The following is a 70,807-nucleotide window of genomic DNA, read 5'->3' on the forward strand; positions in this document are numbered from 1 at the left end:
TAGGCAGTGCACATGCCGGTTGAATGATGAGGTTTCGATAGTTACAACCATACATGTGCGGAGTGGGCAGTGCACATGCCGGTTGAATGACGATGTTGTGATAATTACTACAGTGCATATGCAGAGTGGGCAGTGCACATGCCGGTAATGATGCATATGAGCTGGGTGATGTGATGGAGGTGTATGTGCTTATATATATATACATGATTACTATATAGATATGTTTGGATTTAAAATGTGATCGCATTTTCTGTTGATAGCTTGAGTATTGTCAATGTGTTCAATTTAATTTGCAACGTGGCGAGAGTGGATTTTCCCAATGGTAGTGAATACTCCTTGGATTTTATATGGCTAGAATCTCGATGCAGAAAAAATGCCTTTTTACTACGGTGAGAGTCAATCTATTATGTTTGACTTACTTGAAGTTTACTAAAGCTTTCACTTCTCAACTTCTTTCTTGTTCATGAGTCTTTCGTTATTAAGTGACTAAAAAGATCAATATTTGAAATAAAGGGTTTTTAATAAGGGTTAAGCTAAACTGCATTGTTTTGAACTTAAATGCATGATGATTTTTTTTTTAAAACCTTCCTTAATGTTGCTTGTTCCCTTCCTATGTTCACTCACTAAGTTTATACTCACATTTTCAACTTCATGTTTTCAAATTCAGTGGTGGTTGATACGTAGATTGAGGTGTCCGCGTACCCCCATCTTTTGGGTAGGTATCTTGACACTCAATAGTCACATCTTCCATCCAGAGCCATTCCGCTGACGGTCAAAGTCTTTGTATATGTTTAATGTGAATTGCAAAGATATATTGACTAACTATCTATGTATGATTGAATTATGATGCTAATGTGAGCATTCACTTGGGTTTTATGAGTTGCGTTGGAAAAATCGACATTTAAACATTATTAAGTTTATTCTTAAAGAAATATGCTAGATAGATGGGTTAATATACAAGTGCATATTGAGAGGCTTGCTTGGGCCTAGTGGACTATGTCTATTGGGTCCTTGTGCCGGTCATGGCCCGGGAACTGGGCTGTGACAAAAATAATGGCTAGAATGGTTTTAAAGTTGTCTTCAATGGCTAGAAATTGTCTCTAACAGAGAAAATCTGACTCCCCAAGTATAAATTAAAGCCTCAACAGTCAAAAAAGTAAGATTGAATGAGAAAAGAACCATTTTTATCAAAAAGCTAAATATTCTTCACTAAAAACACTTGTCCTTCATTCCAATTCCAGATAAGTGTTTGAGCTTGATTGTAAATCGTTCAAATTAGTAAAAAGTTCTAATCGTACTTCTTTTTCTTTTCTTTCTTGAGAAATTCGAATGTGAGAAGCACTCTAAAGCTTATTGTAAATGATTTAAGCTTGGGTTAAAAGCTCACCTTGTATAAGCTTGGTGGAAGTTGTTAATTCCACTAGTATAGTGAAGTTGGGTTAAACATCCTTAATTGGAATATCAAGGTAGTGAATGTACGTCAAGGGGACCGAACCACTATAAATACTTTTGCATTGTCCACTTCTCTTTACCTTTCCTTACTTAATGCCTTTTAACTACTACAACCTTTAAATCTTTTTCTCTCTAGTTGGTTAAAAGTTCTATCACTCAAAAAGGGCTGATCTTTAAAATATTTGGTACTGTTCACCCCATTTTAGCACTTAAACGAGACCAACAAAGTTGTCTCTAACAACTAGAAACTGTACTCAATAAAAAAATCTAACTCCTCAAATATAAAATGAAGCTCCAACAATTAATAAAAGAGATTGAAAGTGAAAAAATCCATTTTGAGCAAAAAGCCAAACATCTTTCACCAAAACACTTATTCTTCATTCCTATTCCAAAAAAAGTGTTTGAGCTTGCTTGTAATTTTTTCATATTTGTAAAGGCTTTTAGTTGTACACCTTTTTTTTCTTCTTTTGGGAATTTAGAGTATGGGAAGCACTTTAAAGGATCATTGCAACGATTTAGAGCTTAGGCTAGAAGTTCACCTTGTAAAAGCTTAGTGGAAGCTGTTAATTCTAATAGTATAGTGAAGTTGTGTTAAAAATCTTTGATTGGGAAATCAAAATAATGTAGCCTCAGTGAAAGTGTTATGGCGAAACCACACCAATGAAGAGGTAACGTGGGAGGCTGAAGAGGAGATGCGGACAAAGTATCGGCACCTCATCAATACATAGAGGTACGCTACCTTCAAGTTGGATTTAAATTCGGGGATTGAATTTCTTTTAGTGAGGGAGAATGTGAAACCTCGACCTCCATAGACGCGCAACTTGAGGTAGACACGAAGACATGGATTAGGGGTAATCTTGTCATCTTTCTTGGTGAGATCCTAGAAGTAGGTTTTCTAATATTATTAGGTCTAAGTAAGTAGAATAAGTAAATAAATAATTTATAATAATAAAATAAATAAAATAAAAAATAATTTCCATATTAGAGGTAAAATGGTAATTTAAATCTCGAGTCTAAATTTCTAAGTTTTTGTGAACTCGAGTACCTCTAATCTATTGTGGACCTTGTCTCAATGTCAAAAAAGTGAAAGATTTCACCAAAAGAAAGGGGGAAGACAAAGTCAACTTGTTAATGGCATTTTCGTAAATATGTGAAACTTTTGTCAACCCCAGGTATAAATATCCTTACTTTCCAGCACCTTCTCCATTCTTCCTCTCATTTCTTCTCTCCATTTCAGATTTTTCATCTTCCATGGAGGCCATCGTTGAAACCTCTATAACTTTCTCATATTAACTCCAAATTTCATGTTGTTATACACTTTTCATAGGATTTTTCGTGCTCTTTTACTTTTTCACTCAAAAACCCTTAAAAAGTTTTTCCTCTGCACTTTCTCTCACTAGTTGAACATTTTTAGAGAGAGAAACTCTTCAAAATAGCTTGAAAACTCTTAAAGAATTTTTTCCCCTTTTTAATCCTCACTAAGAAAATTCAACTACAAGTCTACCAAGGTGAGTAATGAGTTAGGGTTTATTTTTAAGTTGTTAATGATGGCTAATAATTAGATTGGTGGGCTATTTTATTGTTGATGGTTATATTATGGTGAAAAATGAGAATATTTATTACTAGTGTGATTAGAATAGTACAAATAAATGACTAGCTAATGACTTGAATGTTAGCCTTGTAAATTTACAAGTAAATTAATACTTGGAATGGGAATTAGGGCTGTTTTGATGGGTGGAGATTGTTAGAGGGAGAAATGATTAATAGATATGGCAATTCGTGGTTTAACTAGTACTATGGATGACTAATTTAATAAAGGGCATTGTGTTGGTGTGAGATGTCACTAAGGGAATTAACTAAGTTTGGAATTATAAATTTTAAGGATGATATAGGTGCTGGAAAATGGAAGTAATAAAAGAAGTGTTATGAAATTTGTTGGTGCAAAACCCAACCCTATAAACACATGTTATGACATACATGCACTGAGTAGCATGTTATTACGCTAGGAAAGCACCAAGAATAGACGAAACTCGGTATTGTACCTAACAGTACACTTGAGTTAATTTAACCTCAAACTAGTTCAAATAGAAATCGTAGGATGAAATTTAATATTTTACAATCTAGAAATGACTAAAAATGATTGTTCGGAGTTCGAGGGTTCATTTGGGGAAAAATTGAAAATTTTGATGTTCAGGGGTAAAATCATCATTTTACCACCTAAGATAATAATTTGATCATTGAGTGAAATTTTTGACCAAGATTAACTATTTGGAGTATAATTTAATGATAGGAAGTGAAAATTTTTAATTCTGGCAATTTTCGAAACATAAGGGCAAAACGATAATTTTATCGTCCCGGGGTAAAAATCGTAATATTCACCACCCAAAACTTGTCAAAATCATAGGATTTACTTATTTTTTATATGAATAACTATGGTATGTTAAGTGGTGAAAAATTTAAGTTTAAAGGATGAAATTTTAAAAATGGGCCAATGAAAAAGTGACACATGGCACTTTTTAATTCTTTAATATTATTTTAAGGAAAAATCAGCCCATTTAAACCCCATATTAAGTGATGGCCGGCCATAAGGAGAGAACAAGAGAGAAAATAGAGAGAAAAGGAAGAAAAGAAAAAAACCAAAGGAAAACTAGAAAATTCAAAGGAGAAATCACGTTTTTCGTCCGTTTACGCGTCTAACGGTAAGATTTTTCGACTTTAGCTTGATTTCTACCATTCTTATGCCTTTGTTTCCATTTAGCATGCTTGAGGAGAGAGATCAAAAAGTGATATCAAGGGCTGGACGAAATTCGAGGGGGAGGAATTTGAAATTTTTATGTTTTGATTTTTAGTTAAATTGATCGTTTTAGTTAGTTAAATGTGTATAGAAATCAAATTGAGCAAGAAAGCATGAAATTTTCACAATACCCACCCTTGGCTAAATGTTCAATGATGTACAATGATGATGAACTGATTTTTATTCTAAGAGAAATGAAGAGAAAATGATGAAAAATGGATAAATGTGATAGAAAAACAAAGTGGAAGATTTACAGAATTAATGTCCCATTTTTGGCCAAATTTTTCAAGAAGGAAAGTGAGCTGATTTTGGTGATTTTAGTGAGTTATTGGCTGATATTTAATGGTTAGAAATGTTGGAGAGAAAATGGGACAATTTAGAGCTAAAATGGAGCGCGTTAGCAATTTATTGGGTAAAGTGTCAAAAATAGGTTAATACCGCGTTTAAACCGTTTTAGGCTATTGCATTTCATACCATGCATTAGTATAGAATTTAAGTCAATTATATAGTGATTTAACACCAATGTGGTAAATTGGGTAAATTTTGCAATGTGTTTAGGAGGAGAGCCTTCTGGTAAAGGCAAGGAAGTCGTACCCGACGAACAGTGATCGAGGCACCTAGAAAGCATTTAGTTTGTACAAACGGTGAGTAAACCTATTATTATTGTAAATTATCTAGAGTTTATTTTTAAATGTTCTTTATGTACTTTATGAAACAAAAATGAGATTAAAACGAGATTTTTGATGTTTTAGAAATAAATGTGACAAATAAAAATATATTGTGTTGATTATGAAATTGAGTAATTAGAGGCTGTCAATTATTTTGAAATATATATTTTACTATGAATGGCTTATGATATATGAGTATATGTGGCTATATTTTATAATTGCATTGGGAATAAATGTAACTTGTTTTTACTATGCATGCTGGGTAAATAAATAAAAGCCACGTTATACTGTCGAAATTTTATTAAAATTGGTGCGTTTAGTCACTACAGTGACGAGTTTTCGTGGACTGCCTATTAGAGGGGCACGGTAAACCCAGTTATATAATTACTCTAGATGTAGAGGCGAGGAGGGTAACTCCCGGCGTAGTATTAGAGCTCACTTCACGTCGAACCCCCACGTGAATGTGTAACTCGGCCAACGCCAAGGAACGGCTTCTTTTAAAAATAAAAATGTGTTTCACATGTAAATATCTTAACAACCTTAGCGGACTCGATTAGATGCCTCGGCCAAGGTATCTTCGAAGATTAGTTTTGGCTTGAGCCCTATTTTTAATAAAAGTCAGAAGCCTTAACAACTGTTTTGGTAAATTACAAATATTTTATGATTCAAGAAATAAATTGAAAACCTTATGAAATGGTTTGTAATTTGTTGTTTAAACTTGCCTCTATATTACTCACCTTTAGATATTTATGATAATGTCTGTTTACTCATTGGGATTGTGAAATCTCACCCACCTCCTTTCCAAATAATTCAGGCCTGTGGTAGCTTGTAGATACCGATTTTGTCGAGGATTCCAGTTGACCCCTCTATCTCACAGACAGTAGGTTACTATCACCAACACTTTGTGTATTTAGGGGCCACTTGTCATTGTAATTATTATTGTACATTATAACTTTGTAAATTATTGTATGTATGAATTTATTTTACTTCCACATTACAAAATATTTTTACACGTGTTTCTATAAATATTGTTTTATATAAAAATGCTATATTTTAATCAATATTTTGAATAGTAATATTTGTCTATAAATCCTTTTAAAAAACAAATTTTATCTTTTGAATTACTTGAGCCGGAAACGACTGGTAATTGTCTAACACGGAATGTTTAAAAACGATTGCTCACAGAAAAGGCAAGAAACTAATATGTAAGCCTTGAGGGGTTCCAATTGGCATTTCGGGTAATGAATGTCAATCGGGACGTCGGGACGGTTGTCATGGGCCCGAGAGAGGTTCTGGGTCATGACAATTCAGTTGGTATGAGAGCTTTTGGTTTAAAAGCTTATGGTTTTGAAAGAAGTTTTTGATTTTTAAAGTTCTTGGATTTAAAGTTATTTTAAAATAATTTACAATGCCAGTGTGGCCCAGTTAAGATTAGTTAGTTGCATGTAGTTGCATGTAGTTGCATATAGAATCTTAAGTCGTCTAAATCAATTTCGTTTTTCTTGTAGATCATTATGCCTCCTCGACGTGAGCTACCACCTATCACTAGATCTACCGGTAGGGGAAGAGGTCGCCTTAGACAAAGTCGACCGAATTTCATAAAAGAGGAGTCGGTTGCGTCATCTTTTAGAGCAGTTCCTACTGCTGAGTCTACGGACATTCTTGTATCTCCTCCACCACCCATTGCTGCTCCTAGCGTACTTGCCATGTCACCCGAGGCAGCTCAAGCATTAGCGACTTTTCTTGCTACTCTTACGAGCCAGGCTCAGGTTGGTCCAGTTCCACCCGCTGTTTCCCCTGTAACAACCCTAGTACCACCACCTCCTATTCCACCCTAGACACCAGACGTCTCCATTTCTAAGAAATTGAAGGAAGCTAGACAGTTAGGTTGCGTCTCGTTTACTGGTGAGTTGGATGCGACCGCAGCTAAGGATTGGGTTATTCAGGTATCAGAGACACTGACAGATATGAGATTAGATGATGAGATAAAATTGAATGTGGCTACACGGTTATTTGAGAAGAGAGCCCGTACTTGGTGGAATTCAGTCAAGTCTCGCTCTCCTATACCGCTGACTTGGATGGATTTCCTCCGAGAGTTCGATGGTCAATATTACACTTATTTCTATCAGAAAGAGAAAAAGAGAGAATTTTTGAGCTTGAAACAAGGGAACCTGACCATTGAGGAGTATGAAACTCGTTTTAACGAGCTGATGTTGTATGTACCTGAGTTGGTGAGATTGGAGCAAGATCAGGTAAACTACTTTGAGGAAGGACTTCGTAATGAGATACGGGAGCGTATGATAATGACTGGCAAGGAGTCATATAAGGAAGTTGTGCAGATGGCCTAACGGGCTGAGAAGCTCTCCACTGAGAATAGACGGATCCAAGCTGAGTTTGCAAAGAGAAGGAATCCTCCTACGTTCCGGGTCAGTCTTCAAAGAGAGGCAGAGATTCGACATCTGCTGCAGGAAGTACTATCTCAGCGTCTGTGGCATCCACTAGACCTCCATCTCAGCAGTCACAGCCGAGATCTTCTAGATTTGATCTGCTAGTGAGGAGTAGTCAAGGGGGACTTCAGGAGGATTGGATAGATGCCATAATTGTGGAAGATTTCATGTTGGGTCATGTAGACGGCCTGTAAAGTGTTTTCAATGCCGCCAATAGGGGCATATCTAGAGAGATTGTCCTCAGTTGAGACGGGGTACAGTAGCTACTTATACTCCTTCGACTCGTCCTAGTATATCGCGGAGAGACATTTCGGGATCACAGTCCAGACAGGGCCCAGTGATATGGTCAGGCATGGGGAGTAATACCCCAGAGCAGCCATCTTCCATATTGTAGCCTTAAATTTTGACCAGGGTTTTTACAGTGACTAAGGATGAAGCCCGAGTTTGACCTAGCACAGTGACAGGTACTATGATTGTGTTTGATAGAGATACACATGTTTTGATAGATTCGAGTTTCGATAGATCATACGTGAGCATATCATTTGCATCATTCTCATATAGGAACCTGTCACCATTAGAGGAAGAGATTATAGTGCATACTCATCTAGGCGAGCGATTAGTAAGAAATACTTATTATAGGGATTGTGGTATTAAAGTTGGGGAAGAAGAATTTACAGGTGATTTAATCCCTTTGGAGATTCGGGACTTTGATTTGATCTTAGGTATGGATTGGTTGTCCACTCATCGAGTAAAGGTGGATTGTTTTAAGAAAGAAGTGATCCTCCAGAGTTTAAAGGGAGCAGAAGTTGTATTTACGGGGGAGCATCGAGTATTACCGTTTTATGTAATCTCGGCTCTCAAAGCTTTGAAATTGGTGCGAAAGGGATATCCGGCATACTTGGCTCACGTGATTGATATATCGAGGGAGGAACCTAAGTTAGAGAATGTCCTCATAGTAAGTGAGTTCCCTGATGTATTTCCTGATGAATTACCGGGACTTCCTCTCGATCGTGAGTTAGAATTCACCATTGATTTATTTCTGGGCACTGCCCCTATCTCTATTCCTCCATATAGAATGGCTCCAACAGAGTTGAAGGAGTTGAAACTACAATTGCAAGAGTTAGTGGACAAGGGTTTTATACGCCCTAGTACATCTCCGTGGGGAGCATCGATTTTATTTGTGAAAAAGAAAGACAGTACACTTCGGTTATGTATAGATTACCGACGGCTTAACAGAATGACCATTAAGAACAAGTATCCGTTACCGAGGATTGATGATCTTTTCGATCAATTACAGGGAGCTACAGTGTTTTCTAAGGTTGATCTAAGGTCTGGGTATCATCAGTTGAGGATTAAAGAACAGGATGTACCCAAGACAGCGTTCAGGACTCGGTACGGTCATTATGAGTTCTTGGTCATGCCTTTCGAGTTAACTAATGCACCAGCAGTTTTTATGGATCTCATGAACAGGGTGTTCCACCCTTACTTGGACAAGTTTGTTATTGTGTTCATTGATGACATCCTGGTTTACTCGAGAGATAATGATGAGCACGTTACCCACTTCCGTATAGTATTACAGACTTTGCAGGAAAGGCAGTTGTATCCAAAGTTTTTGAAGTGTGAATTTTGGTTACAGGAAGTGGTATTCTTGGGACATGTAGTATCGGGAGCTGGAATATATGTTGATCCCAAAAAGATAGAGGCAATTTTATAATGGGAGCAACCTAAGACAGTGACGAAAATTCATAGTTTCCTCGGATTAACCGGTTATTATCGGAGGATTGTTTAAGGGTTTTCCTTAATAGCAGCTCCTTTGACTCGTCTAACTCATAAAGGAGTTAAGTTTGTGTGGGATGATGTTTGTGAGAATCGATTTTCAGAGTTAAAGAACCGGTTAACCTCCACTCCCGTTTTAACACTTCCTGTAAGTGGTAAGGGATTTGTGGTGTACAGTGATGCATCTAAGTTGGGGTTAAGGTGTGTGTTGATGCAGGATGAGAAAGTAATAGCTTATGCTTCTCGGCAGTTGAAGAAGCATGAAGCAAATTGCCCTACCCATGATTTAGAGTTAGCAGCAGTGGTATTTGCTTTAAAAATTTAGAGGCATTACTTGTATAGTGAGCATTGTCGGATATTTACGGATCACAAGAGTTTAAAATATTTGCTCACTCAGAATGAGCTTAATTTGAGGCAAAAGCGATTATTGGAGTTGATAAAAGATTATGACTTGATGATAGACTATCATCCGGGAAAGGCGAACGTTGTAGCTAATGCCTTAAGTCGTAAGTCTTCATCGTCTTTAGCAGCACTTCAGAGTTGTTATTTTCCAACATTATTAGAGATGAAATCTCCTGAGGTCCAGTTGAGAAATGGTGAGGATGGATCCTTATTGGCAAGCTTCATTGTGCGACCTTCGTTACTAAATTAGATCAAGGACATTCAGAGGTATGATGATGAGTTAAGAAAAGAAATTCAAAAACTAACTGATGGGGGAGTTAGTGAGTTTAAATTCGAGAGGATAACGTTTTAATGTTTAGAGACCAAGTTTGCGTTCCTGAGGGAAACCAGTTGAGACAGGCGATCATCGAAGAAGCCCATTCATCTACCTATGCATTACATCCCGGAAGCACCAAGATGTATAGGACTATCAGGGAGAATTATTGGTGGCGGGGTATGAAGCGAGACGTAGTAGAATTCGTAGCAAAGTGTCTCATAAGTCAGCAAGTTAAGGTGGAGCATCAGAGGCCAGCAGGTACACTTCAGTCTTTACCTATTCCTGAGTGGAAATGGGAGCATCTAACTATGGATTTTGTTTTGGGACTACCGCGGACACAGAGGGGAAAGGATGCGATCTGGGTGATCGTAGATCTATTGACTAAGTCCGCTCACTTTTTAGTTGTCCATAGTACATACTCTATTGAAAAGTTGGCTCAGCTCTATATAAATGAGATTGTGAGGCTACATGGAGTTTTCGTTTCTATAGTGTTAGACCGAGATCCTCGATTCACTTCTCGATTCTGGCAGAGATTTCAAGAAGCTCTCAGAACCAAATTGAAATTTAGCACTGCTTTTCACCCACAGACGGATGGTCAGTCAGAAAAGACTATTCAGACTATGGAGGATATGTTGAGGGCTTGTGTCATGGATTTCCTTGGGAGTTGGGATAGACACTTGCCGTTAGTGGAATTTGCTTACAACAACAGCTTCCAGTCTAGCATCGGTATGGCACCGTACGAAGCTTTATATGGAAGGAAATGTTGTACTCCACTTTGTTGGGATGAAGTGGGTGAAAGAAAGTTAGCTAGTGTGGAATTGATTGAGCTAACTAATGACAAGATCAAGGTTATATGAGAGAGGCTAAATGTAGCCCAGGATAGGCAGAAGAGCTATGCAGATAAACGGAGAAAAGACTTGGAGTTTGAGATGATGATAGGGTTTTTCTTAAGGTTTCTCCGTGGAAAGGTGTGATTCGATTTGCGAAGCGGGAAAAGCTTAACCCGAGGTATATTGGACCATTCCAAATCATTGAGAGAATTGGACCAGTGGCTTATCAGTTAGAATTACCTCCGGGGTTAGATAAGATCCACAACATTTTCCATGTCTCCATGCTTAAGAAATATGTACCAAATCCCTCTCACATCCTCGAAACACCTCCGATCGAGTTGCATGACGATTTAAAGTTCGAGGTGCAACCTGTGAGTATCTTGGATCGAAAGGATCGAGTATTGAGGAACAAGAGTATTTCAATGGTCAAAGTGTTGTGGAAAAGTGCTCGAATAGAGGAAATAACGTTGGAAGTAGAGCATCAGATGAAGAACCAATACCCGCATCTATTTGTCGAATCTGGATAGTGAAATTTTGAGGTCAAAATTTTATTTTAAAGGGAGTAGAATTATAAAACCCGACCCTATAAACACATGTTATGGCATACATGCACTAAGTAGTATGTTATTACGTTACGAAAGCACCTAAGAATAGATGAAACCTGGTATTGTACCTAACGGTACACTTAAGTTAATTTAACCTCAAACTAGTTCAAATAGGAATCGTAGGATGACATTTAATATTTTATAGTCCAGGAATGACTAAAAATGATTGTTCGGAGTTCGAGGGTTCATTTTGAGAAAAATTAAAAATTTTGATGTTCAGGGGCAAAATCATCATTTTACCACCTAAGATAATAATTTGATCATGGAGTGAAATTTTTTATCAAGATTAACTATTTGGAGTATAATATAATGATAGGAAATGAAAATTTTTAATTCTGACAAATTTCGAAACATAAGGGTAAAATGGTAATTTTTTCGTCTCAGAGTAAAAATCGTAATTTTTACCACCCAAAACTTGTCAAAATCATAGGATTTACTTATTTTTGGCATGAATAACTATGGTATGTTAAGTGGTGAAAAATTTAAGTTTAAAGGATGAAATTTTAAAAATCGACCAATGAAAAAGTGACACATGGCATTTTTTAATTATTTAATATTATTTTTGTCACGACCCGGAACCTCCCTCGGGCCCATGATAACCGCCGCGACGTCCTAATTGACACTCATTACCCGAAATACCAATCAGAACCCCGCAAGACTTACATACTAGTTTCTTGTCTTTTCTATGAGAAATCGTTTTTAAACATTCCATTTTAAACAATTTCCAGTAGTTTTCTGCTCAAGTAAATCAAAAGACAAAAATATTTTAAAAAGGATTTATAGATAAATATCACTATTCAAAATATTGATTAAAATATAGCATTTTTTATATAAAATAATATTTATAGAAACACGTGTAAGAAATCTTTTGTAACGTGTAAGTAAAATAAATTCACACATACAAAAATTTACAAAGTTATAATGTACAATAATGGTTACAATGACAAGTGGCCCAAAAAACACCCAATGTTGCTACTAGAAACCTACTGTCTGTGTGGTAGAGATGTCAACTGGAATCCTCGACAAAATAGGGTATCTACAAGCTACCACAGACCTGAAATGTTTGGAAAGGAGGTGGGTGAGATTTTGCAATCCCAATGAGTAAACAGACATTATCATAAATATCTAAAGGCGAGTAACATGGAGGCAAGTTTAAACAACAAATTACAAATCCTTTCATAAGGTTTTCAATTTATTCCTTAAACCATAAAATATTTGTAATTTACCAAAATAGTTGTTAAAGCTTATGTCTTTTATTAAAAACAAGGCTCAAGCCAAAACTAATCCTCGGGGATACCTTGGCCGAGGCATCTAACCGAGTCCACCAAGGTTGTTATAACATTTACATGTGAAACACATTTTTATTTTTAAAACAAGTCGTTCCTTGCGTTGGCCGAGTTACACATTCAAGTGGGGGTTCGACGTGAAGTGAGCTCTAATACTACCTCGGGAGTTACCCTCTTCGCCTCTACAACCGGAGTAACCATATAACCGGGTTTACCGTGCCTCTCTAATAGGCAGTCCATGAAAATTCGTCACTGCAATGACTAACCCACCAATTTTAATAAAATTTCGATGGTATAACGTGGTTTTTATTTATTTATCCAGCCTGCATAGTAAAAACAGCTTACATAAATTTCTCAATGCACTTACAAAATATAGCCACATATACTTATATCTCATAAGCCATTCATAGGAAAATAAATAATTTTCAAGACAATTAACAGCCTCCAATTACTCAATTTCATAATCAACACAATATATTTTTTTTATCACATTTATTTCTAAAACATCAAAAATCCTGTTTTAATCTCATTTTTGTTTCATAAAATACATAAATAGCATTTTTAAAATAACTCTAGATAATTCACAATAATAATAGGTTTACTCACCGTTTGTACAAACTAATTGCTTTTTAGGTGCCCCGATAACTACTCGTCGGGTATGATTTCCTTGCCTTTACCGGAAGGCTCTCCTCCTAAACACATTGCAAAAATTTACTCAATTCATCACATTAATGCTAAATCATTATATATTTGACTTAAATCCTATACTAATGCATGGTATGAAATGCAATAGCCAAAAATGGCTTAAACGCGGTATTAACCTATTTTTTGCACTTTACCCGATAAATTGCTAACGCGCTTCATTTTAGCTCTAAATTGTCCCATTCTCTCTCCAACCTTTCTAACCACTAATTATCAGCCAATATTCCTCTAAAATCACCAAAATCAGCTCACTCTCTTCCTTGGAAAATTTGGTCAAAAATGGGACATTAACTCGGTAAATTTTCTACTTTGTTTTTCTATCACATTTAACCATTTTTCATCATTTTCTCTTCATTCTCTTAGAATAAAAATCAGATCATCATCATTGTACCTCATTGCAGATTTAGCCAAGGGTGGGTATTGTGAAAATTTAATACTTTCTTGCCCAATTTAATTTCTAAACACATTTAACTAACTAAAACTATCAATTTAACTAAAAATCAAAACCTAAAAATTTCAATTTCTCTCCCTTAGAACTTCGTCCAGCCCTTGATATCACTTTTTGATCTCTCTCATCAAGCATGCTAAATGGAAACAAAGGCATAAGAAAGGTAGAAATCAAGCTAAAGTCGAAAAATCTTACCGTTAGACGTGTAAACGGGTGAAAAACGCGAATTCCCCTTTGAATTTTCTTGTTTCTCTTTGGTTTTTCTTTTTCTCTTCCTTTCCTCTTTATTTTCTCTCTTGTTCTCCCTTATGGCCGGCCAGCACTTAAAATAGGGTTTAAATGGGCTGACTTTTCATTAAAATAATATTATATCATTAAAAAAATGCCACGTGTCACTTTCCCATTGACCCATTTTTAAATTTTCATCCATTTGTTTTCAAATTTTCACCATACACTTGTCCCACATATCCATAGCTTAGATAAAATTCTCAAACTTATCCAAAGTCTCGGTTGAGTAATTTTTTAAATTTACACTTTTGCCCAAAAAACTGAAAAATTGCCCATAGACATATTTTTCATCCCTTATACTCATACCATTCTCCAATTTGTCAAATTTGATCTAAATTCTCTCAAAATCTCAAATTTTATCCGCGAGCGGTAAAATTACGATTTTGCCCCTACACTCCAGAAATCACCAGAATTAAACTTTTTCACTTCCTATCATTAAATTATACTCCAAATAGTTAATCTTGGTCCAAAATTTCACTCCATTATCAAATTATTATCTTAGGTGACAAAATGACGATTTTGCCCCCAAACATCAAAATTTTTAATTTTACCCCTAATGAACCCTCGAACTCCGAACAATCATTTTTAGTCATTCCTTGACTATAAAATATTAAATTTCATCCTACAATTCCTATTTGAACTAGTTTGAGGTTAAATCAATTCAAGTGTATCGTTATGTACAATACCGGGTTTTATAATTTTAATGGAAAATCAGCCCATTTAAACCCCATATTAAGTGATGGCCAGCCATAAGGAGAGAACAAGAGAGAAAATAGAGAGGAAAGGAAGAAAAGAGAAAAACTAAAGGAAAACTAGAAAATTCAAAGGGGAAATCGCGTTTTTCGTCCGTTTACGTGTCTAACTGTAAGATTTTTCGACTTTAGCTTGATTTCTACCTTTCTTATGCCTTTGTTTCCATTTAGCATGCTTGAGGAGAGAGATCAAAAAGTGATATCAAGGGCTGGACGAAATTCAAGAGGGAGGAATTTGAAATTTTTATGTTTTGATTTTTAGTTAAATTGATAGTTTTAGTTAGTTAAATGTGTATAGAAATCAAATTGGGCAAGAAAGCATGAAATTTTCACAATACCCACCCTTGGCTGAATGTTCAATGATGTACAATGATGATGAACTGATTTTTATTCTAAGAGAAATGAAGAGAAAATGATGAAAAATGGATAAATGTGATATAAAAACAAAGTGAAAGATTTACCGAATTAATGTCCCATTTTTGGCCGAATTTTTCAAGGAGGAAAATGAGCTGATTTTGGTGATTTTAGTGAGTTATTGGCTGATATTTAATGGTTAAAAATGTTGGAGAGAAAATGGGACAATTTAGAGCTAAAATGGAGCGCGTTAGCAATTTATCGGGTAAAGTGCCAAAAATAGATTAATACCGCGTTTAAGCCGTTTTAGACTATTGCATTTCATATCATGCATTAGTATATGATTTAAGTCAATTATATAGTGATTTAACATCAATGTGGTAAATTGGGTAAATTTTGCAATGTGTTTAGGAGAAGAGCCTTCCGGTAAAGGCAAGGAAGTCGTACCCTACGAACAGTGATCGGGGCACCTAGAAAGCATTTAGTTTGTACAAACGGTGAGTAAACCTATTATTATTGTAAATTATCTAGATTTTATTTTTAAATGCTCTTTATGTATTTTATGAAACGAAAATAAGATTGAAACGGGATTTTGATGTTTTAGAAATAAATGTGACAAATAAAAATATATTGTGTTGATTATGAAATTGAGTAATTGGAGGCTGTCAATTATTTTGAAATATATATTTTACTATGAATGACTTATGATATATGAGTATATGTGGCTATATTTTATAATTGCATTGGGAATAAATGTAAGCTGTTTTTACTATGCAGGCTGGGTAAATAAATAAAAGTCACGTTATACTGTCAAAATTTTATTAAAATTGGTGGGTTTAGTCACTGTAGTGACGAGTTTTCGTGGACTGCCTATTAGAGGGGCACGGTAAACCCAGTTATATAATTATTCCGGTTGTAGAGGCAAGGAGGGTAACTCTTGGAGTAGTATTAGAGCTCACTTCACGTCGAACCCCCACGTGAATGTGTAACTTGGCCAACGCCAAGGAACAACTTGTTTTAAAAATAAAAATATATTTCACATGTAAATATCTTAACAACCTTGGCGGACTTAGTTAGATGCCTCGGCCAAGGTATCCTCGAGGATTAGTTTTAGCTTGAGCCCTGTTTTTAATAAAAGTCAGAAGCCTTAACAACTGTTTTGGTAAATTATAAATATTTTATGATTTAAGAAATAAATTGAAAACCTTATGAAATGATTTGTAATTTGTTGTTTAAACTTGCCTCCATGTTACTCGCTTTTAAATATTTATGATAATGTCTGTTTACTCATTGGAATTGTGAAATCTCACCCACCTCCTTTCCAAATATTTCAGGCCTGTGGTAGCTTGTAGATACCAATTTTGTCGAGGATTCCAGTTGACCCCTCTATCTCACAGACAGTAGGTTACTATCATCAATACTTGGTGTATTTATGGGCCACTTGTCATTGTAATTATTATTGTACATTATAACTTTGTAAATTATTGTATGTATGAATTTATTTTACTTCCACATTACAAAAGATTTTTACACATGTTTCTATAAATATTGTTTTATATACAAATGCTATATTTTAATCAATATTTTGAATAGTAATAGTTGTCTATAAATCCTTTTAAAAAATAAATTTTGTCTTTTGAATTACTTGAGCCGAAAACGACTGGTAATTGTTTAAAACGGAATGTTTAAAAACAATTGCTCACAGAAAAGGTAAAAAACTGATATGTAAGCCTTGCGGGGTTTCGATTGGCATTCCGGGTAATGAATGTCAATCGAGACGTCGCGGCGGTTGTCATGGGCCCGAAGGAGGTTTCGGGTCGTGACAGTTGGAGTTAGTATTAGGTTGACTAGTCAAATGGTAATTGAAAAACTAGTTAGGAAAAACTAGTAAAGTTTGATTTAGGAAACAGCCTTTGGATTTATATTCATGCAAATTGGGTTGGTTGTGATGCTATTGTGTGTGATAGGTTCCAATGAGACCCCAACTTGCAAATTGGGTTAGTTGAAGTTGGAGTCGATCAAAAGAATCAACAAAGACAAGTGAGTGAACTTGCATTTAAAACGTTTGAAACAAATGAGCATTTGTTTCAGTAAAGTATTTAAATATTCTTGGTTGACTCTTTTAAAAATTTATGCACAGGAACAAGCCTTTCACGAGTGATATTTCTATGTTTTTAAACATATAATGTGACGAATCATATTTTGGAAATATTATGTTGAATTGTCAATTGAATTGTAGTGCTTGATACATTAAAAATTTTGTGATGTTTTACACTAGTGGCATAGCAGTTAATATTATTTTCCTTAAATGTCAAACTGTGCAACTATGTGTATGACCAATACAATAATGAACTTTGTGGAATATATTATTATGCAAAGATTCCTGTCATATGTTGTTATGTGTGCTATGCTTTAAAAGATAATATTGAATGATAATTATAATCGTGCGTGTGCAGTGTGGGAGTACACATAACGGTGAGAGTGGTGTGCGGTGTGGGAATGCACACGATGATGATATTGCCATGTGCGATGTGAGAGTGCACATGATGGGGACATGGTGTGCGGTGTGGAGTGCACACGATGATGATGATATATGCCATGTGCGGTGTGGGAGTGCACATGAGCTGAGTTGTGGATGGCAGTTGTGTGCGTTGAGCCATGTTGACTAGTTGGGAATGACCTTGATGTGTTGGATGTATGTTTAAAATATCTATATATATACTTATATTTATTTAATATATATATATATGAATTCTTGTACGCATGTGCGCCTATCTCATAGAATAAAGATGATTGGAAAATGAAATGTGATTGCATTGAATGTTGAAAGTTGAATTTCCTAAATGCTTTAAAATGAGTTAAAAGTCAACATGGCATCGAGTTTGTTTATGATATACAAACTGCATTGTTTCAATACAAGTGCATTCTGTTTTCTAAAAATCTTTCGTATCGTGTGCTTATTCCTTTCCTATGTTCACTCACTTGGTTTATACTCATTCTTTTCAACTTCATGTTTTCGTTTTCAGATTCGGAGGTGGTTGGGACCTAGATTGAAGTGTCCACATATATTCACCTTTTGGTAGGTTTACCATAGCATCCAGTAGTAGTACCCTTACCTAGAGTCACTCTGCTGGTAGTCAAGGTTCTTTTGCATTTGTGCATGTATACTTGATGTGAATTACTAAGATTTATTTTGTAAACATTATATGTCTATTTTGATTGATGACATTATTTTGGGATGATACAAATATGTGTATTTGGTTGCCATGGTATATTATTAAAGTGTTTATAGTTGAGAATTACGAATTGTGGTTTTAAAAATGATGATGTATGATTGATAGATCGATGGACAGGATCACATAAAGAGGCTTGCTTGGGCTTAGTGGGCTATGCCCATTGGGCCCATGCGTCAGTCATGGCTCAAGATTTGGGCTGTGATAGTAGTCAAAGGTCTTTTGCATGTGTATATGTATGTTTTAACGTAAATTGTGAGATTTGTTTGTAAACACTATATGTCTAGTTTGATTAATAATGTCGTCATAGGTTGGCAAGTGATAACACTATTTTGAGGATGGTATACTCTTGGTTGTCATGATTTATTCTCGAAGAAATTATTATTGGAAATGATGAATTATGGATCTTAAAGAATGAGGTGTGATTGAAGGACTAATGAATAGGTTTTCATAAAGAGGCTTGCTTTGGCTTAATAGGCTATGCCTATTGGGTCCATGCGCCAGTCATGGGCTGGGATTGGACTGTGATAGGTTCAAACAAACTTTAAGGCCATTAACACCCTCTACTGTGCATTGACTCCCATTAACTTTAATAAAATTTTTGACTATACCACAGCCAATGAAATTTGAGAAAAACTTAAAGTCATCCATGAAGGGACTTCGTAAGTTAAGGAGTCTACAATTGCCTTACTTACCTATAATTTTAAAATGTTTACAATGGAACCGGGTGAAGACATCTCTACCATGTTTGATAGGTTTACCAACATTACAAACAAGCTCAACAAACTTGGGAAAACCATTCCTAAACCTAAGTTAGTGAAAAGATTAGTTAGATCCTCCCAAAAAGCTGAAAACCTAAAGTCACAGCCATCCAAGAGGCTAAAGATCTCAATATAATCACACTTGATGACATTTGTGGCTTACTCCTCACACATGAACTTGAAATGAAAGAAGATGAAGAGGAGGAAAAGAAAAAAGCCAGAAAAAAGAAGAAAAATCTTGCATTCAAGATTAGCACAGTTGAGGAGGAATTAGAAGAGCTATCAAGTGATAATGATGATAAAATAGCCATGATGGCAAGAAGTTTTAAAAGTTAATGGGACAAAAAGGAAGAAGGTTTGGGAGAAGAAATTGCAAAAGGTATCAAGGTTCTTCTTAGAAAAACAAGCACAAGAGTGATCTTAATAAGAAAGATGAAATGGTCCATTTGAATGCAAGAAACCTAAACACTTCATATCAAAATACTCATTACTCAAGAAAGAAATCTCAAAGAAAATGAAGAAACCAAAAAGAGCAATGGTGGCAGCAACATGGTCTGATAGTGATTCATCAAGTTCAAAAGAAGAAAAATAAAAATTAGAAGAGAGAGCAAACTTTTGCTTGATGGTAAAAGAAGAAGAAATTAAGGTAACTTCTAATTCATATGATATTTCTTATGATGAACTTCAAGACGAATATGATTGTTTATATGCTAAATTTGAAAAGCTTGCAATAAAATATAAAACCATGAAAAAAAAAAGCCATATCCTTGGATAATGAATTTAAGAAAATTAAGCATGAGTATAACTCTATTTTTAATCAAAGGAATATGTTTCAAATTGAACTCGAGTAGCCCAAAATCGATTTTGAACTTTTGAAGTTCCAATTAGAAAGTCAAAATTTTGAAATGCAAAAAGTTATAGATGAAAATGTTGGACTTAAAGTTTTGATGGAGGAGAAATTGACAATTGAAAGGGAACATTAAAAAATACAAATCTTAAAAGGAAAATTAATGCATTCTCATGTTATTGCTATATATGTGGTACGAAAGGTCACATATCTTATGATTGTTATCATAATAGTAAAAATCTTCCTAAAACTAAATTGGTTTGGGTTTCAAAAGGATCCCATGTGGTTGCTAACCCCTAAGGACCCATCAAAGTATGGGTACCTTTAAAGAAAAATTGAAAAGTTGTTTTGTAGGTTGAACAAGGATAAAAGGATCAATATTTTGAAGCTTAACCAAAAGAAAGGCAGCCTTAGTACTTGGATAGTGGCTACTCTAGACACGTGACCAACAACGAGAACTTGTTTGCTAAGCTTGATAGAAACAAGAGTGGTAGTATTTCCTTTGGTGATGACTCCAAGGGTATTATCCAAGGAATTAGAACTATTGGTAACACATCTCAAACCTAAATCAAGCATGTTTTATTTGTTAAAGGTTTAAAACACAATTTGCTAAGCATTAGTCAGCATTGTGATAGAGGTTTTAGAGTATGCTTTACCTCCCATGAATGTCAAGTTATTGATGTTAACACTAACAAAGTAGCATTCATTAGTAAAAGAATTAAGAATATGTATGTTATTTTTCTTGATGAAATTAAGTCTAGTGAATCTTGTTTTATTGCCAATGACGTATGTGATAGTTGGTTGTGGCATAGAAGACTAGGACATGCTAATATGCACAATATTTCAAAACTCTTCAGAAAAGACTTAGTCATTGGACTTCCAAATATATCATTTGAAAATGACAAGGTTTGTGATACATGTCAATTTGGGAAACAAGTTAGAAGTTCATTTAAAACTAAGAAAACCATCTCAACTTTTAGGCCACTTAAATTATTACATGTTGATTTGTTTGGACCAATCACTGTTGCTAGTGTAAAAGGCAAGTCATGTGGCTTTGTTGTTGTAAATGATTACTCTCAATATACATGGGTATATTTTATTGCTCATAAAGATGATGCATTACCAATTTTTGTTAAACATTGTAAAAGAGTTCAAAATGAAAAAAGCCTTACCATTGTTAGTGTTAGGAGTAACCATGGTGGTGAATTTGAAAGTGACAATTTTGAAATATTTACAATAAAAATGGTTTTGATCACAATTTCTTTACTCTTAAAACTCCACAAAAAAATGGAGTTGTTGAAAGAAAGAATAGGACTTTAAAAGAAATGGCAAGGACAATGCTTTGTGAAAACAACTTGCCAAAATATTTTTGGGCTGGAGCCATGAACACTGCAGCTTACATTTTGAATAGAGTTTCCATTAGAGCCATGATTTCTGAAACCCCTTATGAACTTTTCAAAAGAGAAAAACCAAATACTTGTCACTTAAGAAGTTTTGGATGCAAATGCTTTGTTTTAATAATGGAACACACATCTTGCAAAAGTTTGATACTAGGAGTGATGAGGCAATTTTCTTAGGCTATGCATTGAACTCTAACGTATATATAATGTTTAACAAAAGAACTCTAGTAATAAAAAAGTCAATTCATATTGTTTTTTATGAAACTAATACTGCACAAAGAAAGGTAGTGTTTGATGATGATGATGCAAATGATTTTGAGAAGAAAATGGAAAAGATAAGCTTAGTTGACAAAGAAAATGACAAAGATAGCTCGAAGGAGAAAGATGATGAAGAACCACCATTAGAAGACTTGCAAAGAACTAAAGAACAGCATAACGATCTTCCTAGAAGTTAGAGATTTGTAAGGAATCATCCCCAAGAACTAATCATTGGTGATCCTTCGGAAGGTGTCAAAACCAAAAAGGGATTAAAAGAGGTTTGTCAGTATCTTGCATTCATATCACAAGTAGAACCAAAGAACTTTGAGGAAGCTAAAAAAGAAGAAAGTTGGATGATAGCTATGCAAGAAGAGTTGTGTCAATTTAAAAAGAACAAAGTTATGTACCACATAAAATCAGAAAAAGAATGTACCTTTCCAAGTGATATCGTAATCAAATGGATTCCTTTTAGTGACAAAACACGAACACCTTTAGTGTGAAAGAGTCCTAGCCACTCAATCGCTTGGCCTTCAATGATGCACACACGATTGCAACAGATCCTTTTCAAGGAGAAAGCTTTATGCCACGAGCTTGTGCTAGCAAGTGGACAATGATTTGTCCTCTTTTCTTCTTTGATTTCCAGCAAAGAATCAAAGGATAAGTTTCCAAAAGAAAATAAACGTCTCAAGATTGGTAGCACTCAAGAGAAAAATCTTCTCCACAAAAAAATAGTGGCTATAATGTGATATTTATATCTAGGTTTAATTTATTAAAATTTACAAAATAAGTCCTTAATATTATAACAATTATAATATTTAACCAATACCTAATTAAACTCTTTTAATTAGGTCCTTAATAGTTAAAACCTAGAATTTGATTTAAGTCTAACTTAAATCATCACACTCTCAATATAATCCAATTGCAACCTTTGAGTGTGACCCATTAGGTTCCTAACATGTGGCAATGGAATTGAATTATAATATTATTAATTGATTAATTTAAATGAATCATATTCAATTTTAAATTAACTAATTCAATTCCATAGACCATGATTGGCATCAGCAATGCATCATGGCCACCCAATTGTCAAGAGAGTCATAGGATTCTTTGACAACCTTTCAGTGTACAGTTTTTCAATGTAATTCATTCCCTCATCATATATCCCGAAGATGATAAGAGCTTGATGTAGTGCCTACTGTTATTGATCTCCATATTTGTTCTTGCAGTTAGATCATTAGCTTTATGGAGACCTATGAAACTCATTTCATAATCTCCTGATCACCTTGGCCAAGGATTTGATTAAGCTAATATCAACCAAGAATTAATGAGATATTTCCCCTTGAATCACTTAGGGTGATGATTCCTATCTTGACCACTCATCTGCCTTCACATGCTTCATGCTATACCCAAAAGCATCCTGTTTTGGCATCCTTGGTTAGGCACCCATAGGGATGAAATCAAAGTATAGCACTCCACATATAAGACAACCTGGTGTCTCAAGTCTAAGGAGTATTTACACAATTGACACATGAGAAGTATTGCATAGACACTTGAGTGAAATACCAAATGCACTTCTCACGGCGGGTCATGTTCTGTGAACTTGCTCTCCCATGGCAAGCACCCACATGCTAGTTCCAAGTATCTTTATATTTCAATCTATGAGAACGATTGCTTACTTCACAAGTAAGGAACATAACATGTGCCAATCTTTGAGCATTATTGATGCCCTGTCTCAATAATACAATGATCATGAATTTTTAGAAACAATGCTTTAATGCATAAGGATCTCATAATTGTATCCCAATACAATTCCTTTGCAAGGCATATATAGTTCCATAGGCTTTATCTACATAAGTACAAAAAATTAATTAAATTACAAACTTATGGATAAAGAATTACCTCAATGTCATACATGAATATCTCAAAATTGCAATTCCGATACAACCACAGATTGGCTTGTAGGGCTTATACTAACATTAATATTAGCAAGAAAGTGAAAAAACAATTCCCCAACAATGACGCCAAAAACTTATTGTCGATTTTATCATGCAAGTATACGTACCATAGTAAGTAATATAATAGTAAGTAAAATGTCAAATTCCATGAAAAATTATCCAAACTTTTGCTAAGTACTAAAATTAAAGTAACCTAATCTTTTTCAAATAACCAAATTATAGTGATTAAATACAAGTGAAACTAAAATTAAATAATAACTAAATTAAATCTAAAAGCTAATGGACACGACTTTACTAGAAAAATTCAATTAATAAAAAAGCCTAGGATTACAATATCCTTCAATACTTTATCTAAATCCTCTTTCTTTTTCTAATAAACTTACTTCAAAGGATTAAATTGCTAACCTAGAGTTCCAATTTATTTATAATTCTCTATCGAGGTTCCAATAAAAATATCTCTCCCAATTAATTTACTATATGTCGATGTAAATTAAACTAAAGAAAGATTCATTAAGGTTGTGTTCTAATCTTGACTACATGTGACACATAGTTATATGTTTATCCTATATGCAAATCAAATCACCCAATCAATTAAGTGAATTTGAACACATGTTATTCTATTCATGGCCTAATCTAAACTTTCTTCGTCAAGTTGTATTTAGATATCCAAATCAATCTAATTAGTGATCAAGCAATCAACAGCATTAAACGCAGAATTAGAATAAACAACTCATATTCCATTCATATTAAACAAAAGTGAGATAAAGTATTCAAACTACATGCTGAGTTCAATCATAACTCTAGAAAAAGTAAATCAGTTCTAATATCTAATGAAAACATCATCTAAATAAAATCAATCATCAATCCAAGTCAAAGAAAGTGAAAAAAGAACTAAGGTAGAGAGAGAAACTAAGATTTGTCAAATCTTATGTTTTCAATCTTCTTCAATTTTTCCTTGCTTTCTTCTTTTGTTGGTGGCTTTTTTTTCTCCAAAAAAGCTACTCTCTATCTCTTCTTTTAAACTTCTAAAATAAGCCCTTTAAATACTTTTCAAAAATCCTATTTTAAAAAATTCTTGTAAAAGCAGTTTCTTAGAATCACGACTAGGCAACATGACCTACCTCCTTGGGCACTGTGACGCCCTACTCACAGCTATAGTATGGTGGTTTTTCTTTTAAGGCACTGCGTCCTTGCTTCACCAGTGCCACGACGTTTTCCTCTTTGGTCCTTGTATGGGAGCTTAGACATCAAAGGCATCACGACCTCCTTCTCTCCACGATCGCAACCTTTGTTTTCTCATGCTGGCTTGTGCAGAAATTACAGTAGCCTAGCCTATTCCAATGGATTTTCACCTCGATCTGATCTGAACTGGGAAAAGTGATAAATATGAAAGTTGTAGCCTTGTCTCTTAGCTTTCCAATGGCTCAAGAATAACTTTAATTGGACTTCTGTAGAGAGAAAAATTATGCTCAAAATACTGCAACATATACGAATGAAGTTATCACCATACTTGCATGGATTATCACCAAATAAGGTCTTTTAATCAAATTTCCCACAAAAGCAAAAAAAAAAAGATCAGTAATAACTGAACTTAAAGTAAATTAAAGCAATTTAACTTAAAATTAAACTAAACTACTCAACATGCATTGAACTTAATTAATAAAAACAACTAAAATAGTTAATTTCGAACCTAAAATCTTAATGACTTAACTAGTTAAGCATAAAAAAATGTGACAAAATAAATTTATAAAATATAGTTATTAATACCACTTGTCACATGCTCACATTTTCAATCTAAAAAATATATTTATTAGTTAAAAAAAACCTTATTCATACGCTTACGACCCATCTTATCTCTTTCCATTGTGATATTCATGACGCATGTAATATGTTATGTGTGTTTTTAAAAAAAAAAAAAGTTGTGTCAAATTGATTTTTTATGACTATTTACCTATGAAAAGGTATAAATATGATGATAGATAGAACTTATTTACAAGCTCATAATTTTTTTATTTTTATTATTTTTCTATTTCTTGTGCATGACTAATTCTTTAATTTCTTTGTCCCTTAAACTTTTTCTTTTTTCTCTCCATTGTTTCCTGTTCTTTCTTTTTATTTCTTTCTCTTTTCTTGTAATTTATTTTCCCTAATTACCTCTTGAAATATTATTTTATATTATTAATATTAGTATTTTTGGGAAAATATTATTATTTCATTGAAACTATCGATAATAATTTTTTAGTTATTTTATTCTTTCTTTTTCATTTCTCTCTTTCTACCCTATTACCTTCATTTCTTTTCTTTTTTTTATTTACTTTTTTTCCTCTCTTCCATTTTTAATAGGTGGAGGGTACTTGGACGATAAAGCAAAGAATCCAACTTCTACAACAAAGCAACGTCGGCTGGAGGAAGCCGACTTAGTGCCAGCACTGATCGACACCCGCTTTTCTCTCCTCTTTTCCCCATTTCTTCGTCTCTTCTTATTGATCCTCTACCATCCATGCTTCTCCATCTCCTTTTCCCCACCCTCCACCATAAGCCTCCCTCTTATCTTAACCTTTTTCTCTTTGTTCATTCTCTCTTATGATTCCTTCTCATTATCCATTTTTCGTTTTAATGCTTGTTTAGCTTAACTTTTTTTCAGTTATCTACCTCTTAAAAGTAAAAGTCATATCAAACATGATTTTTGAAAAGCTCTTAAAAAAAAGTAGTTTTTTTCAAAAAATAAAATTTAAAAAAAAAAACTTAAAGAAAAGCTTCATGGAGGAGCTTTTTTTTCTCTTCTTTTAAAAACACATCAATTTTTTAAAAAATGTCACTCTCTCAATCAATCTCCCTATCTTCTCCTTCTCTATTCAAATCACTTTTCTCCAACGCAAATCGCGATCTCCTTTTCTTTTACCTCTCTCTACAAAAACTACCAAGAAAAAAAAGAAAAAAAAAACAAAAGATCCTACACCAAAATAACAAAATCTAAAATTTTTTTGTTCTTACAAAGATTAAGAGAAAAGAAAATCTAAAATTTAAAACTACATTCAGATACTATTTAAAGGTTTTCTCCTTTCTTCATCTAAAAGAAATTTAATGTCAAATACACTATTTTTTCTTTTTTAGTCTTTTTTAGAAATTGAAGTATCATGGTCCGATTACTTGCCAATCAACAAAATCTAATATTATTACTACAATACAAGTTTGAGAGTTATTCTGTTTTTTTTTTTTTTTAATATCTGAAATCGTATATAAACTTGAAGTAGTTCTATTATAGTTTATTATGTGATTGAAAATGGTATAAATACTATTTATGGTAATTTTAACCGAAATTAAAAATTATATAATTTATTTTGTTAAACAGTTTACTAAACAACTTTAACTTAATTTTAAAAATTATTATTTTTCATCTAAACTTTATAATAGCTATTAAGTTAAAAAAAATTAGATCACACATGCTCTTAGACAAAAATACTCTTGATAATCGGTGAAATTCCTCCCTTACCTTATTGGGTACGTATCAACAGTAAGCCTTGTAATTGTAGCTCATTTTATGAAAAAGGAAAATAAAAGAACCCTTTTGCCCTTGGCGACCTCCATGAGCCGAAGACCCTGTATCGAAATATGAGCTCTTTTAACCAATTCGGCCTCTCAACCGAACCCACTTAACTGCCCGCCGGAACCCTTTTGTCCTTGGCAATTGGCAAATTGCCACGGGATTCTGCTTCGTCCACGTTCGTTATTTATTTTTGGTCAGAGAGAATCCACGTTCTTCAACTGACGGTCTCATTTATTTTTGGTCAGAGGAGTCCATGTTCTTCACCAAACGGTCAGTGGAGCCATAGAGTTTCAGGCTTGAAGGACAGTTTCTCGCTATTTGTCCCCCCTTGGGTCCCATTCCATTCATAGTGGAGTAGTTATAGAACATTTGTGGTTACCTGATGGGTCTCTCGATATTTAAATCTACTTTGTTTTCCCCCTTGTACCCCCCCAATACCCTCTTCCTTCTTCGCTCAACAAACCTAAAATGTAAGTTTCCCAGCTCACATAATCATCATTTTAATGCCGATGACACTGATTTTTTTTTTCTGTTAATGTTTTTGATGTTCTTGTTGTTGATTGTTTATTGAGTTTTGCTTGTTTGTGCATTTGAATGGAATGGCAGGGAGAACAGGTTGAAGCCAATGGATGCGGAACAGCTGAGAGAGTATGGTCACAAGATGGTTGATTTCATTGCTGATTATTACAAAACCATTGAGAATTTTCCTGTTCTCAGCCAAGTTGAGGTCTTTATATGTATCTCTAACTTCCTTTGTCTTTACTTGCTTTTTGTCTGCTTTAGTCAGTTAATGTAAATGTATGTCAAAAGTCAGAATGGGTTTAGATGCTCCTCTCTCTCTCTCTCTCTCTCTCTCTCTCTCTCTCTCGTTTAATACATAGAATAATCTGATTATCTGGTATTGAAGTGATTTTTCTTAGTTGGTCCTGTTTATTTGTGGTCATTTCTATGCAGCCTGGATATCTTCGTAATCTGTTACCAGATTCTGCACCTAATCAACCAGACTCATTTCAGCATGTTCTTGATGGTAAAGTTGCTCAACTAGATTCCTGAATTTAATTTAATCACCTAATAATAATATAGGAAAGTGTCGAAGAAGAGGGTAACAATAAAAAGTACGAGTCTTTGGCTATATTGCGATGTGATTTGGATGTATTCTCTTGACTAATTGATCTACTTATTTATCATTTTTCATAGGAAACCTTGAATACTCCTTTCATGCAAAATTGTTCTTGTTATTTCAGACATTCAAACAAAGATATTGCCAGGGGTTACTCATTGGCAGAGCCCAAATTATTTTGCATACTATCCTTCTAATAGCAGCGTTGCTGGATTTTTGGGCGAAATGCTCAGTGCTGGTCTCAATATTGTTGGTTTCAGTTGGATGACATCCCCTGCTGCAACAGAGCTTGAAATGATTGTTTTAGACTGGCTTGGTAAGATGCTTAAGCTACCTGAAGACTTCCTTTCAGCAGGTAAGGATTCAATGTAAACTCCAATATAGAATGCAATACTAGGCCTAGGGAATATTCATTGAATTATTTCTAGCATCACCAGGGATCGTAATTCTTCTTCTTGCTATATCAAAATAGAAGAATCAAAATATCTCTAAAACTTATGGAATAAGCACGGTAACTCTGTTGAAGGACAAGGTGGCGGTGTGATACAGGGCACAGCGAGTGAAGCTGTTCTAGTTGTTCTATTGGCTGCTCGTGACAAGGTTTTGAAGGCGGTTGGAAAGGGTGCACTTGGAAAGCTTGTAGTTTACGCTTCTGATCAAACACATGCTGCCTTGCAAAAAGCCTGTCAGGTATCCTTGTAAATCGGGGCTCATGTCTAGTTTTATTTCTTTATTCATATATATATTTTTTCTCTTAGAACATTGAAATCATTCTTGAAAGAGATTTCTTCCTGCTTGTGAGATCAATGAAATTCAGATAATGTTCACATGGTGCCGAGATTACTTGATTTGTGTATATTGCTTAGCTACTTCATAAAGTTCATGTTGCCATCATCTATGTAGGCTAATTGTGTTACATGATTATCATTCAATGGCAGATAGGAGGAATCCATCCTGAGAATTGCAGGCTGTTAAAAGCAAACTCTTCTACTAACTATGCACTTTCACCAGAGTTATTGAATGAAACAATTTCACAAGACCTTGCTCATGGATTGATTCCTTTCTTTCTATGTGCTACTGTAAGAAAGCAAAAGCTTTTGATGTTAGCTTCTTTCCATCTTTTGCTATATCATATGTACTTTTTCCTTTTTTCTGTTCTCAAAATAATAATTCATAGGGATATTGTGAGATGCTTATTTTTGTAGCACATTTCCTTTACTTCATTGAGCATGAAGCCAGTTAGAACAATATCTCCTATTTTTGTAGCTCATTTATATGTGCAGGTTGGTACTACTTCATCAACAGCCGTTGATTCTTTGCTTGCATTAGGAAAGATTGCCAAGGTAACTTATCCAATGCAATTGTGAGAAGCATGAGGAAGAAATATGCTCTGGAATCTGACCTGTATAAAGTTTGTGTGTTTGACTGGTTGATGCTTAAATCTTAAGTGCCTTCACTTATTGTTTAAATTTTTGGCTTGAAATTCTGTCAACAGTCCTAAGATAAAAATCATTTTCATGATTATTGATAAGACCAGCTATGTGGACTGAAAAATCAAGTCCAAGCATTTAAAATGAACAAAAACGATTTTCTGGAAAATGTAATCGTAGGTTATTCACAGAGATTTTATACAAAGAACCCCTACAAGACTATCTCCAGGAAGTTAGTATTCTATGATACATGTTTATTACTCAATGCACCTTGAAGGCAAGACAATTTAACAATGCTTGTATGCTTGGCCTCTGGACAGAGTAATGGTATGTGGTTCCATGTGGATGCTGCATATGCCGGAAGTGCTTGTGTGTGTCCAGAATTCCGTCATTACATTGATGGCGTGGAAGAAGCTGATTCTTTTAACATGAATGCACATAAATGGTTTCTAACTAATTTTGATTGTTCAGCACTCTGGGTAAAGGTATGCCACTTGTTTGAATGCAGCAACAACAATAAAGTCAACTTCATTACTATGTTCACTCTGCATCTATGTAGGTTATAGATGTAATTAATGTACACGATCATTTTCATAGTTGCTTTTCTAGTTTCTCGATGATAAATTACTGCAAAATTTGCTCAATTTCATGTAACGTTAGACATGCAATCTGTACAAGTGGTTTATTTACCAGGCCCAAGCTTGATGTGTGTGGTTTTTGAGTTGAGCGGTTAGACTCATATAGGGTTTACCAAATAGCTTCTCTCATTAACCAACGCAATAAGTTTTAACAGATAGATGTGTACTCTAGATGCATGAACTTAGCAAAACTATCTCATCAATATGTTGTAGTAATACTCAATTTCATTAACATGTTTTAGCAAATTCTATTTCTGTTAAATGCTTGTATTACATTGTTACTTGCTGCCACAGGATAGAAGGGCATTGGTTCAGGCCCTCTCCACAAATCCAGAGTATCTCAAGAATAAGGTTAGTTTTCTTTGATGTTGTTAATTTCATCCATGAAGTGGTTGTTATCGTGCACTCATTTATCTGCCAACTTAGGACAGCTTGTCTGCCGGCCACATTGATTTATAACCTGTGGAGCGTGAAATTTAAAAATGAGTGGCATGAAGCCTTTTACGATCCTAGCTAATCTGGTTCACATGATTTAGAACACTCCATGTTGTTTGTAAAAACATGAATTATTTTTTTCTATGCTTTACGTATTCCAAGAATTACTAGTACTAGTACGTTTAAATCTTTAAGTGTATTGAAAAATTATAAAAAAAAATTCCAGTAGTTACAAGTTAAAATGTCTTCAAGGGAAAGAGAAAAATGTTGAGGAAAAAGGGTAGTGGCAGTTAGTTTTCTGAAGTGTAGTGTTATGTGAAGATAAAAGGAGAGGAATGGGAAAGGTATGTGAATTGAATGAGAGATTACTTGGCTCATTCAAATGTTTAAAATAGAGGTCTAGTTGGTTAATGAACATCTTCAAATTCCACAGTATCTATTAGTATCAAGAAACATTCCTCAAAAGAACTGGTGCCTTTTCCTCTTTGTTTAGTGCTTACGCATATATTTACAGCTTGATCTTCATTCCATGCTGCAGTTTTTATCATAGTATTAAGAACTTTAATAAAATTGGTTGTTTTTCCCCTTGTTATTTGAGCAATTAATCAAACCTTAACAAATTGGGAGACTATTATAATCAAGGTTAAAAGTTGCTAGCGAGTCTACTTATGTGTGAAATTTCACGATGAAACCAATTTCAGGCCTCTCAAGCAAACATGGTTGTAGATTACAAAGACTGGCAAATTCCTCTTGGACGTCGATTTAGGTACGCTTTTCAACATTATCCTTCAGATAAAAATGTTTTTATATAGCCATTTAAAATGAGCATTTGTTTATTTCAGATGATTACTTGAAGGGAAGAGTATGTCCTGTAGTTCGTAATTTTTTTGTTTTTTTCTTGAAGGATATGTTCTGCTTTGAGTTCTAAACACTGTTAACATTTTTCTTTTTTTCAATTAAATAAATTAAATTAACAGAAAAAAGCAGGAGAAAAATAGCTTTATTTTTTATCAACTAGAACAAATTACTCACTAATCTGTTGCTTGCCTCCAGATCACTAAAGCTATGGATGGTATTACGGCTGTATGGCTTGGAAAACCTGCAGTGCTATATAAGAAATCATATCAAGTTAGCCAAACATTTTGAGGACCTGATTACTCAAGACTCAAGATTTGAGGTAGTTATGCTCTCTATAGTGTTGATTTTCTGGCCATAAAAGCTCTTATATGTCACAAAAGCATTTTTTTCCCCTTTCTTCCATACAACCAGGAGTCATTTAAATTTCTTGAATTTTCTATTTTCTTTAATATAATTGATAACGATATGAGTATGTTGCCATTAAGAAATTTCTTCAAGGGACCGGTTATTGCTTACTGAATTTTGTGTTGATTAGATCTTGAGAACCCCCTTGAGGATGCATACATGAAAGTGGTCACTGTGACCGGAAAAAATATGCTGACAAGTACATGAAATGATCAAACAGTTCATTTTTTATATTCTTTTAGATGAACAATGTAACATCTTTTTATATTAAACCTTCCGACAATTGCTGTCTAGGGCCTTTCCTAAACCAGAGTGCCGGAGTCTCTCCTTGTAGCATGATTTTACCCTGTATGAGCACCATTTCAATGTTTTTAGTAGAAGTTCATGATAGTAACATTATGCAAGTACTGTAATTATAATCAGGCATGTTTGATCTGTTTAGTTAAAAAAAAAAAAAAACTAAACCAATCATCCTTGATCTCTTATTTCTTAACCTAGTACATCCTCCGTAACAAATGGAAACCACAGCTATAGTTGTATTACATGCTAATCAGGTTGCACCTTAGAATGTCACACTAAGCAGTGGACATACAGATGGCTCTGTTCACATTAGTTTAAGGGTGCAATTTAGTGCCTCTTCATTAGACTCTAAGTTCATGAATATTATGCTTAACAATGTGAGATTAGTTGTCTAAAGATGCCATTGTTTCTGACTAACAAATTGCTTTCTCAATGCTTTCTGTAAATGTTAGGACTCTGCCAATTTGCTGGTCTGCAAACCATCTAATATAATGCCAAAATAAGAAACGACTTGCCTTGACTTGGTCTTGGCATGATACTATGTTGGCATTACTTTTCCGTATTTAGCCTTTAATGGAACCTTGTGAACAGGAGACAGAAAAGAACCTTGTCCTTAGGAAAATAATAATTCTTATTGATGTCCTTGATTTTTTTCCCATATAAAAGGTCAATGTCTATAGTTATTTTATGTGAATGAATGCAATCTTAGTGATGGATCACTTGTAATAACTTGTTTGAGCAGGTTGTCACTCCTCAGATATTTTCATTAGTTTGTTTTCGTCTTTTGCCTCCTGATGATGAACATCATGGTAACAAATTGAACCATGAATTATTAGATGCTGTAAACTCAACTGGGAAGGTCTTCATATCTCACACGGTAAGTTTGCTGTCTACAAGTCTACATCATATATATCATTTTGAATTGCTGATACGTGATCGTGTGCTCTTTGTGTGTTGTTCTTTCTCCAAGAAAAAATAAAGAAATAAAGGAAATGTGGGATTCACTTCTTTGTGAGTGTGGCAGCACATTATCTAAGAGCATCAGCTATGATAAATGCAGGTTTTATCAGGCAAATACATACTGCGGTTTGCTGTAGGTGCCCCATTGACTGAAGAGAAGCATGTGGATGCAGCATGGAAAGTCTTGCAAGATAAGGCCACTGCCTTGCTAGGGGAATGCTTAGGATAACTGTCTTTAGTTTTACTGTTATCCATTTGGACCATGTTCTTGCACGATTCATCATTACCTATATTACTCTTTTTTTTTTCTTTTTGGTCATCTTTGTCCCCTTCAATAATAGCATATTGATCAACGATCACCTTAAATCTTATTTGAAATGTTATGATGAACAACAAAATATTAATCTTCAGTTGTCAACTTCTTTTGTGGGATTAATCATCAGTTGTTTAAAAACTAACAAGACATCAACATCCTTATCATAAGGCTTGTACAAGGTTCAGTGTGATTTATGTGAAATGTTGTGGCTTATTCAGTAGCAGCCATGAACATAACATGAGAATTTGTTGTCTGAACTCAAAGACTGCGATGCCTTGGGAATTGGTTATCCTGCTAGAATGGTTTAGCCTAAATTGGAGCAGTTCATGCCTAGAGTTGTGTTGGACTATGCCCAACTTGAGTTCATTGTATCATTAGCAACAGCTTGCTCACTCGCTCCCACCACCAAAGACCGATGGAGTCACACCTGTCATTATCCAACTCTTGTTTTCTTTGTGTGCAGACACCATCAATCCGAGTCAGAACACAGAACATCTAAAATGCTGAGGTCTCGGTGGGTGCTGGGTCAACCTCAACCATGAATTATGATGATGTAGGTCAGTTCGTAGGTACCGTAAAAAGAGAAAGCGTCCACATTCTGATTCTCATTTTTGAAGATAACTAGAAGCTACCATCTTTTGCATGACTCTCAAAATAGACCCATTTAAGCATATGATTAGGGAATTACTCCCAGCATATTCATAAGCTAGAAATTTCTTTCAAAGCATATTCAGAAAAACCTGGCCTCGTGAGGAGGAATCACTTATCTGCACATGAATGAAAGGAATCATTAACCCTTAAAAAGAGACATGCATGTAATAATCTACATTCTGGCTCAACTGATAAGAGGGGCTGTTAATGGATACTTTTGTCTGTACCACCCTTAAAAAGACAAACTTGTCTGCATCAGCTTAGAATGACGTAAAATCTCAATGGAATTGAACGGTGTAGAATACATTGACTGATGTCGAGAATTTGTAATTTTATGTTTGTGGCTGATAGTTGGATGTGGCCTTGCTCCAATATAACCCCATATGAGTATATATGCTTGTTTCTTTAAACAGAATAAGTGGTTTCATGCCAAGTGCTTGCACAAGAGTGACACATACCCTCCAAACAAGACAGGAGTCCCAACTTTATAATCTCCCACAAGCAGTCAATGTTAGGTGCTGAAACGAGCTAGGGGATATACCGATGAGGGTTGGTTTCTTGCATTTCCCCCACCCAACTTCTGGAGAACATATAGGAGCCTCTCTTTTCTTTATGTTCTAGTGAAAGGGTGGAATCTGATTCCACTTCTTTCATGGAGAATCTGACTCCTCCATCTTGTTTGCATTAAGCATTGATAAAGATTCACCAGAGATTTCATCTAGCCATGCATGACAGTGAGATATTTGATAGAACTAGAAAGGCCTTAATTTGTTGTAAATTTTGCATCAAAGATGTTATTAAGCAAGTACTAAGTATGGCAAAAGTGGATAGTAAAGTTGAAAAGGTGAAAAACTCTAGCGCCCAAGAATTGTTTGTCCATATATGGATTTGGGAAGCTTTCAGGAAAGAAACAAGAAATGTTGCCAAAACATTCACAAACCTAGAAAGTGATATGTTGGCAATGGCAATGAATGCCTATATGGCTTGTACCTTTTTCTAAATAAAAGTTGCTTTAAAAGGTTTTTCCATGAACATTTCAAGAAGAATCTGATTCTTTAAGAGTACCTAAGACGTGATAGAGAGGCCATTCCGGACAAATTGGTTTTCCATAAGGCTTCCCAGTTAAATATTCCAACAACCATTTGTTTTTCCACAACTTTTGGATTATATTGCTACATATACCAGATTGCCAACATTGTTCGGTAGTTATCTTTCCCTTGTGCATGCTACAACTTAATAATGTACCCTCTGAAAATGAGAAAGAAAGTACTGTTGCTGAACAATTATTTATTCAAAAGTTGTGCAACTTTCAAACTGATCTGTTGGTACGCAAGCCATGGCCTGTCTGCCAGCCCTTAGAGGCCCCAGAATTGAAGCTGAGAGGAAATTAATACATATACATCACGTGTTGTACTGGTCAGTTATCAGCATCACTGGACATCTTCGATTTCACCTTGATTTGGATACAGCCTGGAAGAATTAAGCGTAGAAAAGGGCACACACACACACCTTGTTAAAATGAATTAATGCAAAACAATTTCTTGGTTGAAGATTGAACAGTTGAGGGTTCCCTGATAACGATGACTTTAATTAATTTCCATGGTTCATGCACGTGAATTAACCTAACCACCCAAGTTAGTTCTTGTTTCTTGTTGTAAAGACGATAATTAATGAGGCAATTCATGGAACTGATCAAAAAGATTAAAAAGTATATTTGTTTGACGATGATCAACAAACCAAATCTTCTACCCTTATTTCTTGCCTCATTCTCTATCCTAACCATCGATCGAGGTGTACGTGTATTGACAAATTGAACGAGATGCATGGATTTCTCGTTTTGTACTTTGCTAAGTAATTAAAAAATATATATAGTGTAATTAAATTGTTATCTTAGTCAGAATAATAAGGAGCATATATGCATCAACATATCTCACTTGTATTTTTCTTTGTCACCTTTTCCATGAGCAATATTTTACATGGTGTGAAAGCAGTGCGGACGGGGGTCCCTTGCTTAGATTTTTCATATTGTACTAGTATCTATGTATATAGAGCACTGTCAGTTCAATTCACATGTCTCGATAACTTGCTGCTTCTGCCTGAGCCAAGGACCACGAGATTTTTACTTTGTTTAACTTTTCCTCCCTTCTAATTAGAATATTATTATTCAAGAGTATATTGTGTACATATCCTCATACAGCTGTTTTGTTTTGGTTCCTTGGCTATTACGTTATAATTACTTTAGTACATTAAGATTTAAGCATACTTAATGTTTTTTAACTTGGAGTAATTGCCCTTTAGAAAATGAATGCGCCTGGTAGTGTGATTTCTCAAGTGTCTGGAAGCACCACCCTGACATATCTAGCAGATAGCACATGCATGCATGATTAATGATGCAAAAACTGTCTTTAAGTAATACTAATCATAACAAATTAAGAATGTGAAACGCACCGACCATTGATCCACATATGCTTTTCTAGCTCTATCCTACTGATAGCCAAAGGCACTAGACAAAATCAAATTGTGAGAGATCTATGAACATGCAGCTAGCCAAGACTCCTGCAAGCCACAACGTACAGGAGCTGCTATAAACCCCAGAAGCAGGCAGCCATGCTACTCCTTACTTACCTCTCCAGTGGTAAATTAAAGTCTCATTTGCTTTAATCTTATTGCTAATATATATAATATTCAATATTCAAAGAACTAATGCTAGTATAAAGTGCTCCTTATGCTTAGCTGTAAGGCAAATGAGGGATATATACAAGAATATACTCTGATACTCTCTTGCTGAGAGAAGAAGGCATATATTCATATTATTATTATTATTATTATTATTGTTATTATATGTCCATTAAAGTTGAGATCATAAGCAAAGATAAGATAGAAAATTGGTGAAGAAGGAAATGCGTTGCATGGATGATTGATGGCATGGCGCTTCCATTTTATAGCCTCACCTTGGGTTTTTCTTTCTTTCTTTTAAAATTGCAGTGGTAAAGTTAAAGGTGAAAAAGAGGTACCTTTTAACTTTTTAAACCTTTTCTCTTTATTACATTACGTGGTTTGCCTTGCCACCTCATCCGCACCCAGCTCCTGCATGTGTGCGTCATATCCCTCACCCATCACCCCAAAAGTAAAAGTGAGACTCCGGTAAAAAGAGATTTTACGGAATAATAGTTATTCAATAAGAAAATTACCATATACTCTCAATTCAGAGCTTTTAAACTCCACAAACAAGGTTGGGAGTTAACAAGTTACCGATTAAGATAACATTTATAAAAATTAATAAAGTAATTAGTTTTTAAATAATAAATACATAATAATTTTTTAATTTTATTTATAAAATTTAAACATTTTACCGTCGATCAATAACAGTTCAAGAGAAAAAATCTATCATATACTTTGATGGTGGAGTTTCTAAACTCTACAAACAATATTAGATAAAATATATTTATAACAATTAAAAATAAATTAATTATTAAATTGACAAGTGTCAACATTTCATGCCAATTACGAAATAAAAAACTCATCGTGGGTGCATAGAATAATAATCTAATAAGAATATCCTATAAACTAGTGATAGGGTTTTTAGATTCCACAAGCAAAGTTATAAGGTTGACGTCTAGACGAATGTCCCATTGAAATGTTTTCGGAAAAGTTGGTAAAAAATTAATTACTAAATGAACACAATTTAATTGTTTACCCTCATTTGCAATTAAAAACTAGATCAATACATAAAATAGATTTGATAATTTTTATTTTCGTGTCTTAATTTAGAGTATTAACAGTTATATAGGTAAACATGAACATGATACAATTAATTAATCATATTAAAATGTTAAATACGTACACAAATATGTTTAATAAATATATAACACTACACGGCTAACACATTTATTAACTGTATCAGATTAAATTTATACAATACGATATGATTAACATGATTAAAATTTATACAATTTATAACTTATTAACACAATTAACACAATTGATAAGATTAACAGCTTATTGATACAATTAACATAATTAAAATGATTAAATTAAAATATAATTCTTTTATTCAAATTTATAATAAAAAATTATAAATATTATAATATTTATCAAATATAATAAAATTCAATACAAATAAATCTTAATTGTCATAAAATTATTAAGATTTATATGTATCAATAAATTGGTTTTAACAATGTACTAAACATATTTGTACGACACATTAACATGATTAAAGAAATAAATAATAAACAAATCATGAGTTATATGGATATACAATAAATACGATTAACTAATTGTGTCATATTTTAATCATGTTGACACAATTAATCTAAACCTAAACACATTTAAATTCGTATCATTTTACCATATTATGCACAAAATTATCAAGTTTACCATAAAATAATAATTTAATATCTAATAGCAAACATCAAAAGTCGAGTTGGGACTCAGGAGCTGCATGAGATTGCACATGGAAGCTCCCAATCCCCCTACTTTTCTTTTTTTAATTGCTTTTTCATTTTTATTTTGTAATTCTTCTAATTAAGATTTTGATGTTTAAAACTTTATTCTTACTTTATGTGAAAATTATTATAATTAAGCTTAACTATATATTATATTTATAATATAATAAACTGAATAAAAAATTTCCAAAATACTTTTCTAAAAGAAAAAAATAGAAAATAAATGATGTGTTGAAGATTAAAACATTACTACTTTTCCTTTACTCTTTTTGTTTTAAATTTTTAAATTTTTTTATTTCAAAAAATTGTGATTATTTAGATGTATAGTGCCACTTGCCGGAACTTAAATTCAAGTTCATACGATTTTAAACTTTAAAAATAAAACTTAAATAAGTTTATAAATTACGGATTCACATTCTTAACTTAAAAGATATACTTAATAGATAATGAAATACCTATATTTACATATTTAAAATTTATTTTATTTTTTATTAATGTGACATTCGTAATTCCATCGTATGCAAGAAAGAAAAAGGAAAATAAAAATCTTAAGAGATATGCTTTTGATAAAATTGTTGATATTATTCTTCTAAGATATAAAAGCATATTTGGATTCACCCTACTAGTGCTACTACTACTACTACTTTATATATTATGCTGCTATGATATTTTCCACAACAAAAGTTTTTCTGTTGCTTGGTGCGCACACCACACCCGTTGAATTAAAGAAGTTTGGCGGAAATGTCAATAAAGACTCAAAAGTCAAAAGTACCCCTTGATTTTCAACTTTTCCCCCCAAAAGTCATTCATGTCCTGCTGCCCACCCACACTATTCAGATTCCACCTTTTTATTCCACATCAACATCTCAATGTCACAAATCTATTTTTGAAAACAATTAAGTTAATACATTATACATTCAACTTTGTTTCTCATAAATAAAAGATATAATATTGAAAAGAACTTTTCAATTATTTTAAAAATTTTAAATATATTTTTATTTTTTTATTACATTCAATCAAGTTTTTATATTTTTATTTTGAATCAAATAAACTTTTATAATTAATACTTAACTAACTGCCTTTAGTCAAAATATTATTTATTATTTTATGTCACATGCTATTGATGTCGTATGTTGACATATCATAGTGTATAAGTGACATGACATGTTGTGTGGCATAATCACATGGTATCTTTGACCTTCTACGTCAATGTCACGCTAATATCTTACAAATATAAAATGTCAAAAAGCATTTTGACTAATAACAGAAATTAACCATTACTCATAAAAGTCTATTTTACTCAAAATAAAAATATAAGAACTTAATTAAATACAATAAAAAATGACAGTTTATTTGAATTTTTCTTGAATCATTCATAGGTTTTTAAAGCTTTATGCTTAAATAAAGCCATTTTTTATAGTTAAATTTACAATTAACTCCAAATTCATGTTCCATCATGTATGAGTTTAATTCAATTCTATGTTAATTTGATTTAGTTTGTTTGAACATGTAGTTGTTTATTAATTTCTTCCATAAATTCTTATTGAAAGTTATTTGATTATAATTTTTTTCATATAATATGTAAACTCATAAAAAAATAATTATCAATAACTCTATATGAAAGGAAATCCCAAAATAGTTTCCAAAATTGCCCATGTCTCCAAACTTTTTTTTTTTTTTAAATGTGGCAATGTTAGAAAGGCTCTAAGTGTTATGCTCTTGTACGAAAGATGAATGGGTAAACTTAAGGGGTGAACAAATAGGTGTATTGAGTGATTTGGTCTGTCATATCTAAAGATTAAAAATATTTTCAAAAAATCAACCAAAATCGACCAACACATAAAAGAAGATCAAACCAATTAAACATAGAATTGGTTTGATCGATTTGGTTTTGGACTAATAAGCTAAATTTTTATCATTTTTTTATAAATTATAATATTAAAATTTATAAACTTCATCTATAATTATAAAATATATAAATTATGTATAGATTAAATATATGAATATATAATATATTACTTTATTATATATATAAAATTAACGACACAATTTGTATGTTATAATATTTTAATTTTTATATCAAAATTTGTGTAAATAATAACTAATTATAAACAATATGTTATAAAAACTAAAACGATAACTAATAAATTTATTAAGTATAATTATATAAATAAAATCTATTATAAGTTATAGTAATGCTTATGTATAAATAAAATATATATATAATATTGCTTTATTATATATATATTTGAAATTAATGATACAATTTATATGTTATAATTTTTATATCCAAGTTTGTATAAATAATAATTAATTATAAATAATATATTATAAAACTAAGGTGATAACTAATCATTAAGTGTAATTATATAAATAAAGTTTATTATAAGTTATATTAATACTTATTTATAAATTAAATATATGTATATATATAATATTTATACAATTATATATATTCATAACATTTCATATTACAAAACAATATGAAGGAGTAATAATTATAACATATTAATATGTTGGATATTTGATTTGAATATTTATTTAAATGAGTAATTAATCTAGTTTGATTTTACTCACCCCTCGATAGACTTGATGTGTACAATTAACGACACTCTTTCTATCTATGGGCTATAGATTAGCTTAAGGGTTTTGTGGCTGGCCAAGTAACTATGCACCAAGAAAATTAAAAAAAGAAGGGAGTGCTTGTTCAATACTTTGAATTATTTTATAAAACATATATATAATTATATAGTACCATTTAAGTGATATTTTTAAATTTTAACTACACATTTGAGAAAATGATAAGTACATGTACTTTTAAGCTGAGTAAATGGTGGGTAAGATTAATAATAAAAAAGCATAAAATTTAAAAAAATTTCTAAATTATTAAAAAAATCAAATAAATGTTTATTTTATATTATATTAAATACAATTATTGTATTTTTATTTTAATTTAAATAAAATTTTATAACTAATAATTAATTATTTATTGTTAATCAAAATAATACTTATCATTTTATGTTACGTGGCATTAATATGGTATGTTAATATGTCGCAATGAAAAATAATATAACATGATAACATGTCTATGTGATATTTTCACTTTACATATTAATATTATATGAAATCAAATGATAAATGATATTTTGATCAATTGTATTAGTTAATCATTAATTATTAAAGTTTATTCATTTCAAAATAAAATATAAAATTTTAAATAAAAATAATATAAAAATAAAAATTTATTTAAATTTTTCTAAAAACATTAAAAAGAATGAATCGTGGATAGTTAAAGGCCTGCATCTGGGCTACCAAAAAGTGATTAGGGCGAAAAAGCAAGAGGGAGGACCACAGTACGGACTCCCAAACGTAAATTTTGTCATTCACACGTCACACGTCACACGGTGGTCGGTTTGACTAGTTGGGTTTGGATGAAAATGAAAAAGAAAAAGAAAAAGAAAAACGTGACTAAACAGCTTTGCTATAAACACTCCATAAATGAAGCTTTCGTTTAAACTAGATTGATTGGTTGGAATAATCAAACAAATCCAAAGCTAATCTTTTTTTAACCACATTCCGGTTATGTTTATAAACCAAACCAGCAACCGCCCCTTTCCAATAATTCATATATATAATACATGCCTTAGACTTTTAAATTACCACCAGTCAAACCTACTTAATGTGGGCAATTGATATTCAACATTATTTAAAATCAAAATGGAAATTCAACATTAACTTATTCATATTATATATATGACGGCTTATTTAAGCTTTGATTATATCCCATTTTTGTTTAAAGAGTTGAATTTAATTATTATTTTTATATAAAAGTATTGAAGAAGTATTTTAGGCCATTCACATCTTATTTAATAGCCACACGTATACACACGCATGCAAATATGTATTTTACAGCAGCTTGGCCCGGTCTGATTAGGCTGATTGTGATTGATATGGTAGTGGGAGCTGAATAACGCAAAGGGGCTGGGCAAGAGTCATGGTCAAATCAAAAATTCCCAAATCTTAGTCCTAGAAAAGATTGTTAGGCGTTTAATATTGTTAAACCTAACTCGTCTAACGTGAGGGCAGATTTTGTTTGACTTGCAGGTATACAAGCTTCACCTTCAAAACCCTTTTTCTGCAACCAAGAGTTACTTATGTAGGATTGCAAATTATGAGCTTTCAAGGATGAATTAGAAGAAGCCAATCTCCTTAATTAAGCAAAGAAACAAGACATCTTTTTAGCCTTGTGAAATTGCAAGCAATGTTGGTAGCTTAATGAAGTGTTAAAACTGTTAGAGTTTTCTCTAAAATTAGACCAAGTGTGTGTTTTTGGCAAGGATTAGAGTTAGAGAGCATGTCGACGGTTAAGGATCAAGTTGGAGAAAATATTTGAGCTCAACAATCTGCTTTAACTGAAAGATCACGCCCAAGAAATTTTCCATACAAACCATATCTTCACTACTTCAATTTCTTGTTTTAACTGTTACTATAATTAACAAATGATAGACAAAATAGGACCCATTTATGTCAAAAAATGATTCAATCGTAGCATCATCTTAGGAATCAATGCCACTCATGTGTTTAGCAAAAGGAGGGGGGCAAAACCAAGCAGCCTTTCCCTTCCATGGTTCCACATTCAGGAGTAGGTGTAAACTGGCCATCCCACATGGACATGCTGCAAGGGGGGAGAATTTCGATCCTCCTCCATCCATGTACCTCTTTTCCCTAGAAACAAACAAGAGGTTTTTTTGGGTCATCATCGATTTATCTCTCTCTCTCTCTCTCACAACAAGAGATGATAAGTGGCTGTGGCAGATAAAATTCAACACAAAAACAAAACAACAAACGCCCAAAAAAATAACTCAAGGGGGCCGCCCATAACTTTAGAGTTTGGTCCCATTACTGACATGACTTGCTGAGTTTTCATCCATGAAAATCAAGAGGGTAATCACCTTTTTTCCATTTTGCTTTAAATTTCATGAATGTACATATTTTTGTTACTAAACATAGAAGAGCCGAACCCAAAAGGCCATTGAATCATAGCTCATGAATCAATCAATCCATCCGCCCCCAAGAAATAGACTAATGAGTCCCAAGCGTGGCATCACACTCATAATCTCATTCTCATTGTCTCAGACAATATGAAATCCACCTCCACCTCCAACACCATCACAATACCACCTCGACACACTGTAAAGTGAAAACAAACAGAGCCCCCTTTCTTTTTCTTTCTCAATGCATTAAAACAGTGCCACACTCAACTCAAAAAGCATAATCTAATGTTTCTTTATAAAAACATTCTAGGGGGACCCCTATCAACATCTCATCTACATATAAAAAGTTTACACTCCTCCTTTCCAGCATGTAAATAATACTTACTATGTAATATTCTTTTCTCACATATATATATCCCTCGTCCTGAAGAAAGACCCAGACTCCCATACGGCAAGTGCTACAAGCACAGGTACAACGGACGGTCTAAACTTTGCAAAGGATAAAACAAAAACTTTTCCATTTAACCTTTCTGTGCGCCAAACAGAGAGAGACCGAAAGTGCAAAGAGAAACAGAGAGACGACTACAGTAATTTTTTCTTCCGTTTCTCTCTCTTTCTCTTCATATATATACAAATTAGATTGCTTTTTTATTTTCTTCTTCTTTTCTTTCTCAAGATTCTACATGTTATTAGGCTTATAGGCTGTATCCTACTCAGCATCTAAATCAACAGATCATTCATTTGGGATTGGGAATGCTAGTGTACGAGTGGTGCTCTCTGTCTCTCTCGCTCTCTCTCTCTCTCTCTATATATATATCAGAAAAGGGTTTGGAGCTTTGTTGTGGGAAAGAGGAGAGCTTTGAAGAGAGCCAGCCACCATCATCTGGTTGATCACAGGACAAAAACCCAGGTCGGTTTTATTAAATTTTCTGTTTTTGTATTTTTGTTTCTGATATGGGTTATTTCTTTTGATTCTTAGTGTCCTCCATTTGTCTCCTTCTGTTCTCTCACGATGATATGTAGAGAGATAAGAAAGAGAGAGAGTGGATATAAATAAAAAGAATCGTCTTTTTTCTGCTTTCTGTCTTCGTTTCCCGTGTTGAGAAAAATCTATTTGTTTTCATGTGCAATGTGTCTGCAGATTCTATCTCCAAATAACCCTTTTTTGTTGTTGTTGTTGTTTGCCTCTTTCATTGCTTCAGATGGTGAGATGCCCTTCTTGACACGATTTGATCTCTCTTCTCACTTAATTCATGAACAACATCAACAAAGCCACCGACTCAACTTTTTTCTAAGGTCTCTCCTTCACAAAAAAACTCACATATTTCAATAATGGGCTTCATTCTTTTGCTCAATAGCATAACAGCTTCTTTTTCATCGTCGTCTGCTGGACAACCACCGCATTTCTCCCTTCTGAGAGCAATTCAAGGTTTGCCCATTTTGGAATTATCCTCAATCTGCATCAATTTGACACTTTTCCTGGTGTTTATTTTCATAGTATCTGCAAGGCAAATATTTGTCTGTCTTGGTCGAATTCGATTTCTTAAGGACGATTCTGTTACGAATTCAAGCCCAATTAGGAGAAGTGTTAGTGTTGATGGAGAAGTTCAGCATCTTATAGTCGGTACTGGGTTTAAATTGTCTGTAATTTGTTGCTTCTATGTGCTGTTTGTGCAAGTTGTGGTGCTAGGATTTGATGGGTTTGGTTTGATAAGAGAGGCTGTTGATAGGAAGGTTGTGGATTGGTCTGTTCTTGCCTTGCCTGCTGCTCAAGGTTTAGCTTGGTTTGTATTGAGCTTTTCAGCTCTCCATTGTAAATTTAAGGTATCTGAGAAATTCCCATTGTTGTTGAGGGTATGGTGGTTTGTTTCTTTTGTGATTTGCTTGTGTAGCTTGTATGTTGATGGGAAATCATTCTTAGTAGATGGATCAAACCACTTGTCTTCTCATGTTGTGGCCAATTTTGCTGTAACCCCGGCCCTTGCATTTCTTTGCTTTGTTGCAATTAGAGGTGTGACTGGTATAGAAGTTTGTAGAAACTCTGACCTTCAGGAACCATTGCTTCTTGAAGAAGAGGCAGGGTGTCTTAAGGTTACTCCTTATAGTGATGCTGGGCTCTTTAGCTTGGCCACACTCTCTTGGCTAAATCCACTTCTTTCAGTTGGTGCGAAGAGACCCCTTGAGCTTAAGGACATTCCCCTTCTTGCGCCAAAAGATCGAGCCAAGACCAATTATAAGGTTTTGAATTCAAATTGGGAAAAATTGAAAGCTGAAAACCTATCGAAGCAGCCTTCTTTGGCTTGGGCAATTTTGAAGTCATTCTGGAAGGAAGCAGCTTGCAATGCTCTATTTGCCTTGTTGAACACTCTTGTTTCCTATGTGGGCCCATACATGATTAGTTACTTTGTTGATTATTTGGGAGGGAAGGAGACTTTCCCTCATGAGGGTTATGTTCTTGCTGGAATTTTTTTTGCATCCAAGCTTGTAGAGACATTGACAACCCGGCAGTGGTATCTCGGGGTTGACATTTTGGGTATGCATGTGAGATCAGCTCTAACAGCAATGGTGTATCAAAAGGGGCTGAAGCTCTCGAGCTTGGCTAAACAAAGTCACACCAGTGGAGAAATTGTTAATTACATGGCTGTTGATGTTCAAAGGGTGGGAGACTATTCTTGGTATCTCCATGACATTTGGATGCTTCCTTTGCAAATAATTCTTGCTCTTGCAATATTATATAAAAATGTTGGAATTGCTTCCGTTGCCACATTGGTTTCAACCATTATATCCATAGTTATTACTGTTCCTTTGGCAAAGGTCCAAGAAGATTATCAAGACAAGTTAATGGCTGCCAAGGATGATAGAATGAGGAAGACTTCTGAGTGTCTAAGGAACATGAGGATTCTAAAGTTACAAGCTTGGGAGGATAGGTACCAAGTGAAACTGGAGGAGATGCGGGGTGTAGAATTCAAGTGGCTCCGTAAAGCCCTCTATTCGCAGGCCTTTATTACATTCATTTTCTGGAGCTCCCCCATATTTGTTGCCGCTGTTACATTTGCAACATCTATATTGTTGGGAGGTCAGCTCACAGCAGGTGGTGTTCTTTCTGCACTGGCCACTTTCAGAATCCTCCAAGAACCACTCAGGAATTTTCCTGATCTGGTGTCTATGATGGCGCAGACAAAGGTTTCTCTTGATCGAATTTCTGGATTTCTGCAAGAGGAAGAGCTGCAGGAAGATGCCACCATTGTTCTGCCCCGAGGCATGTCAAAGGTGGCCATAGAGATTAAGGATGGTGAGTTTGGCTGGGACCCCTCTTCTTCAAGGCCCACCTTATCTGGAATACAAATGAAAGTAGAAAGGGGGATGCGTGTTGCAGTTTGTGGCATGGTTGGCTCTGGGAAATCAAGCTTGCTCTCTTGCATCCTTGGGGAGATTCCTAAAATCTCTGGTGAAGTAAGTCCGGTTCATAGAACTTTTATCCTAATTTCGACCTCCAATTATATTCTTAATTTTACGACTTTTCCCCCATTAATGGAAAAGGTTTTAGAAGTGTTCTTTTACTCTGATGTTTGAACAGGTTCGAGTGTGTGGAACTGCTGCCTATGTTTCTCAGTCGGCTTGGATTCAGTCTGGAAATATTGAAGAGAACATTCTTTTTGGCAGTCCAATGGATAAAGCAAAATACAAGAATGTCATCCATGCTTGTTCCCTGAAGAAGGATTTTGAACTCTTTTCACATGGAGATCAAACCATAATTGGAGATAGGGGTATAAATCTGAGTGGTGGTCAGAAACAACGTGTGCAGCTTGCAAGGGCACTTTATCAAGATGCCGACATATATTTGCTTGATGACCCCTTCAGTGCTGTTGATGCACACACTAGCTCAGAACTGTTCAAGGTTTGACTTGGTCAATGTACTGCACACATTTCTGTTCATATCAATAGAATTTGGCTGAACAATTTATTTGGAACTGCAGGAATACATAATGACAGCACTGGCTTATAAGACTGTTATTTTTGTGACCCATCAAGTTGAATTTCTACCTACTGCTGATTTGATACTGGTATGGAATATTTTCAAATTTATTTCTGCTAGGACTCCAGCATGCCATTATGCATGCTGAAGTTCACTCTTTCTCATGGGATACATGCATGGCACATACTAAAGTTCATGCCCTACCACATCATATGCTTTAGCTTCTACTATGATCTGAAGACAAATTTTTTAGCAGAACATTTTAGATAGTGTTTTTGGTGAGGTGTTAATTTTTATTGTTAGGAACTTGTTTTTATGCCTAAAATATCTTGAACGACAAAATTCAAATTGGATATTTCAGTGACTGTTATGCCCCTTATCTTAAATGATAAAACTTTATATTCATAAAACCAAGTAATTGAGAAAGTGGACAGCATACACTTGTTTTGTTATATATATATTTAGTTTCCTTATGGCATTTTGTGTAATTTATCTCTTGAGGGTTTTCTTTGAGTTAAAGCTAAACATTAGTAGCATATGTATTGGTTCTTTTCTGACCAGAAGGGCATCTGTATTGGTTGAATTCATGGATTTGCACATACATTGTTTTTCCTTTTCATTAAGAAAAGATCAATAAATTTTCTGGATGAATCCTTGTTCAAGGCCATGTGCTCCCCTTCCCCTTCCTATGTAATGCCCCTCTCTTTATCTGATTTTATGTCCAGTATTGGAAGGTTGAAAATGATGTAAGTAATGAATTAGATTTTATGTCCAGTATTGGAAGGTTGAAAATGATGTAAGTAATGAATTAGATTATTATGAAGTGTTGTTTGGACAGAAAGCTGTTGTTTTTAACTCAGCTGTTGTTCATATAATAATAATTTTTTTTTGGAGTAATTATGCAATATAAGTAACCTGGTGTCATCATTTTCTGGGATTCAATATAAGAGTTCTAGTATATCTATCTTCCTCCTCTCTTTTTTCCTTTTGGCCAAAGGTGGTGATATGATGAGAGTGATTTTGAATAGAGTGTTCTGTATGTTTTGTTATCAAATGTCATTAATCATGTCTGCAGGTTCTACGGGATGGCCGCATCATACAGGCTGGAAAATATGATGAACTTTTACAAGCAGGCACTGATTTCAATACTCTGGTGTCAGCTCACCATGAAGCAATTGAAGCAATGGATATTCCAAGTCACTCATCAGAAGACTCCGATGAAAATTTGCTTCTTGATGGGCCAACCATATTAAATAAAAAATGTGATTCGGCTGGAAATAATATTGACAGTTTAGCAAAGGAAGTGCAAGATGGTGCATCAGCTTCAGAACAGAAAGCAATTAAAGAGAAAAAGAAAGCAAAGCGTAGGAAAAAGCAGCTTGTTCAAGAAGAGGAAAGGGTAAAAGGAAGAGTCAGCATGAAGGTGTATTTGTCATATATGGTGGCAGCATATAAAGGCATTTTGATACCGCTTATTGTTCTTGCACAAACATTATTTCAGTTCCTTCAAATAGCTAGTAATTGGTGGATGGCATGGGCGAACCCCCAGACTGAAGGAGACCAAGCTAAAGTCAGTCCTATGGTCCTCCTTGTTGTTTATATGGCCCTTGCTTTTGGGAGCTCTTGGTTTATATTTGTCAGAGCTGTTCTGGTAGCCACATTCGGTCTGGCAGCTGCACAAAAATTGTTTCTCAAGATGCTTAGAAGTGTGTTTCGAGCCCCAATGTCATTTTTTGATTCAACTCCAGCTGGGCGGATCTTGAATCGTGTAAGTTTTTTTTTAATATATATTTTCATGTGATAGCTTATATTTAAAGTTGCTAGATCTTTTCCATCTTTGTTTGAACTCCATTTTCCTTAATTCGGATTATATGATGATGGTCATTTGTAAACTCACAGGTGTCTATTGATCAAAGTGTTGTGGATCTTGATATTCCTTTTAGACTTGGTGGGTTTGCTTCAACAACAATACAGCTTCTTGGGATTGTTGGTGTAATGACAAAAGTTACTTGGCAAGTACTGCTTCTTGTTGTCCCAATGGCTGTTGCTTGCCTGTGGATGCAGGTAGGTACTTCTATTTTGCCTCAAGTATCTGTTGTTGGGTTCCATTGACTCTCATAGACTGAGGGAAATGGAAGCACATTAGTAATAGCTTACTTCTTTAAGTTTATTCTGTTTTCTGATTTAGCTGGGAACAAACCAGGAGGCTCATCACCTTCTTTTAGGATTAAAAATTGCATTGCTTATTGAAACATAGTCTGCATCCAGGTGAACAACATGGACAGCATGTGATAAATGATATGATTTTGTAGTATTAGAATGGCTTATATAAATGTTAAAAAAAAATTAGACTATGATTACTTGATGTGTGAGGGTGCGGCCTTTATTATTTTTGTGGTGAGGTTGCTTCAATCACTAGCTATTAGCTATTATTTATATCTGCTCTTTTCCTCTCAGCAGTGAATTGTGCGCTTTTCTTCTTTTACTATTCATTTGGTATCTGTTTAAATTGTGATTAGAGAGGAACGACATATTAAACATCTGCTTCTATTTCTAAACACACATTTCTAAGAAGTATGGACCAATTCCATTATTTCATCAGTTCCATTGTTAAAGATCTATGGGTGATTGATTATTTAAAATTGCTTTAAATTCTGGTCTTAGAGTTACCATTGGTTCTTAACTTGTAGATAATGTGGTCATAGAGCACTTCCACTAGATTCTGGTGAATGCAACAATGAGAAAGTAGTATTTACATCATGGTAAATTTTGCCCCAAAGTTTGCCTCATACTACTCTTTATTGGATTACTTTAATGTCTGTTGACAGTCTAAAAACCTTGATGGTAAGGTTAAAAGGATATGAGCTTATCTTTCAACCTTTTTAAGATTTTAATTTTCCTATCTTCTTGGATTTTCCTTGCAACTTTCACATTGTTTGACAAGATTTGTTTATTTATTTTTAGATTCTTGTATTTGGAGTTGAAGTTGCCAGTCTCTAAATTCACATTTTTTTTTTCATTCATCTACCCTTAACCATTTTAACTGTTGTTGGCGAACTTAGTATGCACTTTATCATTTCAGAGTTACTGTAATGTAGTTTCTTGGGAAATGCGTTTCTTCTGATGCATTGCTCACTTTTGCTGGTTGCAGAAATACTACATGGCTTCATCGAGGGAACTGGTTCGCATAGTTAGCATTCAGAAATCTCCAATTATTCATCTTTTTGGTGAGTCCATTGCTGGAGCAGCCACGATAAGAGGTTTTGGGCAAGAGAAAAGGTTCATGAAGAGAAACATTTATCTTCTTGATTGTTTTGCTCGCCCATTCTTTTGCAGTCTTGCAGCCATTGAATGGCTCTGCCTGCGCATGGAATTACTTTCAACCTTTGTATTTGCTTTTTGCATGATTTTGCTTGTGAGTTTTCCACATGGAAGTATTGATCCAAGTAAGTAATCTTTTTCATTACTATTTAATCTGCTTGTTTTTGTAAGAAATTTTGAGTGATCAGGAGTGAGGGGTAGTGGTACTGAGAAATGATCCTTTAGTATACATTGCACCGTGTTGTTTGACTAGACTAAGAACCCTTAGAATTCTTGGGTACTTTAGTTACATTATCACTCATTACTTTTTCTTTTTCCTTTAAATGGTGTCTATTGTGTTGTTGTGGTTGATCTTGGTTGGTAAGGATTAAGGTTTTATTGAACTGAGCTGTGATCCTCCATGAGGCGGAGAGCTACACCGGTGCTGCCAAGTTTGGACACAGTTCTTTTTTTTAGTCAAAGGAGGACAACACAGTTCCATTATTATTAAGACTATGTTAGGTATAAGATAGAAATGAAAAATTGGAGCTGTTAATCGTGATAATATGCTGATGCTAAGCATCATTGCTTCTTCTAAACAGGTATGGCAGGCCTTGCTGTGACATATGGCCTTAACTTAAACGCACGGCTATCGCGGTGGATACTTAGCTTTTGCAAGCTCGAGAATAAAATTATTTCCATAGAGAGGATATATCAGTACAGCCAAATTCCAAGTGAAGCTCCTGCTGTTATTGAGAACTCCCGCCCTCCATCCTCATGGCCCGAAAATGGAACAATTGAATTGGTCGATTTAAAGGTATCCAGCTGTTTTTCACCGCATCATGCAGTAACTTCTTTTCCTGGCAATATAGAAGACTCATATGCCATTCTTTTTATAAATTAGGTCTTTTAGGTAGCCTTTGGTATCCTTTTCAAGACCCCTATACTGATCTAATTACTTGATCACCATGTTTGGTATGATTTTACTCAGTAATCATTAATCACTGGGGATTAGAGATTGCTATGTTGGGTATCCCATAAAAATCAAACATTGTTTTGTATATATTACCAAAATAATCATGTTTTAAAAGTTAATATATTAATAATTGTAATATTCTATTAACATAAGAATTTGGTGTAATATTATTATTTTATTTCTTTAGTGATTTATCAAATCAATAAACAAATATATAAAATATTTATCTTTGATAAACTAACTGTTAACCTTTTAATTTAGATGAAACCTTTGAATGGAAAAACAAACTTAATTTATCAAAATAATAGTGAATTTGCTAGCAAAACAAAGGTTACATATATAACCAAAGGAAAAAAGTGGGGAGAAATATGTAAAATCCCTTTAGTTGGCTACAAAGAATATTTGCAAGAGTAAAGCCTTACTATGTAAAAATTTATTTTTATTTTGGGAGGAAGCAAGTCTTTTTTGCACATTGTAAAGGGTAAAATTGTCCAACATTATTTTTACAGATCACTCCATCTTGGTGAAAAAAGTTTTCCACCTTTTTGTATAAGAATTAGTAGTGATTTAATCACTCTCGTTGGTCTAAGATCACTGCCATGCAAGATAACCAAGTTCCTACAAAACACAGTGATCTAATTACTGAGTGCAGATGATCATGGTTTTTGGGGTGATCAACCCATACCAAACACCACCCAGTAGTAGCAACTTTATGAGGAAGGTGTGCAGGATATGAATGCTTTATGGTATAAGAAGGGAGAATCTAGTGGCATTTTTAATAATTCCTCTGGCTAAAAACTTAATATCTTTTTCTCTCCTTGCTTGACATAGTTGACTGAATTGGGAAATTTGGATTGTGTTTTCTGATTTTTTTTTATTTTCCTCATGCCACAAAAAGAAGGATGAAAGAAAGATATCGTAGAAGGCTGTTTGTAATTAATAGATAATTCATAGTTTTATTTTTCAATGATGTTGGAGAAAATAGATAAAGTATTCTTTGTTAGAATATTACAAGCACCGCATGCTGACTTTTACTTTCCTTTTTCTATTCCCTCTTTTGAAGGTTCGTTATGGGGAAAATCTTCCTGTGGTGCTTCATGGGGTAACCTGTGCATTTCCTGGTGGCAAGAAGATTGGAATTGTTGGGCGCACTGGAAGCGGTAAATCTACTTTGATCCAAGCATTATTCCGATTGATTGAGCCGGCTGGTGGGAGAATCATTATAGACAACATTGACATTTCAACAATTGGCCTCCATGACCTTCGTAGCCGTCTTAGTATCATACCCCAGGATCCTACATTATTTGAAGGAACTATTAGAGGCAATCTTGATCCTCTTGAAGAACATTCAGATCATGAAATTTGGGAGGTATAAATTTCACTTGCATACGAGCTCTCTCTCTTGCCCTCACTTTACAAGTATACTTAGCAGAGAGTTATATTTAGTTTATGAATTTGACAAAAAACCTGGTATTTAATTATGGGCATGAATCCCTTGTTATAACACATTCATGATGTTCCTTGTCTCCAAAGTAATTAAAAATTCTAGAAATTTTGAATAACTACCAAGTTTCTAGTTTTTATTGAAGATTCTGAAGTTTTTTTCGATGAGATTATTAGTTTGTAGGGTACGTTGTTACAAATAAATCATACTAATGTATCTGTTCTCATTTGCTCACATTCATTTCCTAACACCTTCCAAAAATTTTTATGGTCCATACTAAACAACTGCCACTTAGTTACTTGATTTACATTCTTTTTCAATCTTTTGGTATCATTTTCTTCCAAGTAAACAAAACTACCATGACAAAATGATGCTTGAATCTTGAAATATGATCATGTTGAATGATGTGCACCCAATTAAGTACTGAATTTTAATTTGTTACAGGCACTTGATAAGTCTCAGCTTGGAGATATTGTTCGTGAGAAAGACCAAAAGCTTGGTACACCAGGTTTGTGCTTTTTCTCTTGGACATCATTACTGTATCATCTGAACTGAAACAAGAAAAGTAAAAATGCAGAGAGAAAGAAGAGGCAAAAGCCCCTAAAGTTGCATGTGATTGATAGATCCTTTTTCTTTATGTAAACTGTGCAGTTTTAGAAAATGGAGATAACTGGAGTGTGGGGCAGCGGCAACTTGTTTCCCTGGGCCGGGCTTTACTTAAACAGGCAAGAATACTTGTGCTAGATGAAGCAACAGCGTCAGTTGATACTGCCACGGACAATCTCATACAGAAGATCATCCGAACAGAGTTCAAAAACTGCACAGTTTGCACAATTGCACATCGTATTCCAACTGTAATTGACAGTGATCTTGTTTTGGTACTAAGTGATGGTACGTAAAACAATTATCTTTAATATTTCATCTTAAGTTTGAGATGTTTCAGTATTATTATTGGTGTCAAGTATTGAAAGTCTTGACCTTTTTCCAATGACTTGGCTATCAATTTGTAGGTCGAGTTGCAGAGTTTGATACTCCAGCACATCTCCTTGAGGATAAATCATCCATGTTTCTAAAGTTGGTAACTGAGTATTCTTCAAGATCAAGTGGGATTCCAGATTTTTGAAACAGATTGCGTGCCCAAAATTCTTCCAATTACAAGGCACCGCAAGCTGCCAAGATTGAACCAGCTGCTGCTGCTTCTTTTCGCAGAACTTGGCTTGGCAAACTCAATGACAAATGGCAAGGACAGATGTGAACATCATGCCATTAAACCAAAACCTCAAGTAGAGGAAAGTAGTTTCTACTTCAAGGTAATTTCGAGTTAATTCATCCCCTTAAGTGGATATGGGGAATTCATGCACGGTTAGCAACCCGGCATACCTTGTAACGGAAAATAAGTCAGATGGGTAGAGTTTGGTAATAATTACACGGAAGAAAAAAATGGGTGGCTCATATTTGTTTGATGATGTGCAATAAACTAGTGCTTAGAAAATGTGAGAATGTTAGTTAGGGCAAATTTTAGAGTTGCAGAACTAGTCAGATCCGCTGTTACTACTGGCACAAATTTTAGTTGTAGACTGAAGAACATAAATTTTGTTTCATCTCTCTGTAGTGGCAACTTCAGATATAGGCTGTGATGCCATGAATTTTGCTTCAAACTTGTATCTTTCCTGCTTTTTCTCCCCCACTCTTTCAGCAATATCGAATATATCACTGTACTGCTGTAGCACAAAATTTCTACATCCAATTTACTAAGCGGTTTTTACAGAATATGCTGTTAAAAATGTTCTTGCTACGATCTTGATAATGCAGACTCCTTGATGCCAGCAATTGGGAGATTCCATAACATTTAATTTGACCTGATGATAATACATACATTATACGTTCAAGGACCGTGGTATTCCCACATTCCAAGTTCACTCTTTCTTCCCTCACATCTCAATCTTGTTATTTCATGAACACCCTAGCCAAGAAAGTGCAAGCAGGAAAACTACTCCGCAGCCGAATAAAATTTTCTTTGAACAATTGTTTTGTCAGTTGTTATGTTGTGTGATAAGGTTAACAAAGCTACACGGGTTTCTGTTTTTACATCTGGTTTGCAACCATGGAAAGCGAGTCTTCTTTGGCTGGATTGTGGCGGTTCCAGTTGATTTTCTGCTTGAGACTTTGGTCGCTTTGTTGAAACTCATTCACCAAACTTAACAAGCTAATAGTGATCAAAGGTTCACAAACATTTCCATGGCCCAGCATGATCCAGTGGGATAAAAACAATGAACCCAAGCCCAAATCTGACATAATATTAGAAGACCCAAGATCCTAATCTCCCAAGCCTCCATACTTGCACTCCAACAAAACCACTTCCCTTCTCTCTCTCTCGGAGAAGCTAAGCTGAGAAAAGATGCAGGCGATTACGAGACGGTTAGGGCAGCAATCTCTGAGGCCAACACCTTCAATCTATTCTATCGAGTGTATTTACCCTCTCTTCCATCACTGTAACTTTCCATTCCCACTTTGTGCTTTCTCAATTAATCTTTTCTTCTGCTATTACATTGGTGTTTCGCATTTGCCACTCAAATTCATGGTTCTTATCAAAATTTGAAGCATTTTCTTATCAATCTTTTCAGATTATGGATGTGATCATCCGCGCTACGGATCTACGCTGGCCGCCCACAAGGGCTTGGGTCACCTTGTTCGCAAGGGCACCGGTGGCCGGTCCTCCGTTAGGTAATTTCTTGGAATTCTTGCTTTTTAGCTGAAATTTTCTGTTTTATTGCGATAAATATACCAAATGTGGTTTTTTTTTTTTGAAAAATATTGGTAATATTATTCGGCTTATAAATTACGAATAAAATTTTGCCTTCTCTTTCTTGCAGTGGAATTATAGCTACTGTATTTGGAGCTACTGGATTCTTTGGTCGTTATGTTGTGCAACAGCTTGGTAATTCAAATTGTTTTGTTTTAGTTATTATTTTGCATTATGCTGATGTTATGCTTCTTTTTGTTCTCAAATGTTTCATGTTTTGCCTTAAAATGTGCATGACTAAGAGCTTTTGTTTTTCTTGTTTTTTTTTTCTAAAAATCCACCGAGGGTTTAATTGAAAGGTGTATACTTGCTAATGTTTTCCTCTTATTTTTAGCTAAAATGGGATCTCAGGTGTTAGTTCCTTTCCGGGGCTCTGAGGATAACCCTCGTCATCTCAAGTTGATGGGAGATTTGGGACAGGTAGCATACCTCATGATATTGCTTTTTATTGAAATTCATATTCTAGTATTTGGGTTATGGTTTTAATTTCATATTTCTCGTACTCAGATAGTGCCAATGAAATATGATCCAAGGGATGAAAATTCGATTAAGGCTGTGATGGCAAAGGCTAATGTTGTTATCAATCTTATTGGTATACTAGGCTTCACTTTTGATTTTACCTATGAGAGTTATTTAAATCTTGGATTCATTTGATAAAGTATTGCTTATATTGGCAGGAAGAGAATATGAGACAAGAAACTATAGCTTTGAGGAAGTGAACCATTTCATGGCAGAACAACTGGCAGTGGTATGTCGGAACTTTCATTCACATTGATATTGGCACCTTAATCTCCTGATAATGGGTATTAGCATGATTTTGGACAAATTCTTGTGTATGGGCTAAATGTTATATTCAGTCCTATGTTGGAGAAGGGGGTGGGGGGTAGGGGGACTTTGAAGTAGAAGAAAATGTATTATGTACAATCTCTCCTTCCCTTGAAGGATAATTGAGCTATGTACTCTATTTGAGGCTCTATCATTTACTTCATCTTTAGATGGGTTCGAGTACAAATAGCAAGTTGATTGACTTCATTTTCTTTTCTGTCATTCAAGCTGATATTTATGACCAAATTATCTGTGATACATCTTTATTGAGTTTTCATTGTATGAACCAGTGTGTGGTTTGCTTATCATATCATCTTCTGCTATCAACCATTTTCGACATTTAACTAAGCTGAATTTTCTGGAGTTTTTAGTGGTTCATGTGTCAGTTTTTCTTTCTTGATTTTTCCAGATTGCCAGAGAACATGGTGGTATCATGAGATTTATTCAAGTTTCTTGCTTAGGGTCCTCTCCATCATCTGCATCAAGATTTCTAAGAGCTAAGGCTGCTGCAGAGGAAGCTGTTTTAAGAGAACTTCCTGAAGTAATTACTCTTTGTTTTCTACAACTTGAGATGCTAATGCTAGATATAGTATTAATTTATTATAATATAAGCAGAGTGAATCTGTAAAGTAATAATTGTGAAATAGTGTTATCTAATAATGTATACACTTTACATTGAGCACAAATGGACATTTTTCTGTTTTTTGGTTTATTTTCTTATCTGGGGTGCAGTTACATATAAACAAAATTAGGTTTGAAGGAGATAGAAATGGATTGTTTTATTTAGCTTTATAAGGAAGGATACCCATTCCTAGGATCTTAGCCAAAAACGTTCTCGTGCTTTTGGTGGACACAGCAATAATATATTGACACAGTTCTGTAGGAGTATTTAAATCTCTTTTGATGTGCCCATGGTTTCTGTTGCTTTCATCTTGTACTGGCTTCAATGCATGATTTATTTACTGCTGCAGAGCTCCTACTTAACATGTTGTGCTAAATACTTATTTGCAGCTTTTGTGGGCTTGATTGTGGTTGTTTGCAGGTGCATTCATATATGCTCTTTATTTGAATGACAATATTGCTTTTGTACTTGTAATATTATTGTTTCTACCTTTGGGAACTTGAGATCAAAGTTGTGTTTCAATGAATAATAGAGGTGAGAAAATAAGATGGAGTTGACAACTTGAATCCTCTGCCTTTTGTAATCTTTCCTTATAAGAATAAAGAGAAGTCATTGATGTATTCCTTCTTCTTCTGGTAGAATTAAAGAATGCATTGATGTTAGTCTGCAATCATCTCTATTCCCCTCTAGGCCTTGCAACATGTTTGCTCATTTCGTAAACTGATATCATCCTAAACCAAAGTAAATTCAAGTTCATGCAATTTGATATAAGATTTGTTTTGAGTTAATAGTCATTTTCACTCTCTTAATGCTTAATGCCAAATTTGTGATATGTTCTTTTCTTCGAAATATTTTAGTTTTATCAGACACTTAGCTGATAGCTGTTTAGAAAATTCCTCTAGAAAGTGATCTTGAAAACATGATGCAGTTATAGCTGCAATAGAAGGATCAAAGTTGCTGAACTCTGCATTGTGGCTACTTAGTTTTGGACTTTGTGTGAAGATGTGATGTCAACTCTAGTAAATAATGAGAATGGTACATAACACAGGTAGTGCAATCATAAGAAGAACCCAAATTTTGCAGAGTCTAAGTACATAATAAATACACAAGCACCTCTCTTTCCTGAATAAGCTTGAGGGAAGGTAACTGAGCATACTGAAAAGGCTAAACTAAGTTGAAAAGGTGTGATTAGCTCATTAAAAGATGGTCTGCCCTATGCTTCCTCATTTTAGATGTTACCCTCTGATTTCAACATCAACTTTTTGAGCATACTATTCCTTCTACAGGCTACCGTCATGAAACCTGCTATAATGATTGGTACTGAGGATCGGATCATGAATCGATGGGCACAGTTTGTAAAGAAATATAGTTTTCTTCCACTCATTGGTGATGGATCTACGAAGTAATTTTGAAATAAGCTGAAATTTTTAATTAATATTCGTGGGGTGCTCTTTTTGAAAGCTTTGTGCATCTTTTACTAACACCAGTTTCTTCACAGAATCCAGCCTGTATATGTTGTTGATGTTGCTTCTGCAATTGTTGCGGCCTTAAAAGATGATGGCACCAGCATGGGAAAAGCTTATGAGTTGGGTGGGCCAGAGATCTTTACTGTGCATGAGCTGGTAATATTTTTCCTCTTGTTCATTTATTGCAGCAATGCTTGTTGGTATAACGGAACCTAAAATTCCATGCAGGCTGAGCTTATGCATGACATGATCCGTGAGTGGCCCCGCTATGTAAAAGTACCTTTACCCGTTGCAAAGGTGAATATGCAACCTTTCTATTTGGATGATAGGGAGGTTGAATTTGCTTCAGGCTAAGTGCCAGAAGCAATGTCTTAGCTATTCCAAGCAAGTGCAGCTTTTATTCTGTTGTCTAATTTATGAGTATTGACTATATGCATGATAAACATATAGTTTTGCTGGCAACAAATTTCTTATAAATTTCAGGGGAATGTGTTGTAGTTCTCATGCCTTAGTTATGACTAACACTTTGTTATGTGCAATTGCAAATTGTGCTGCAATTTGCTTATTCATGTTGTTACTGTATTATCACAGTTCTGTTTATTTGTAGCGTTTGCTGTTGAATTATAATTTAAGAGCTCAATCATTGTTTGATGGTTTCAGGCAATTGCAATGCCCAGAGAGGTATTACTCAAGAAAGTGCCATTTCCACTACCAAATCCTGACATCTTCAATCTGGATCAGATACATGCATTTGCAACTGATACCATTGTCTCAGAAAATGGTCAGTTGAAATACTTTCAGGCTAGAATATATCATTCTTTTTTCTAATGTTTAATGGCATTGCCGATAAGTTTCCTTGTTACAAGATGTATTCCATCTCTCATTTTCCCCTTCTATTTTGTGGTGTGTTTTGCAGCTTTAACTTTTACGGATTTGGGTATTGTGCCTCATAAGTTGAAGGGATACCCAGTTGAGTATCTTATCCAATATCGTAAGGGTGGTCCACAATTTGGGTCTACAGTCAGCGAAAAAGTTAATCCAGAATATTGGCCTTAATATTATTTTGATCTTTCAGTCCCTGATGTGTTTGTTTGTCTGAAAATGCCACTGATTTGGAAAAGCCTATGCTGGTATGTTATGCCTTCGTTTCCTTAAGACGAGAATGACCGTAAGTGCATAATTCTGGTTTCTTTTTTGTCAAGATGAAGAATGTGAGTCTCTGAGTAGCAAGATTTAATAAATTTCGGATACTGTTTTGGTGGTATGGGATGACTAATTAGTGGCGTCATAGGTTTGCAGGGAGGGGCTTGTTTTCGATGGCAGAAACTAGTAAAGAATAATAAAGGGGAAGGAAGCTTGATTTATTTCAGGAATGTATAATTGTGAGAAATATTCAGCTCATTTGTAATTTTCTTAAAGAAGATAATTCTTGGGAGGTATCTCCTGTTAAAAGAAACCATATTCATCGTTTCTGTGGCATTTATGCATTTTGCGTTTTCCTCAATTCCATGGCAGTCTGAAATGTTGCCAGCTTAAACGGTTCCCAAATTCCTATCCTTGCCTTTAAATTGTTTTGGCATTCGTTGGTTCTGGTCTTGTAATCACATATGATCCTGCAGTGTGCTATTGTTAGAGATCTCATTAGATGAGTAGAGGGTTTATTCTTTATTTATTTAATGTGTATATTCTTTGAGTTGGAGGTGTGAGTTTGCTGCAAGTGGTATTAGAGTTTATTCAAACTGCTCATTGACGTGAGATAGTGATTTCATTACTAGAGATGCTAAAGTGAACAAAGAAGGGTTCCTCTTTTGAATGAATGGGTGAAAGAGTCCATGTAAGTGTATAATTTAGTGGAATTTTTAATTATGAATTTTATAATTACGGATTTTACGTCAATGAGTTTTTAAATTTATAAAAAAATTATGAATTTGAATTAACACATATAACGTATTTTTATTGAAAAAGATACATATTTCTATTAATTCCATTGGACATGGATTAATTTTTTGATTACATTGAATAAAGATACTTGCTAAACGTTTCGGTGAGGGGTTATCTCCGGTAGATTGTACTAGTTACCAAACGACCGGTGCCGACGCCTGAAACCCTCTCCAGTGTAATAAAACAAAACAGAGCAAAAATAATCTGTGCCGACAGGAAGAGTATGTGGTGCACGTTTTATTGTTACTTTTAAAATTGGACGAAGAGGAAAGAGAGCAACTTAATGAGTGAGACTCGTTGTCTCGGTATTATTCTTAAATCTATATTCTCTGTGTTCGGGTAATCATTATAAGATATCCACAACTCAAATTCAATTACAAATAATAATTTTTAATATTAAAATTTAGTTTTATATTTATAAATTTTTTATAAATAATGTAATACTTGCTAAAATACATTAATTATTGTAAATATGTTTTTAAACTTTAATTTTTTTTCTTGTAAACTAACTTTAATTTTCATCAACAATATACATAAAATTTTTTTTAACTCTATATATAAAAATTATTTTAAATTTATTTTAGTCGATACGAAGAATATGTAGTGTTTAAGATATTCAAGTACGGATTTAGATAGCAGTCAAAAAATTAATCTAGTATTTATAGAATTCGAATACATTAATAAGATATATAAAAGCTTTGCTTCTTGGAATACTGTTTGCATTGCGGTCCGATGAACTAGGATGAAAAAATTAAACGAAGAAAAGAAACGAGTAAAAGGAGTGTTGTTTAAGTGATTCTAATAGAATTTATCTTTTCTTGTAGCTGGCGAAAAGTGAAAACACACAACTCATAATGCAAGCAAAGAAGCAAAGCAGTGAGGTGAAGGGACAATCAATCTGTACATGAGTGGTGTGCTTGACCCCTCTCAAATTTCAGAACACGCCATCAATTAAACCAATCTACCATGTCAAGACGCAGCACCCCAGAAATCGGCTTGGGCTCTTTTAATCGCGTTAACTTGGAAGGGAGCAATGCTGGGGCAACCATGTTCATCCGCCGTGGCACGGCTGGCGAGCCCGAAGGTTGTTGCTGCATCAACATTTATACAAACAGCAACATTCAAGGGGCAAACAATTCTCTTTTGCTGGGGAGTAACATTAAAATGAAGAATCCTGGGGTTCATCTCTACTTTGGAGATCTAACGTTAGACCCAGGATCCATTACCAGGCGGACAGCCGGTGCCACATTAGAGTTTGGTAGCCTGTTCTTGTTTGTATTCATCCCAGTCATTTTATTTCTGTTGCTATCTTCATTGCTGCTCTAGTAATAATCTTTTGCATCTACCAAATTCAGAACTAATTAACCATTGGTTGAGCTTCAGTTGTAACAGCATTTAATAACAGAGCCTGATTGCTTCAGTTTCAGGGTTAGATCCGGACAACGATATCTGATTCTTTGGAATTATTAGTTCTATTATTGAGCTCCTCTATACATCAAAATCTCCCCTTTTTTTCGTTAAGCAGCTGTTGTGTTAGGTTGTTAGGCCCTCTGCTGTTCACCACAGATTGTGATGACAAAACACATGGATGGTGTGAAAAGCAAAAGTGTCTTCCTCAACGCCAGATCTAAGGACTTCTACTGTTCCAATCTGTCGTGCGGTGATAAACAAAGTCGGGTGGTTGCCCAAGTGAGTTTATTGCATGGGCTTGGGATCCTAACTTCCAAGCACAACCTTCCCTACTTGCTTTGGCTGTACCTATCTATCTTACGTCAATGCTCAAAATGTAACTAGCTAGACAAGGATTGCATTTTTATCGTGAGAGACAAGACACTTCCACATGTATGTGTTCAACTTCAATCCCCCCAAGCCCATAATGAGTCAAGCTTCGCTTGAAAGAGTCCCATCTCAGTTGGGATTACCCCTTGTTGGCTTATATAGAATTAAGATGGAAACAGACTTAAACCATCGGACCCAGAAACAAGGATACGCTTCTTTCATGGATTTACATGTACTAAGATCATACGTTAATCAAAAGCTTAGAGCCGGCCAGTTGTTTATTTGAAGGGTTCATGTCACTAAAATGGTGGCCACTAGGTAGGAGGAGCTGGGTGCCGGCTGCAAGCTGACTTAGATTAAGTCATTTGGGGCTTACGACTTATTCAATTTGATTGAAGAATGTGGGATCTAGGTGGGTTGACATGCCTTAAATTCTTTTGTCTCAACCTTTTGCTTATTTCAATATCGATTAAGGTTTTCAATGAAAAGGATGCTACACCTAGCACTAACCAAGCAGAATACCAATACTTTAAATCAATTTATGAGCAGATCAAGCAAGATATTTGCCTCCACGTTTCCCCTAGAATTTCTTTGGTTATTTGACCTAGCTATCACCTCTCTCCTCTATTCTTTATATGTTAATATTCCAAATAGAGTGATTGGATGAATTACACAAAATACTACTACCATTAGGCTACAAATTCATTTCGGTATTACAAAAATAATGAATTTATGAATTACACAAAATATCGACTCAAATCTGTTGTCATCCAATTACAAATTCGATGTGGTATTATAAAAATTAATAAATTTAAATTAACACGTTATTTAATATTTTTCCATTTACTATATTGATGACTTTTGGATTCTTGAAACTGATGCAAAGTACTTCATAAAAAGAAAAAATTACCTATGACTGACGAACAAGTATCATGCATGTCGGGTAACTCCATCGCCAAATTCATGCAAATATAGCAATCTGTTGAAAGAGATAGAAATGATTGAGAAAGGTGCCCTTATCTACACATGTTACAAGGGCTAGGAATCTTATTTCTGCAGCTTTTAATTAGGCAATGGGCCATTCGAAAGCTTTTGCCTTTGAAAAGGAGGGAGGTTTTTGAATTGATTTAATCAATAACACACTAATAATGGTAACTAGTGGAAGCACACTGATGGGGCAAAGAGCATACGCACATGGACTCCAATTAGAGATGCCTTGGAATCTGCAAAGTTAATGACCATTCCTTAATTAATTACATGGTTATTGGTTCATAAACTATTAATCCACCTACAAAGCAGAGAAAAAGGAAAAAAGGATTCAAAGAAAGCTAATGGTGATAGCAACAAAGCATCCGTGGAGATACAACAGTCATGGTATTATTTAAGTAGCTTGATGGAGCCTCATTGACAATGGCTGTATATGCATATGCTTTTCCAATCTGTCCAACAAATGAAGTATACTACGACAACTTTATTCTTATCTCTTTTAGGTTTTTTTGGTCAATACAAACTAGAAACGTTATAACAAAAGCTTTGAAACAAAACTGAAGACTCCTAGAAGCCAAGACGGCAACTCCAGGATTCCAAGGCATAGATTAAACTAAGCTAAGTTCTAAAGGGTTGGGAGGTTATTTTTGTTCAAAATGTTGGATATTTTAGTCCATTATCATAATTGAATTTTAGTAGGTAACAGACCATGAATAGGCTTTTTGAGCTTGGGCGGACTTGAAATTAATTTACTATTTAATTAAATATAATGGTACTTGGCACATGTTATCTAAATAGATAGAAACAGACATAATTGTGAATTGCCTATAAATAAGACTTCTAAAACAAAAAACAACATAAGACCAATCTCTCCTTCCTTTCAAAACATTTTTTAGATTTTCTTCTGTATCATTTAAGTAATCTTGCCATACATCGGTGGATGTTCAGTGGATTGATTTTGTTAGTGCAAAACGAAATCAATCACTGAACTTCATTGTATCTTCGAGATTATCACTTGTAACCCTTATGCACATAATCAGTGGGGTGAATAAAATCTTAAGAACAGTGACATTGTTACATGGCTTGAATTCATTTTGGTATTTTCCAGTTCGGTGAATGAACACAAAATCCACACTAAACCCAACTAGAACGACACAACCTTAATTTTGCTGGAGTGGTGATCCAATTTGCAGTTGCATTTCCTTCACACTTTATCCATCGAAGATGATAATGATTTAATTGGGAGGAGAAACATTTGAAGTCGTATAGAAAAGGCTCATTCTCCCACCTCTTCTTCTTTACCATATTCATTCTATTAACTAGCTCCTTTCAATCAGACTCCAAACCAATCTTTTCCTCCTTGTACTTTTGTGCTAACATTACTCTTTCCTTGAGAGCCACAACTTCAACTTTCATAGCAAAATCAACAAAAGCACCGAAGTCAATGCCATCCACCTCTTTACCTTCCCAATTTATGCACGATCAGAACTACGTACCCGTGCACTATTAGTTTTGGCATCAAAAGTTGCATCAAAGTTGGACTTCAGCTCTCTACATCCACTATAAAACATAAGATTTTTATCAATGGAAAAATCCATCCATAAAGGTTATAAATCTGTCAGTAACTCACTTTACCAATGGAAGTTTTTGTCAATATTGAGTCAATAATATCATGATTGGTAAAGGAAAATCCGTTGAAAAATGAAAACACAGTCAGCAAGTGCGATCGATAAAACATCGAAGCCATCAAAATCTTTTTTGCTTAGTATCATGTGACATCCATCGATAAGTTTCATTGAGACAATACTGATGGAACTAAGAGTTTTGAAATGTGTTAAATTTCATCAATAATGTCCTCTACTCTTTCGGTAATAAGGTTGATTCTGTCAATGATCTAGAGTCCATTTCCATTGGTGAAAGCAAAAATTCAGTCAGTAATGACATGAAATGCAAAAAGATTTTTTTACAAAAATTAAAATTGATTGGTTCCTATTGTCATTCAAAATGAAAAAGATAAATACAAATAATTAATAATTTTAAATATTACAAATATTTAAAAAAATTATTAATAAAAAAGAATACAAATTTTATTATTTTTATTATAATAAATAAATAAAATATAAATAACATTCATATTACCTCAGAGAATAGCTCTGATTGCATTACCTCAAAGAATGTCATCAGTCTCTCCATTACCTCTGACTGCAAGACAATCAATAACATCCATATTACAACACAATATATACAAATATATTGATGCAAATTGTGAAATTCCACTTTGACTAAGTGGATAAGTTAGAAAATCCTTAGGTAAGCACATAGATTACATGTTTTGAATATCAAACTTAGTTTTAACTTTCAAAAGAAATTCATTGACATTTTGGTTGTTGTAGACACCCAAAAAAATCAAAAAATAATAAAATAAGTAATAATAAAATAAAAAAATATATATATAAAAAAGGAATGGCTGGGCGTACACCCAACCATCCCTTTCCCCAACCACTCTGAGTGATGGGGTTCTGACTACTAACTTCTTGGTGCCAGAACCCCATTACCGGGTTGTCCAAATTTTTGGATAACTCGGCTTTTAAAGATTCACGATCTGCAAAAAATAAGGGGGAGGGGGGCAAGCAAAAATCAAAGACCAAAAACCCTATTTTTCTAGTAGCCAAGAAACCACAATTGGCAGGCAAAAAAATATATACCTAGTCTTTAGCAGCCACAACACCAAAAAAAAAAAAAATCAAAAAATACACCAAAAGAAATACAAAAAAAGTCAGTCGGAAGAACACAATGGAAAAGGGAGAGTAACCGGGGTTTTGGGGGGATTTTTTATTTTTGGCTTTTGGGGGGGCACTTGCACCGTCGCCGGTGGATAGTTAGGGGTTTTAAGATCGATAGGATAAGAAGGTTTTTAAGGGTAGCTACCGGTGGAAGGAAGGCTGAAAGTTGGTTCTCGGGTAACTGCCGGTGCAAGGGAAAGAAAGGCTGCCGGTTAAGGGAGAGAGTGAGGATTTGGGGTTTTGGGGCCCGATTTGTTATCGTCGATGACAATAAAAAGGCAAAAAGAGCTTGGGGTTCGGCGCCGACGAAGTGAGAGAGAATAGGCAGAGAGTTTAGTGATTGCCGATTGTGGGTGTTGCCAACTATCGCGACACCAGATCTGGTGAAAGGCAGCTCACAGCTTCGGTGGGGAGTGACGCCGGCGTGAGGGTGAGAGGAGGTGAGAGATTTGGGGAGAGGAGAAAAATGTTGATTTTTTAGAGAGAGAGAAGAGAGGGTCCAGTGGTAGAGAGAGAAAATAGGGGTAGAAAATGAAAGCATGAAGAAGGAAAGGGGTTCTTATACTTACGTATAAACTAAAACGACACCGTTTTGAAAAGGGGTTGTAGCCAGAAACGGCACCGTTTGGAGAGAAGGGACTAAATCCCTGAAGTGGGCAAGCGAGCCATCTCCCAATCTGGGCTCTCTTTGAACAAGATTCGGGCCGTGGAGAAGCAAATGGACTAAATTGAGTGGGTATTGGGCCCATAAAGGTAAACTCTTTGCCATGCTATTAAGGTTTGCAATGATTTGGGCTTGTTCATTTTGTTAGCTTGTAGATTTATTATTCAATTATTTAGGATTAGGATTAGAGTATTTTAATATAATGTTTTTAAGATTTTTAAGAGGTTATTTTTTAGATAAAGAGAATAATACATATAAGGGAATATAAATATATATATATAAATAATATAACATAAAAATAATAAAACTTGCATATTTAGTTAAGGAAAATACTTGTTAAAAGTATTTAAACTTAGGAAAGTGAAGTCCATATAAAAAATATATATATATAAAATAAAATAATAATAGTAATAAAAAATAAATACAAAATACAAAATACCATGATATTAACCACAAGCATAATTAACCGATAATGGGATGATCGGTCAGACACGAGAAGTCGTAATCTCGGACTAATTTTTCCTAGGTTTGGAATCCGAATTAAGGCTCCACCAATATGATGGGAGGGTCTTGATTTTGAGATTTCGAGATTTTTATTCTAAATAAATAAAATTTTACTACATAAAAAAAATTAGTCAAAAATAAGAAAAATAATAAAACAATAAATAGATAAAATGAAAAAAATAAAAATAAAAAATATTTAAAAAAATTAAAAATAAAATAAGCATAAACTTCACAAACATAATATATATTTCTATTGCATCATGCATACCATTGCATATAAGTATTTTTGTTTACAAGTTAAGCCCCGATGATGGGATTATCCGAGGATCTTGCGAAGGCGAGTATTTCTCAAAAAGTTTCTTAGGTGAAAAGATGTCCCTGGGTCCCACCAGTATGATGGAAGGGCTCGAAAAATATCTTTAATAAAAGACTTTCGCTCGTATTAGGTTCATTATTCATGAAAATATTATTTTTTAAAGAAAAACGTACGATGACTCCTATGATGGAAATTATTTGTTGAATTTGCGAAGGCGAGTTTCTCGAATAATTCCCTAGGTGAGAGAACACCCCGGATCCCATCAGTATGATGGGTGGATTCGGGAGAACATCCTCGATAAAAGGTTATTCGTCCGACATATTTTTATCCCACGCCGTGCATTTCATCTTACCTCACACTTGCATTTCATTTTAAAATCAAACAAAATAATTTAATAAAATTGGAGATATAATAAGCAAGTTATAGCTAAGGAAATAAAATGAATTAAAAAAATAAAGCATAATAGGATAATCTAAAAATGGTACCATTCAAGGAACGGGCGTTCCGGGGTGCTAATCCTTCCCTCGGGCGTAACCGTATTCCTGAACCTAAATCTTAAAAAATGTATACCAGTTTAAAATTTTTTCGGTGAGCTTAAATCTAATTAAGACTCTGTTGATTAGAATCGAGTCAATAGGTGACCAATCACACCTAATAAAAAAGATTGGTGGCAACTCCTAGTTTTACAGTTTTCACTCCGTTTGGCGGTCGGGTTTCCGGACCCGCACGTTACGATAGTTGTCTATCACTTTTGAAGTATAAATTTTTCTAAGTTTGGAAGGGATCAAAATATGTTATTTTTATAAAACAATCTTTTAAAAATAAAAAATGACGATAATGATTCTCTTGATTTTTAGATAACCAAAAATGATTTTTTCATAATTTTTGGAGTAATTTTTCCATAATTTTTTGAGTACGTTTGCTATGGCAAATCGGAACCGCAAATTTAATCTCAGTCGAACTTTTTCAGTTTTGTTCTTGAAACCAAAATTTAGATTTTGAATTTTTTAGATTTTGATTTTTTTGATATTTTTATTGAATCCAAATGGGGGGTGTTTGTTTATTTACATTAAATATATTAAGTAAATGGAGAGTAAAAAGGAAAAAAGTAAAAATGAGGACATTTACTTAAATGATATAAGCTGGGTAGGTTTTAATAGACAATGTGCATCAGAAACTGCATTTTGTCTCAAATGTATCGATACATGTTTATGATGTATTGAAACATTTAGCCCAAAAAGGATTTTTGATGAACATGTATTAATACATGTTCATAATGTATCGATACATTTTCTCTAAAACCAAATGTATCGATACATAGGCTAATGTATTGATACATTTTATTGATTTCAAAAAAATAAAAAGGGTAAAAACGTATTTTTACATTTTAACTTATAAATATATCACATTTTTCGAAAGTTGGTAACCTTTAGCTGAATTTGCAAGGTAAAACCCTTACTCTTAAGCTCTTCCAACTCATTTTTAACTCAAAACTCCATTTTTTATCTTGGATTTTCAGACTTAAATAGTTGTTTTATTGCCTATATTTTCTATTGGTAATTGAAGTTTAAAGGTTTTATGAATTTCTTAATCATCTAAGCTCACCTAAGGTAAGGATGAAAGATTTATGGGTTTTTAAGCATAGATTTTGGTTAGAAAATTAGTTCAACTAAAAGCGAGTAGTTTCGAAAGTATTTAGAATTATTATTAAGAGATTTTTATTCTAGGAAATGATTTTGATGATTTTTGTATGATAGGAACGTTTGAAAACTCCACGGATTAGGCTGAAACGGAGTTGTGATTGGAGTTAGAAAATTGAATCTCCAATTAGGTGAGTGGATACACTTTTTCAAGTATTTTAATATGTAAAGCTAGCATGATTTTTACGAAAATGGTTGTTTATACATGTTGAAAATTTGTTTTCGTAAATGGTTTATTAAAGGAGTTGAACTACAAGGTTGTATGAAGTTTTTAAGGAAATGTTCCAATGACTTGATTTGATAATGATTGTGATAAGTGTGACATAATGATTTTCAAATTGTTTACAAATTTATTATGTATATAAATATGCTACTATGTATTAGTTTTCAATAAGGGGGACAAACCAATGTTTGTAGTCCACTCGATTACTTCGGCCTTCGGGCTAGTGTGGGTACGAGATATTTCTATGGTTAATATATGAATGTTATTATGCACATGTTAGATACGATGTAGCATGATAAGAATGTTGGATGCATGAGTTTCATTTTTGAGATTGTAACATGTATGCCATGAGTAGACTTGGCTATTTTGGATACGATACGTTAACACGACACGAAAAGACATAGGTTAAATAGGTTTTGAGTTTAGTCTTAACGTGGTTCGTGTCTGACACGTTAAAACACGAAAAATTTTGTGTCTTAACTTGTCAGACACGACAAACACATTTAAAACATGTTTAAACACGTTTACTTAATCATGTTATCGTGTTTAAACGTGTATACGTGACACGTTTATTAACCTATTAAAAATTAATATTAAAGGCTATTTTAACCTTATATAATTATTTTAATAAGTTTTTTTAATTTTGTAAAGGTAATAATGTAATTATACATGCTCAACCCTAATTTTTAACTTTTGGTTATTATTTTGGATTGCCTCATGGCTCACGTACGGTGCACCAGTCACCAGATCTTTTTTCTTCATTTCTTTAGTCGACTAGCTTTGACCTTTCTTTTCTTCTTCAATTCTTTTTCTTCTTTCTCT

General features: G+C 34.2%; 3 protein-coding genes across 8 annotated transcripts; all 3 read left to right on the top strand.

The window, feature by feature from the left end:
- The first annotated feature begins 27,173 nt into the window (after positions 1-27,173).
- On the top strand, positions 27,174-33,677 carry AAS (Pyridoxal phosphate (PLP)-dependent transferases superfamily protein). Of its 3 annotated transcripts, none has more exons than XM_018129978.2 (13): positions 27,174-27,591; positions 27,728-27,848; positions 28,076-28,148; positions 28,366-28,596; positions 28,768-28,931; positions 29,180-29,320; positions 29,525-29,584; positions 29,992-30,156; positions 30,604-30,660; positions 31,446-31,510; positions 31,798-31,921; positions 33,050-33,184; positions 33,353-33,581. In XM_018129978.2, coding segments are annotated over exons 1-13 (1,344 nt in total). In that variant the 5' UTR covers positions 27,174-27,589; the 3' UTR covers positions 33,359-33,581. The 3 variants fall into 3 exon arrangements, with proteins under 3 accessions (XP_017985467.2, XP_017985468.2, XP_007050140.3); XM_007050078.3 differs by having other exon boundaries at positions 27,179-27,591; positions 33,368-33,677; XM_018129979.2 differs by lacking the exon at positions 29,992-30,156 and having other exon boundaries at positions 27,178-27,591; positions 33,368-33,677.
- Positions 33,678-44,123: 10,446 nt separating this feature from the next.
- On the top strand, positions 44,124-55,106 carry ABCC5 (multidrug resistance-associated protein 5). Of its 2 annotated transcripts, none has more exons than XM_088805608.1 (13): positions 44,124-44,263; positions 44,353-44,586; positions 44,879-47,129; positions 47,254-47,574; positions 47,654-47,740; positions 48,728-49,420; positions 49,552-49,716; positions 50,804-51,098; positions 51,555-51,769; positions 52,992-53,297; positions 53,817-53,880; positions 54,024-54,263; positions 54,383-55,106. In XM_088805608.1, the coding sequence occupies exons 3-13, from the start codon at positions 45,009-45,011 to the stop codon at positions 54,493-54,495; spliced, it is 4,620 nt and encodes a 1,539-aa protein (XP_088661734.1). In that variant the 5' UTR covers positions 44,124-44,263; positions 44,353-44,586; positions 44,879-45,008; the 3' UTR covers positions 54,496-55,106. The 2 variants fall into 2 exon arrangements, with proteins under 2 accessions (XP_088661734.1, XP_088661736.1); XM_088805610.1 differs by having other exon boundaries at positions 44,370-44,586.
- Positions 55,107-55,689: 583 nt separating this feature from the next.
- LOC18613053 (NAD(P)-binding Rossmann-fold superfamily protein) lies at positions 55,690-60,558 on the top strand. 3 transcript variants are annotated; one of them, XR_001926235.2, is made up of 13 exons: positions 55,690-55,864; positions 55,997-56,096; positions 56,246-56,310; positions 56,510-56,595; positions 56,683-56,767; positions 56,853-56,923; positions 57,410-57,541; positions 58,909-59,024; positions 59,121-59,244; positions 59,317-59,385; positions 59,749-59,869; positions 60,005-60,218; positions 60,388-60,558. XR_001926235.2 is itself a non-coding variant. In XM_007050083.3 (12 exons), exons 1-12 carry the CDS (start codon positions 55,771-55,773, stop codon positions 60,142-60,144), a joined length of 1,203 nt encoding a protein of 400 aa, XP_007050145.3. In that variant the 5' UTR covers positions 55,690-55,770; the 3' UTR covers positions 60,145-60,558. The 3 variants fall into 3 exon arrangements, 2 of the variants coding, with proteins under 2 accessions (XP_007050145.3, XP_007050147.3); XM_007050083.3 differs by having other exon boundaries at positions 60,005-60,558; XM_007050085.3 differs by having other exon boundaries at positions 55,690-55,840; positions 60,005-60,558.
- The last annotated feature ends 10,249 nt before the right edge of the window (positions 60,559-70,807 follow it).

Source organism: Theobroma cacao, chromosome 1, assembly GCF_053813885.1.
Source record: "Theobroma cacao isolate CCN51 chromosome 1, ASM5381388v1, whole genome shotgun sequence".
NCBI lineage: Eukaryota > Viridiplantae > Streptophyta > Magnoliopsida > Malvales > Malvaceae > Theobroma > Theobroma cacao.

What these genes read in the sequence shown, in the direction of transcription:
- AAS (XM_007050078.3), top strand. An exon ending in CTCAAGACTCAAGATTTGAG is followed by an intron (nt 31,922 to 33,049) that starts GTAGTTATGCTC and finishes TTGTTTGAGCAG; the next exon opens with GTTGTCACTCCTCAGATATT. An exon ending in AGGTCTTCATATCTCACACG is followed by an intron (nt 33,185 to 33,367) that starts GTAAGTTTGCTG and finishes TGATAAATGCAG; the next exon opens with GTTTTATCAGGCAAATACAT.
- ABCC5 (XM_088805608.1), top strand. Translation starts at nt 45,009, where the DNA reads ATGGGCTTCATTCTTTTGCTCAATAGCATAACAGCTTCTTTTTCATCG. An exon ending in CTAGCTCAGAACTGTTCAAG is followed by an intron (nt 47,575 to 47,653) that starts GTTTGACTTGGT and finishes TTGGAACTGCAG; the next exon opens with GAATACATAATGACAGCACT. An exon ending in CCAAAAGCTTGGTACACCAG is followed by an intron (nt 53,881 to 54,023) that starts GTTTGTGCTTTT and finishes TAAACTGTGCAG; the next exon opens with TTTTAGAAAATGGAGATAAC.
- LOC18613053 (XM_007050083.3), top strand. Translation starts at nt 55,771, where the DNA reads ATGCAGGCGATTACGAGACGGTTAGGGCAGCAATCTCTGAGGCCAACA. An exon ending in TGGCAGAACAACTGGCAGTG is followed by an intron (nt 56,924 to 57,409) that starts GTATGTCGGAAC and finishes TGATTTTTCCAG; the next exon opens with ATTGCCAGAGAACATGGTGG. An exon ending in TTTTAAGAGAACTTCCTGAA is followed by an intron (nt 57,542 to 58,908) that starts GTAATTACTCTT and finishes TTCCTTCTACAG; the next exon opens with GCTACCGTCATGAAACCTGC.